A 72,089-nucleotide genomic window follows, 5' to 3' on the forward strand; every position below is an offset into this window, starting at 1 on the left:
TCAGAGACTCAAGAAGGAATAAAAATAATCACCTGAGTAAACAAGAAGTGCAGGTTAGCAGCTTCCAATTGAAAAAAAAAATGACAAGACAGTTTGCTGCCTGAACAGTCACCCAAAGCTCTTTATAGTGTTGGAGCAACATCTTCAGCCTTCTGGCCCAATATATCTGACAGACATATTTGTGAGGCAGGAACTATTGAGGACTTGCTTATCCTGTCTTGCAAAATTTGGCCATCGACTCTGCCTGCATCCAAGCTTGCCCATGTTTAGACAGAATTCTGTCTGTGGCCGAAATGAGAACATTTTGCCCAGTGGCTAGTTTGCCACATTTGAAGCCATCTCCATAAGGAGATTCTTTTATGCTCATCATCTTCTTTGAGGTAGGCCGGCCGTTACCAGGAGTTAACCTGTCTTATTTTCAATGATTCTTTAAAAGAGTAAAAATCTCTTTAAATGCCATATTCTGTAGGTTTCTGAGGTTTTTGAAAACCTTTTCTATTTTACCATATCTATCCATAGAATCATATTTATCTGTTAAATCTAGGATGTACACACACACACACACACACACACACACACACACACACACACACATATACATACACACACATATATATTTAGCAATCTGGTGCTTATTTATTTATACAGGTTTCACAGTACAGAGAAGACTAATGATTATCATATATTCTTATAATATAAATAGAGTAGTAATGATATGACCATGATTTGATCAACTAACAATTAACTTGTATGTTACTTATCTTCAAGAGACTGCAATAACACTTTCAAAGTATTGGAGGTAAACGTTGTATCCTACTTCAGTTCTATGGGTATAGTACCTCATATTACAGTAGAAATATACATATATAATGTATGTGAAGAATAATCTTAAATTTGAATTCTATACCAATGTATAAAAATTAAAATTATTTTGCATCAATGTACAAAATCTATACTAATGAATTTAAAATAACCTTAAGTTGAGGAGGAGATTCAATATCCAGGATTGTGATGTCTTCTTGGTGGATTTTTCCTTTGATGAGAATGAAGTATTCTTCCCCATCTTTCTTATTAATTCGATTTGAAAGTCAATTTTATTAGATATTAGAATGGCTACTCCAGTTTGCTTATTGGGTCTGTTTGCTTGGTAAATATTTTTCCAGTCCTTTACTCTCAAATAATGTCTATCTTTGTTGCTGAAGTGTGTTCTTGAATACAGCGGAATGTTGGAGCTTGTTTCCATAGCCAGTCCATTAGTCTATGTCTTTTTATTGGGGAGTGGAGGCCATTGACATTGAGAGATCTTAGTGACCAATAATTGTTGGATCTTTTTAGAGTGGAATTGGTGGTGATCATTTGTGGCTGTGCCTGTTTTGGTTTTGGTTTTGTGAGATTACACACACACACACACACACACACACACACACACACACACACACACACACACTGTGTTTTCTTAGATGAAGTTGACCTCTTTGTCTTGGGATTTTCCTTCTAATGTCTTCTTAATGTTTTCTATAGTGCTGGGTTGGTGCATAGATATTGTTTAAATTTGGTTTTGCCATGGAATATCTTGTTTTCTCCATCTATGGTGATTGGAAGTTTTGCTGGATATAGTTGTCTGGGTTAATGTCTATAGTCTCTTAGTTCTGTATGACATCAGCCCAGGTCCTTCTGGCTTTCACGGTCTCTGTTGCGAAGTCAGGTGTAATTCTGATGGGTCTGCTTTTATATGTTACTTGGCCTTTTTCTGATCCTCCCCAATAATTCAGTCTGAGAAGTCCCCAAGACTGTGTGTTGGATCAGTAGCCCATTCACCTGTTTTGCTATGCTTCAGTTTCTCTGTTCCTCAGGGGGCCTGCATCTGCTCCAGTATTCAGAGGAGTACAGGGCGCTCAAATTTTTTGTTTTCTGAACTGAGGACTGTCTGGCTGTGAAATGGCGTGGGGGTGGCACTCCCCAATTGTTCCCTTCAGTCAGTTTCCTAGCCTCTGCTCCTCTGCTCTCTAGACACAGAGCATACTGGGTACGACAATCTTGTCCATATCATATATCATATTTTCTTTCCTTGTCATAAGGTGTTGCATTTGTGGTTTTTCTGTAGAGAGTATTGCATTTTAAAGATGTGTTCAAAGTCCACAAGGAGACTATGAAGGCTGGTGGATCTGGACTCACAGAGGGCCTGCACAAACTGATACACCAACCAGGGACATTGCAAGGAGAAGACCTAGACCCCCGGTTTAGATGTAGACAATGGCCAGCTCATTCTCCGCAGGGGGAGGGGGCGAGTGGGGGCTGCCTCTAACAAGAGCTCTGGTGCCCTTGATTAGCTCACTGCCCCTTAGGAAAGAGGCCCTGTGGGAGCACAGAGGAAGGGGATGCACGTTATCCATATGAGGCCTGATAGACTGTGGTCAGACAGTGGAAGAGGAGGACCCCACTGGTCAGAGGTCTAAGGGAGGAGAATAAAATGGAAAAGGGAGGGAGGGTGGGAACAGGAGGACAAAAACAAGGGGATTACAATCGAGATGTTATGTGAATAAATTAATAATAATAATAATAATAATAATAATAATAATAATAATAATAATAATAATTTTTAAAAAAAATATAAAAATATGTAAAATAAAAAAGAAGTGCTTGCAGAGTTTCCACATGAATACAAATCTCCTAGATATGTTATTAGGATACAGAGTCTGTTTCCTAGGAATAGCCTTGAGATTATAAATTTATAAGGTCAAATGGTGCTGCTGTTGCTGCTGCTGCTGCTGCTGCTACTGATGTTGCTGCTACTGCTGATATGATGATGCTTGCAGAGCATTTTATAATGATCAAGGCCAACAGTAGAGGATATTACAGATGTGAGGCTATTCAAAGCAACATCATTCTGATTAGCTAGAAAGAAGTAATTTTATAGCATATTAGACAAACAATACTTGCAAAAGATACTTTGATAGGCATATTCCTGATGATCATCACTAAGAGGTTAATTTATATTAGTTATGAATACTAACTAGACTTCACATTGAAAATGAGGAACATGATCTATCTTGTTGCCTTGAAATCTTTAGGTGTGGATATACCCATATAGCTTGGAACGAAGAAGTCAGAGGGTCCTAGACAGAAATGGATTGGACTTTTGATAGTGGTTAGGCAAAAACATGTATGGTTATAAAATTTTTATTTTACATTTGAATGGATTTAGAAACTATGAGAAAGAATATATTTATTGAAAAGACCCTTTTTAGAGTTTATTCTCCCCAGCTTTGAGGATAGAATTAAATCCATACCAAGAAGGAAAGGATATTTTGGCTTCAGATCCAGAGTCAGAGATGTCCAGTTTTGTAGTTTTCAAGGATTTTTCAAAGAGGAATTGCCTAATGCACTCATAAATTTATATCAGTAAGAAGAACGCTTTCATGTAATGCCATTCTTAACATGGGAACACCTGAGGGACATAAATCAGAGCAAATAGAAACTTGCTTCAGCTGCTGCAGATCAGTTGAGTCCAAGAAATACTCTGTGATTGCTTTAAAAAATATTTATTTTTGTTGATTAAAATTGATTTTGACAACTCCATGTGTGTGTGTGTAGAGCATTATGTTTACTCTCCTGCTAGCCTCCCTCTTCTCTCTCCCACCCTGGTCACCTCCCTCTACTCTGTCTTACTGTTCCCTCTCCTCTTTCTTCATCTACATTCTTTTCTTTTGTTTTGTTTTATGACCCATTGATTTTAATTATTACTGTATGTGTGGCAACAGGCTTAGAGAGATCATTTGAAGCCTCATGGCCTCATTATGGGATACACGACTGAAGATAATAATTGTCCTTTTCTTATAATCTTTTACTATCCAGTATATCCATATGGGAGTCTAGGGCCTCAGGAGTCCATTTCTGATCCATAATTGGGTATTGACAGCCCCAAAATTGTGCAGGTTCTATGCAGAGAGCCTCATCTGTTGTGAGAGTATATTGGCAATGAGTGTGCCGTGTTCCGGAGATAGCAATTTATAGTCCTTCTCGGTCTTCTGGCTCTCACATTTTTCTCATTCCCTCTTCTACAGTGTTCTTTGAACCATAGAGGGGGTAGTATAAATGTCCTGTTTAGAGCTCAGCATTCAAACTTCACTTGTCCTAAGCACCTTGAACAGTCAATTAGTCTCTGTATTCGCTCTTGTTTACTGCAAAGATAAACATCTCTGATTAAAAATCAAAATTGCACTTGTCTATAGGTAAAACATAATTATTGAAAATGAAGTTTAATGCTACATCTATTAAGTAAGTAATACTTCTGCCTGAGTTCTCCCTTAGAGTCCATGATCTTTCCACTGGTTGTTGTTTCATTTTGTTTTTTGTTTTTACTGGAATTATAGTGCAAAGCATGCATTCCCTCACTTAGCATATGCCACAATCTCAGCCTGAGAGCAATTGGCTACCCCATTCCATCACGCCGCCATTGCACCAGTTGGCACACCTTGCCTGGTTGACATTACAGTTCATAGAGCTCATAGGTAGATTATTGATGTCTTATTTCCTCTCAGCCTGAATAGCACCTCTCTGCGCTGTGAAAACTAGCCAGCAGGGAGGAAGATTCCAGATCAGTCCTGGCTTGATTTCCTCAGGTATTACACCTCAAGTGTGTGACATCTTCAGCCTCAGGTTTTTATCATCTAGTTTTGGTAAACAACCAAATAAAATGGCTATAGCTTCCATTGTTTCGGTAAAATGGCATGGTACAAAATAACATGCACAATTCTATAGCTTGCCTATATACCAATGGCAAGCTTACTAAGAGATAAGGGAAACATTCCCATTCACAATAGCCTAAAACATACTAAAATAAACCCAAAGAAAGAAGTGAAAAACCTAAAATTTAAAACACAGAACAAAGGAATAGAGGAAGATCTCTAAAAGATAGAAAGATCCTCCCCCTGTGTTCATGGATAAACAAGAATGGTAGTGTGAAAATGGCTGTTCCACCAAAATGAATGTATAGATTCAATACAATCCCAACCAATATTACAACTCCATTTTTCACAGAAATAGAAAAAAAGCCAAAATTTTAACAGAAACGCATAAGACCCCACATAGGCAAGACAATCTTAAATAATAAGAATACTAGAGAGAAGCAGACACGTATATTAATAGAATAGAATGGAAACCCAGATACCAACCCATACAATTAAAGCTACTTGATTTTTTGACAAAGAAATAAAAAAATACACATTGAATAAAAGAAAGTCTCCCCAACGAATGGGGGACTATAAAAACTGAACATCCTTGAGTAGACGAATGAATGTAGATCCCCTCCTCTCTCACCATTTACCGAATCCACTCCAAATGGACAATGGACCTCTACATGAAGCCTGGAGCCTGAAAGTGCTAGAGAAAAAAAGTAGGAAAACACACTGAGAGATAGAGGAATAGGTAAGACTGTTCTAAATAGGCTTCTAGCTGCTCAGGAAATAATATCGTTAAGATACAAGCCTATAGGGAGCAGGTCCGTAGCTGAAAGCAGGAGGCATGGTCACTTGTGAAAACATGCCATCCATAATCCATCAATGCGAGTTCAAAATATGGGCCATGCAGCCTGTTTACCTTCCAGACCCTACAGCTGGATATTTCCCAGACATCCTAGAGAAGGTTATTCTGGGCTATGTCTGTGTGCTAGAGAACTTAACTGGTCTGAGATCATAACATGGGCCTTAATTTTGGCTTTGTCAAGTCAGCAATTCACCTTCCATGAATTTTATCAAAATATCTGTTCACAGGCCACCATATCTCCTACAATAATTCAATAAAAGTCCAGATCCACTGCTGAAAACTATGGTGTTGAATCAGGTCACATTACACAAAACCTTCCTGTTATTGCAAGGAGGCAGTCCCTTGGGAGCTTATTGCTGGGGAGTTTGTATCTGACGCCACCTTATCAGAACAGTGTTATTGCTACAATTTTCAAAACATTTGCTAACATATTTTTGAGTCTTGCTGTGTTCATGCAAGCTTCATAATCCTACCACTTAGAAACAGCTACTCAATTAGAAAAAAAAAAAAACCTAAGCCAAGACGTAATGAGCTGTATGTGTTATAAGACAGGAGTGTGTTCCTAGGACCAAGTCTCCCTGAGATGTCTGCTCACTCCTGGTCAAGCTGAGGTGTGGGGAGTGCCAGCAATGACAGCAGTTCAGATTAACTCAATTCTCTTTTGTTTTGTTTCGTTTAGTCACGGGGAAGGTATTAACTAAAACGTAGAGATTACAAGTGTATGCAAGTACCCTAAAGGACCATCATCCAGGGCTTCTTGTCATTTCAGGAAGGCTGATAGACTCAAGAAAATAGGATTTGACTGAAAGCAGAGCAAATGACTACACTTAGAAATGATCTTATTGGCTTTACCAGCACACCATTATTTTTGGGATTGTACAATGATACATGGGGAACAAAGTTCACGGCTGTACGGGTGAAGCTTGCCGTCTCACTCATTCATTTACCCCTTCAGAGTATGAGTTAAGACGGGAAGAATGCCTCTTGAAGTAAGGGGAAGGGTGAAATCCTTTACTGAGGTCTATTGAGATGGCTCAGGGGTTAAGAACACAACATCCTGCTCTTGCAGAGGTCAGAAGTTCGGTTCCCAGCCCCCATGTTGGGCAACTCACAGCTGTCTGTAATACCAGGTCCAGGGAACTCCTATACTTTTGGTCTCTGTGGGCATCTGTACTCATGTGTATGCACCTATATACAGAGATACACACACACACACACACACACACACACACACACACACACACACACGTACGCATGCACACATGCACACATGCACACACACAACTATCAAGATAGTAAAAAATAATTTTTAAAATACACTTTTTAGATTTTTTTAAATCTAGTGTCAGCTTAACCCATGGTATTTAAACCCAGGAGAAATGGAAAAACTAATAAACTGCAGTATATACATATATAAATATAAAGTGACAAAAAAGAAAAGAAAAGACATTGAAACTCAAGGCATGGGAAAGCAGCTCCTTTGAGCTCTCTGATCTAATCCCAATGTGGTTTTAGGGGTTCCCAGGTACCTGGGCAATTAGATTTCTGTCATTTGCTAACAGAAGGTCTGGAGCTAATGCACACCTTTCCTCCCCTGCCAAGTGCACAGCTGATATTCAAAACTTAAATGAGGCTTTGCAAAAGGTTCAGGAGTAACAGTAGGAGAATTTAAAGGATAATATCTAATAAGGCAGCCTAGCTTACATGTCACAGACCCATTCCATTTAACCTACAATCAATTTCATCTCTTTGGCTAAGACTTGGTCATTGCTCCTCTGGACAATTCCTTCTAGAAATCTAGCTTTCTTCATTCTTGTCTCAGCTGCTGCCCTAGCCTTCCTCTCCTGCTGCACCCACGATCTAACTAGCCTAGGGTCATTCTCCACATTTGCTGTATCCCTCTGCTCATACCATTCCTCATGCCAGGTAGCATTTACTTTATGCCTACTGTGAAGTGCTTTCACCCTAGAAACCTATTGTAAGTGCCCATGGCACTCCCTGATAACATTCGGTACCATAACCATAAAGAAAACAGCGTGCAGACACGCCAGAGTCACATTCCTGACTCTGTGCTTGGGATTTACCCACCCAGGGAAAAGAAAGCAGTAGGTCATGATCCTTTGGTAAGTAGAAAAGGAGGTCCTATAGGTTCGTCTAGTGACTCAGTCTGCTCAAAATGAATGAGTTACTTCATAGAAGTCTCAGAAAGCCTACTCATGGCTAATACCTGGAACTCTGTCTGTTTAACTTTGGTAAATAATGCTTTCTTTTCCAAGACTATGAGTCACCACAAATAATAATGTCCTTTATACCCAAAAAGATGCAAACCTATGACTATCTATTGAGGTGAATGCCAGAAACTATTTATTGTACACTTGCTTCTTTTTATTATGAATTTTCTTACTTACTTAGTTTTCATTTTGTGTATGGGCTGCATACTCGTTTTATATTGTCAACTATTTAACTTTATAAAAACAATTAAATCATTTTGATGTGTATAAATATGTCCCTATGTGTGCAAGTTCCTATGTGTATTCATGTGTGTATGGAGGCCAGAGGAAACCTGAGCTGTCATTCTTCAGTCATTGCCCATCTTGTGGTCTCATCAGCCTTTGGGGATGGTGTAGGCTGTCAGGTCAGTAAAGGCTAAGCATCCACCTGCATCCGCAGTCGCAGTGCTTGGAATGCACATTCTGATGCCAGAACAGCCTTCCCCTGTGGCCTCTGTTGTGGCACCAAGGTCTTCGTGACTAGTAGGCAAGCTCTTTCTTAACTGAGCCATTTCAAGCACCCTCAAAGAACAATGCTAATTGCACTGGCTTTCTGTAGCTTTCCCGTTTTCTATTTTATTTATGTTCATTCTTTTCTATTTCCTTTGGTTTGTGGCTTTTGGATATAGTTTGTTCTTTTCCTTGTTCCCTAAAGAATAAAGATAGATCGTGGATTGAGATCTTTTTCTGATTCAATGTAAACCTTTCCTTTCAAGGTCTGATGATTTATTTGTTACTTGTAAATACTCTAATTTTTTTTTTAAAACACCAAGCGTAGATGAAAAAGTGCTCTCTCTCTCTCTCTCTCTCTCTCTCTCTCTCTCTCTCTCTCTCTCTCTCTCTGTCACTAGGGACAGCCTTCATCTCTTGGTAGTTTGTTCCTGATGTTTTCCTTTAGATTTCTTCATGCTCTTGGCTGAAATTTTACCATATTCTGCATCCTTCTCTTGTTTTCCTTGGTTCATAATTTCTTCTGAGCAATACATTAGCATGTGTGTTGTAGGAAATGTGGGGTAGTAGGGTAACAAGGTGCTAAATCTGGAGTTCTTTTTACCTTCCTTATTTAAAGGCTTTCTAAAAAACAATTGGTGGATATCACCTTCCTTAGACAGATTTAAAATTCTGTAGAGTTACCTAGCTCTTTGGAGTCTCAACTGGGGAAGAACAATAATATTCATCAGTCCAGGAAGACACCCCCTCGATACCCAAATTGATAACTCTCAGATTGGTATCAACAACACACCCAGAACAGACCTGCACATCTTTTTTTCCCAGTTCTTCTTGGTCTGTAAGAGATCTATAAGAGGAATGCCACATACTCAACAGCAGGCCCACTATGCCCATGGGTTAAGACACCTTCCTTCATGGGACAACCTTGTTTGTCTTTTCTACCACTGACTCAGACCACCTAACCCTTCTTGTCTTCACCTGGAACATCAGCACCTACTTCAGTAGCTATGCTGTGAGTTTCTGGCAGTCAGTATGCAGGAAGAAGATACTCAGCTTCATTTAATACAGCCCACCACCTAGGAGGCAGCATGGGTAAGAGCTTAATTTCAATCTTTACAACTATAAATTTGTTCTCAGTACTGCTTTGCATTTTCTCTACATGGATAAGTAATTGCCCCAATATAACTCATTAAAGTGTCTGCCATTTTCTTTCTATTCAGTCATATTAGTTACAAATTAACTTATGACTATGTCTAAGACCATTTCTGCCTTCTCCATGTAAGTCCACTAATTAGCTTGTCTATCTTCACATTGGTAATGTACTCTTTTTTAGCTCCTATGCTTTCAGACTTCTTGCTGTTAGGGTCAAGAGATACCTCTGTGGTGGAGGATATGTGGAGCATGTGCAAAGAGGGCTGGTTCAATCTCTGGTACCACAGATTAATGCAAATAATATGAGCTGACAATATGTGCAAGCTTTCCCCACACTTTCAGTTTGTTCTGGTCACCTGTACTATTCTCCTTCCTGCAGCTAAATGCAGAGTAGTGAAGAATGGACAGACCTCTCGGTTAAGATTCAAATTTATCTTTATGCTTCACCAAAGGATCGGTGACTAGGGCAGTGCTTGTCTCACTCTGTCACTGTCCCTTGCCTCCCAAGTTAGAAGACGCTTGGGGGTGGTCTTGGGTTTCCTTCTGTGGCTTCTGGAAAGCAGGCTTGAAAAGGATGTTTTCTTCTTTGAGACTTTCTGAAAGATAATAGGGTATGCAGATGGCATCTTCCATTGTTACATAAGGCAGAATGTGCATTGTCTAGGATGACTCCTTTACTTCCTTTTGTTTTAGTCTGCATGTCTGTCCAAAAGTGCTTTCCCTTCTCAAGGACTGTGTACTTCAATTGCTTTTAATTGTTTTGCTATATTGGTTTTATTTGGGCATAGGTCTCTATGAAGAGAATCTGAATATTTACTGAAAGTGTGCATTTCCTCATCTCTCAGGCTTCATCTCCTGGTGTCACCCAATCATTGCCACAATGATGCAATCTTTCTGACCTCTGTGGAGTATTGCCCTCTCCCCAGTATGCTGGACTAAGTATTGAAACAACAAAACACATTTTGTAACAAACATCTCTTACTTATAAAGACTCAGAGTTTGTTCTCCTTTTGTCTGGAAAATCCCTGTTGTTGTTTTTTTTTCACGTGGGAAACTACTCCTGGCCCATTGTGTGGTCTGATGTGGCATTCCTTCTGCTCTACCGTACTCTTCCATGTGCCTGTGAGGTGGCCAGAGAATATACCCCTTTGGCAATGGCAGCTGGCTCAAGAATAAACACATCACTCCAAGGAATAACTTGGGTTTGGCCATGCTAGTTGATTTTAATCTGTCTGGAATAGAAATTTACTCTTAATCAGAAGTCATACACAAAAAATTATGCAAGCATGGAGTTTGTAGTAGCCTCATCCTTGGCAATATGAAGGAAACACATTGCTAGACAAAATAAATTAAATAAGAAAACATATAAATATAAAGTGACAAAAATAAAGTAAAAGACATTGAAACCCAAGGCTTGAGAAGAGAAACACATTTCAGCAACTCTACTGAGCTCTCTGCCAAATCAGATCTTTCAGCCCATTCTCTGGGGTTCCCAGTTACCTGGCAATTAGATTTCTGTCAGAGCTAACACACACCTCTTTTTCCCCAAATGCCCTGATAACGCAAAACTTAAATGAGGCTTTGCAAAAGGTTCAGGAGTAACAGTAGATGATTGAAAGGACAACATCTAATAAGACTGCCTAGCTGACATGCCATAATCCCATTCCATTTAGCCTACAGTTACATACATTTCTTCATCCAAGACCCTGAAGCCAAGCTTCCACTTTCATTCTTGTCTCAGCTGCTGGCCTATGCTTTCTACACTGCTGTACCATGGACATAAATACCCTAGGTCACCTGTGATTCTCCACATTCATATTTAACATCAGCATCTCTCTGCTCATATTATTTCTCATATTAGGTATCTTTTACTTTATGTCCACTCCAGCCACAGTTGCAAATATGACCTCCCTGCCCCTAAGTCTTCAGGCAGAATCTTTGTGTGTATTTCTATCAGATTTAGCTTATGTCTACTTGCTGGTTCTCTCTTTTCTTCTGAATATCACTACTAGAGCTTCAATGTAGGCTCAACTCATCAGCAAATTCTCTGGGAGCTGGGACCATGTAGACTACTGTTGTGTCCAAAAGCACAGCTTAAATCTGTCATTTCATTGTCAGTGCCTGAATTGCTCGTTTCAGTGAGATTGGCCGCAGCTTTCAAAGAAAGTAACTGCGCCAAATCTCTTGGCTCCTTCCACTGAACATTCAACAGAAATACAGAATCACACATGCTAAGGTTAAGGTAGCAAAAAGATATTGCAGTATATCATTCTAAAGCTGATCGCTTCCCAAGAGGTCTTTTCATAAATGAATGATGTGTTTTCATAAAGCATTTGTTGAGGTTGGGGCCCTTCTTCCACATTTAATGCTGTCCTATAAAACATAGTATGTAAGTGTGGGAGACTTCGCTCTTTTTGCGCAAGTTAGTTGAAGCCTTCTGATATATTTTCTGTATCTCCATACAATGTATATGGTGCCACATGCTGTGGGTACAAACCCAGGGTCTCCTCATATGTACAGCACACACTGACTACCAGCCATTTGTACATGAAGGCTCACATATGATATTCAAAAATTGACATCAAGACTAGAAGGAAGGGTGGTGTTTTTGAAACTCTGTCTCAATAACTACTGGTAAAGACATAGGCTGCTTTAGCCAATGAGTCATTTAAGTAAAACTACCAAGTAGAATACAGTGTGCACACTTTCCCTTTGAGTCTTATTTCCTTCAGGTTTATTCCAAAATCCTTACCCTGTAATTCATCTTTGCCTCTTTTTGTTTTAAAAGATATATAATTTGACCTCTGCCACTTTTTGCTCGTTTATTCATATTTGTTAGTTCAATGCCTTCCTCAAATGTAAAATCTTAATATACAATTTTAATATACAGGCTCTACCCAAAATAATCACCTGTGGTAACCTTTCTGAGGATTCCATTCAAATGACTTATCATGTTTTTTAAAATTATATCCATTCATATTACATTTCAATAGTTATCCCATCCCTTGTATCTTCCCACTCCTCCCTCCCTTCCAATTTCCCCATACTCCCCTCTCCTATGACTGTGACTGAGGAGGACCTCCTCCCTCTGTATATGCTCATAGGGTATCAAGTCTCTTCTTGGTAGCCTGCTATTCTTCCTCTGAGTGCCACCAGGCCTCCCCATCAAGGGGACATGGTCAAATATGGGGCACCAGAGGTCGTGTGAAAGTCAGTCCCCACTCTCCACTCAACTGTGGAGAATGTTCTGTCCATTGGCTAGATCTGGGTCGGGTTTCGATGTTTACTGCACATACAGTCCTTCGCTGGTGCCATACTTTGAGCAGGACCCCCGGTCCCATATCCACCCATCATAATGTTCTTCTTGTATGTTTCTAGGACCCTCTGGATCCTTCTATTTCCCCATTGATAATGATTTGGTTAGAAGGCTTTGTGAGTAAGAATTGTGAGTGTATGTGTACTTGATACTAATGCATTGGTACACTATAGTTGGTCAGAACTTCTGCCAGCACAAGCTGTCCATGAGAGAAACAAGCAGCCTCCCCTTTATCTCGCCTAGCTGTGTGATTGGCTAGCGTTTCTCCAGAGGCTCCACTTTCCTTCTCTAGACACCCTCTAGGAGAGTAGGTTATTAAATCCCTCAATTCCAGGCCATAAATAACTTTTCAGAGTCACAATAAATCTGTATTTCATGTGAAGCTTGTTATTTTGGGGGCCCAATTCTTGTAGAAATCATATAGCAAGAAATAAGGGAAGTGTCTTCCATAGAGTCACAAAATAGTTTCACATCAGGCTCTTGTCAGTCCTCACTCAAAAGATAATATGCCAGCCAATCAAATACAACAGTCTTGGTGGCTTCGACCGTCAGCAAAGAAAACTCATTTTCCTTTTGCCTCTTGGGGCCTGGATTTCCACAGCCCAGAAGTCATTTTTCTTGAAGATTTCATTTTCCACTCAGAGAAGGAATAATAATACCAGTGCCTGAATGAAATTGAGATGAATGGGCTTTCTTTCTCTCTCTTTTTTCTTTTAAAAATTGCTTGTTTTTAGTTTCCTTGGACTATTTTCTGGTGACCCAATATGGAAAGGCAGGTACCTAGCAAAGGGGTTGAAGAGATTGTTCAGTGGTTAAGAACACTTGCTGTTCTTGCTCGAAGACCTGGGAACCAAACCCAGCACACACAGTAGATTAAAACTGTCTGTAACTATGGTTATAAGAGGTCTAATGGTGACCTCCACAGGCACCAAGATACACAGACTATACATACATACATATAGGTATAAAAGCATACATATAAAATAATAATAAAATTATTTAAAAATGGTTGTTAGACGAACTTTGATTTAGATTGCGTTGTGGGAAGGGGATAGATATGATCAATGCATTGTATAAAATTCTCAATGAATTAATAAAAACATTGAAAAAACCAGCATTTAGCAACTGAGGATCCTAGATGAATTGCTCTTTTCTAGGATGTAAGAAAATTGATATCCAAAGTCAAAGGCATTCTGTTCTGTAGGAGTGTGAGACTTTCTGAATGAAGCAATTGATATTACTTAGTCAGTGTCAGAAGCTGTACCTAGAAACTCTAAGTCTACATAGTGGAGTGACTTTTATACAGTTTGCCTATGGAAAATTGCATTAAATGATATTAACTCCATGGGAGAATGATTAAAATGCTCCATTTTTTTCTGTATTGAAATATTTAGTTGATAAATACTCAGTGAATACTTGCTCTGCATCTGGGAATGGTGACATACTGGTCAAGGATGCTTCTGATATCCCAAATTCTTGGCAATAATTTTATCCATCCTAGTACACTGTTTGAGCCACCAATAACCTTTCTGTCTATAGCATCTGAGAACCTACATTAACCCACTAAATGAAGACAATACTATACTGGACACTAGAATTCCTCTCATTATCTCTGAACCATGACTGGCCACACAGCCTCTGATCATCTTTATCTACACAGGAAAATCTGATCACTCTACATGAGTTTTAATCTATGAGGTGACCTTAGAAAATGCCTAGGACTTTCTCTATGTTCAGGGCGTGTAGGGGTGTAGGGTGCCCTTACCTGGGCTAAGGGTAGTGTTGACTAAATCATAACCTGTACTTTCAAAGTGGTCTCCTACTGCATGGAATGCCCTTTTAATTCTGCCTGTCATGTAATATAATGTATGTGAATGCTCAAGTGTTACAGATACTACAGTGAAAACACCTGCATGCTATAGTAGAAATGTAAAGCTAAGAGTAGTACTGGGGTCTGGGGAGATTGTTTTCTAGGCAAGCATGTGGACCTGGGTTTCCTCCATAGCACCCATGTGAAAAGCTTAACCATGTGGCATACAATTACAATATCTAAGCTGGGGAGATGGAGAAAGGCGTGGCTCCAGGGAGTGGCACACATCTATGTATGTTCACAGCACTTAAGGTGGAGGTGGAGATAGAAGGATCCAGAACACAAGGCAAAATTTGAGGGCAGCATAGGGCACATGAGATTATTTCTCAAAAATTAAAAAAGTAGATAAATAAAAAGAAAATAAAGACAAATGTGCATTTATATTCCAACTAAGGCTAGCATCTTCTAGGGGGGATATGATGGATAAATGAATCCTCTAGGCCACGGCTTCCTTATCTGTGAAGGGAAGGCCATGATATTCATTTCAGTAAATAGTTTCAAGTTTTGAATGATAGGTTTAAAAGGCAGTATTATGGCTTTTCAGTTTCATTGTTCTTGGAGAAAAACCAACTGTAGAACATGTGAAAATGATTGCTGTTTACAGGAGTGGAGAGAAAAAAAAAAAGACAGCATCCTGGGTCTTTTTTCAGAACGGTGTGCTTCCAAGTAGCCACTGAGCAATTTGAAAAGAACAATATAATGGCCGTCAGTTTTCCTTGGAGTAATAATTCATCCGTTTGGTCTGATGCTATAAAATGCCACAGACTTATGAGGTCATAAATTATTTCTTAGAGTTCTAGAGTCTTGGAAGTTCAAGAGTGTGGGCCTGATGAGTCAGTGTTTGGGTAGGACACCTTTCTCAGACAGCTGCCTTCTCGTTGTATCCTCCTGTGGTGAACAGAGCTATGACCTCTTCTTAGATGAATACTAATCTAATCAAACCATCAGTATAGTGTATACTCATGACGATGTCTTTATTAATCTCATCCCAGAGCCCCAGCCCAATGCCATTGCATGGAGTATACCACACAAATATTATTGTATGGAGTCTGCCCTCCCAGTATTATTACATGGAGTCTGTCACCCCAGCTCTAAAGCCATTGAATGGAGCCTACACCCCCAATGCCATTGAATGGAATCTATTCCCCAGTGCCATTGCATGGAGCCTACCATCCAAACTCCAATGCCATTGCATGGAAACTACTGCCCCAATATTATTGCATGGAGTCTGCCACCCCAACTACAATGTCCATTGCACTGAGTCTACCTCCCAACACCATTGCATAGTCTACCTTCTCAATGCCATTGCATGGAGTTTTAAAGGTTTCAACTACTGGCTTTTGGGAGGACATGTTGTTGTCAATAGCATTCACTTTCTGAGTTGAGTTTTTAAAGCAATGAAGGGTGTTAAGAAGCAGTTAATCAGGGAAAGGCAGATTTCTGCTATCAGTTGCTATCAAGCCCGCCTTGGCTCCTGCCCGTGCATGTAGAAAAATGTGAAGTTCCTATGGTACAGTGCTCAATCTCTAGTCCCTTCAGATAGTCCCTGGACCTGACCACATACCACCATGCAGCCCAGAAGCACAGCACACATTAAATGAAGGACAGAGATGGTAGGAAGTAAGTCTTTTGGTGGCAGATGAATTCAGGACCCCTGTCACATGGAAGGCTGTCATTTTCCATGGGGGTGTCAGTTCATTTGCTGAAAAAAGTTCAGCAGAAATTTTATTTACAAACTTCTGATGTAATAGAGCAATGGCTTTAAGTCTTCTGATGCTGTGATCCTTTAATACAGTTCCTTATGTTGTGCTGACCCCAACCATAAAATTATTTTTGTTGCTACTTTGTAACTCTAATTTTGCTACTGTTATGAAACATAATGATCTGTGTCTTCTGATAGTCTTAGGCAACTCCCATGATAGGGTCATTTGACACCCAAATGGGTCATGACCCACAGGTTGAAAATCATTGTTTTAGAGACTCTCAAAAGAACTAATACAACTTCCTTAATAAAGGAACAAATAGAGGAATGATAACATACATGAGCCTAGACCCATACTCCTATTTAAACTCCTCTCTGTGCCCTTTTTTGAATAAGAGACATCTGGAATATCAGATATGATTACTGAGGTCAATAATGTCATGGAGCACATGGCCTTTGCCTTTTTGAGATCTATCAAAGACAGGTATGTGAGAACTTCAAAGGGAAAGAGGTCATAAGAGTAACTCTCGATAAAGCATTTGAAGAAACTTCTGAGTTCCATGCTTCAGTACAGAGTGATGGGGGATGTGAGCATTTGAACTTGGTACCAGGCTTCAGTACAGAGCTATGGGGAAGGTGGGAATTTAACTAGGTACCAGGCTTAAAGTCCAGGCCTGGAGAGGATTGTGTTTGGCACTAACATAGCACTTAAGCTTTCTGCTGAACTGCTCATGTAGATGCAGAGGAGACACAGGACCTTGGGCACAAAGAAGGTCTCTGCAGATCACTTTTCTGCCTCTAGAGCTTGTGTCAGCCCTGCTCTGCTTCACAAATGCTACCTAGTAGAGATGTCAGAAAGAAGCCATCTTCTTAGCACATCTTGATGCTCCACCCGGACCCTGAGCACAGTGTGCTAGGGACCATGGAAAAACCTTTCACACACATGTGTGGAAGAGCCACTGTTTTGAAAAACACACAGAAATTGTAAGGCCATGCAGAGACACAGATTGAAGGATGTAAGCGTCAGGCTCTAGCTTCCTACTCTGTCAGTCAAAGGAAAAAAGCATTTAAGCTGTTAGTTATGGGAGTTTCCTCAAGTGCAGGCTCACACTGAGTTCCCATGGATGAGTTACTTCCCTCATTTTTTATTGTCTTAAAAAAAAGAGTTCTATTTCCTAGAATTGCAAATATTTTGGAAGAGAGAACCTCTTTAAAAGAAAAGAAACTAATTTTTTATGGAATGGCTTTGCCAGACTTGTTTGAATTTAATGTTCATAAAATCCCTGATGCAGGTATCACTACCAGCCCTGTTTTTATAAGACCCAGGTCAGATGCTGAAGTGGCTTATCTCACGTCACACAGCTTCACAAGGCCCTGCCTGGCTCTCAGTCCTCTGGCTGCTTAAATCCACACCCAGCACTTTTTGAATGGCACCTTGCAAGCTATAGTTTACTCTTTCCAGGTGGAAAGACTAGAGGCAAGTAAAGAAGACTGTGAATCCAGAAATAGATCCTTGCACTGTACCAGCCTGGCCTCTGCATTCATCTTCACATCATAAAAGCTACCTCTATGTATGATAGGGGTATGGCTAAGTCAACTCATGTATCTCTCTGTGTGGTCATGTGGATGTGCTCGTGTGTGGATAGGGGAAAGTCAGTAGGTCTGCAGCTGGTTATCTCTTGTACAATAAAATACTCCACATTCAAAGTAAGACACTGAAGGAACACTGAATATGGTAGGAAAATCATAAACACAAGAAGGAAAAGAGATAAATTTGAGCTAATGGAGTGGCTTAGGAAGTAATAGCGCTTGTAAGCTTAGTGACCTGAATTCAATCCCCAGATACCATAGTGGAAGGAGAAACCTCCACATATGCTCTGGTATTTACACACACATGCACAGACACACACAGACACACAGGCACACCACACACACACACAGTTACCACACACACACAGACACATACAGACACACACTTAGACACACACACACACACACCACACCACACTACACACACAATAATAACACATTGAAAACTTAAGTTCAAATAAGAACAAATATACTTAGTTTCTCAAGCTGAAGTTCATCAAACTAAGGCACTAGCCAAGGACAATACAGGTGATAAATTTTAAACCCCTACCCAGATCTAGCCAATGGACAGAACATTCTCCACAGTTGAGTGGAAAGTGGGATATGACTTTCACATGAACTCTGGTTCCTCATATTTGACCATGTCCCCTGGAGGGGGAGACCTGGTGGCACTCAGAGGAAGGATAGCAGGTTACCAAGAAGAGACTTGATACCCTATGAGCATATACAGGGGGAGGAAATCCCCCTCAGGAACAGTCATAGGGGAGGGGAATAAGGGGAAAATGGAAGGGAGGGAAGAATGGGAGGATACAAGGGATGGGATAACCATTGAGATGTAACAAGAATAAATTAATAAAAACTTTAAAAAAAAAAAGAAAAAAATTTGCTTAAGTCATGATGTCCAGGGGTTATGACTGGGACAGCATTAACCATCCTGAGCTAAGAAGACGAAGACTGCTCATTGAGTGCTAGGAGTGATTTAGGAGATGGAATCTTATCCCGACTGGATTATGGCATCATGAGGCAATTCCCGGATTGCTCAAATCTGTCTCCCACCTACCACCCACCTTCCATCTTGCTTCAATACAGCTTTACCTAGTGTCGACCAAAATCCTATCATAACAACCATCACGATGCTAAATTGAAACCACCTGCTGGCTTACGTATCTGCCCCACCAGTCTATGATCTAGAGGGCTCAGACATTCAAAGCTGGGCCTATCCATTGCAAGACTGTGTGCTGGAGGGTATTAAATACATCAAGTAATGTGAGTGACTTGTTTGCTGAATGTGTTGTTATATGAAGGGTGCCATAGAACACCTAGGATTGTCACATGTAGATCTCTGTAGGTACAGGCAGCTGCAAAAAGCAAAGTCCTTAGGGAGCTCTCTAGGCCCAGTTAACCCCTGGCTGAGGGCTTTCATCCAAGCCATCTTCTCTAGGTATAGTAGATACACAGCAAGAAGCAGTAGAGCCAATGACTCACTCAGCGGTGTGAAGCTCAAGCGGCCTGATCAGGGCCATCAGGACTGACTGGTGAAGAGAGGGCATCAGCATTGCTGCTCCTTCCATCTTCCTACCACTTCTGCCCAGAAGTTGGTGCCTCTCTCCTGAATTCTCCCCTCTGATCCCGACTGATGTCTCCATCAACATCCTGCTCCATTCCTCCCTCTGGATGGGCTGGGTGAGAATCAGACTGTGGTTCCCCTCCCCAAGACTGAGGTCCAGGAGCCCTTAGTCAGCCTCTGTGGGAGTTGTTTATCTTCCCATCCATCCCAGTCCAGGACGCCGTCTAAGTGAAACAGGATGGTGTGGTGGCTGCGCCCGGGCGCGGATGGATGTTTTTTCTCTTTCACACCTCCTCACCCTTCACTGCCTGTCTCTTTGGCATTTCCCTCCAACTTGCTTGCCACAGAACTGTAGCTTGTGTTTCTTTCCTCAGCTGCTCCCGGAGAATCTGAGCTGTGGAGCCTTCTTCAGTGGAATTCCGGGTGAGCCACAGTCTTGTTCTTTCCTATTGCAATGGAACAGGGGGAGCAATGGACTCCTGGATTATTATCAGTGTGGCTCTGAATCACAGTAGTCTGCTAATTGTGGGGAACATGACGTAAACGTTGATTTAAAGGTCTGAAAATCTACGGAGGAGGCAGCATTTCCTAGGTACTGATGAGAAGCGAGAGCAATGCAAGGTATAGATGTGTCTGTTCTTTTCCACGCCCACTGAGGACAGTCCTCCATCCCTCTGATTTCCTTCAGAGTCACCCACTCTCATATATTTGGTTGCAAGCCTAGCCTTGAACAGCTGAGCCAGCCAGCCAGCCCTACTCACCCATTTTTTACATGCTTCACCTTCATGTGGGTGGTCTTCGGTGGTCAATCTGTGAGTCCTGCGCTAGGTAAACTGCCGTTGGCTCTTCTTGTCTGTGAGCCATATCATCCTGCATAGCTTACAGGATACAGGTAGCTGGTAAAGCCACATAGCTGTCCCCCTGAAGTGATCCTGCAGTTAAAGTCACTCCAAGTACGAAGGCTAAAGCAACAATCAAGTGAATTATGTCTCACAATTCTCTAGCAACAGGAATTGGACATTTCCACGTTTTGTCCTACAACATTTACTCATTTATTTTCTTCCATTTGGCACACAGTTGTCTGAATTTTATTCAGCCAGAGGAGTCTCTGGGTCTCTGCATCATGTCTCCAAGGACAAAACAGATTTTGAAACTCTGTCGTGCCAGATGCAATAACCCATGTGCCATCGTGGATCCTGTTCTCATCAGATGATGGGGAGCAAGATGAGGAAGAATCTGCGTCATGCTAAATGTACCCTCAGTCAAGCTCTGTCGATTTCCTAGTTTGGATGTGGATCTTGAGATTATCCAAGAACTCTGTCAATAAACATGTTTCCCAGTCATTCAAAGGCAGACACATGCTTGACCTGTGTCAATACCACCCCCACCTCATCCAGGATTGTTTTGAGCATCTTTCAAGTAAAAAGAAAAGATTTACATACAACTTTCTTGCGGTCACTTTTCCATAAAGAGGAAGGAGCAAACCTACCAGGAAAATGTATTCAAGATACTCTAAAACCAGGCCCTCGGGGCATCTTTTTTTCTGTAAACCCAGAGCCAAATAATTGCCACCTAAGAGCAGAAAGACCAGATGAAGTCAGGGAAAGATCCTGGCCGATAGTCCCTCAAATTCCAGCAGTGTGTCTTTATGCTGAATTTCATTTTTTTTTCTTGTTTTCTTTTTCTTTTTCTGGCATATTTCCATGTCCTCAAGGCGTTTTTAAAATAATTTGTGAAAAAATTCACTGTGCAAATTTTAACAGTTAGATATCAAATCTTTACTATGTTTGAAAACAAGTGTTTTGAATCAAAGCTTTGAGAGGATAATGATGACGGCTCACCTTTTCCCTACTTGCCTTTCACAAAACCAGCTTCAATTTCCTATGAAAAGCTGGAAAATAAACATCAGCATATTCATTTAATTTCCCTTTGGCTCAGCGGGCCTTGTTTCTAGAAACGTCTCTGATTCTCTCTGACAACTGTGCTACCTCTAGGTCCCCAATCCTGACATCATCCTTGAAGATTCCTTCCTCTCCACTTAAATCCTTACATTTTTCAATTTGTCTCAGCCACTATCACAATTTTTAGTCTGTGGGAAGAGGAGGAAGAAGAGGAAGAAGAGAAGAAAGGGAAGAGCCTCATTCTTTTTTTTTTTTTTTTTTTAAAGAGCCTCATTCTTAAAACTCTTACCTAACTTTTTTTTTTCCAAACAGGTAAATCAGCTACTCAAAAACAAAACAATTATTCTCAAATATTCATCATTAGACAACTGATTTTATAGCCTACTAAAAATGGTTAGGCTCTTGAACATTCCACGTTCAGAAGTCTTTTTAGGGTGGTGGATAATGGGGAATCTTCCATGTTTATTTTTAAATAAATAAAATAAGCTCTTTAAAAAAAAACACCTCTTGGCTAAAGAGTCTATGTGGCCCTGTTTATTCGTATAGCATTCTCATTCACTATGACATACATTTGGTATATTAATTCACAGGACTCATAAGTAAATCTGTGAGCTGCTATTTTTGAGACCACCTATGCAGTTTCCAGTCTCTTCCTCCTCTTCTTCCATTTATCTTTTCAGAAAGTAGAAGTGTCTCCCAATCCTGCTGGGAGCATTCCTGTCTTCTAGAACTTCTCTTTCAGTCCCAGGAGCCAGCTCTTCTCTCAGATGGCCATCTCTTGGGGGAGGAGTTAAATATAATAGTCTCTGAGGCATTGGGTATGAACTATAAAAATATGACTAAGATAAAAGTGTCTGAACAGGCCAGTGGAAAGGTGAAGGTGAAGCCACGCTCTTGGAGATGTGCTTTAGAGGGCACATGCTATGCATAGAAGACAACTGAGATCAGAGGAAAGCATGAAACTATTTCTCAAGACGTGACTTGTCCCTCCATTTCACAATGTCCTTGAAGATGTATTTTGAAAGTGGAACAAACACAGGACAGTTTGGTCATGTTCTATCTTCTTTTCAAATTATATAACATGGGGTGGGGGACTGCACAACTCTTGGAAGTTATCACAGATTTTGATATCAGCCCTGTAATTAGCAACTGATCCACTTGAATTTCAAGTAGCATGTAGAATTAACTGGAAAACAGTAGTATGTTGGTGTTGCAGTGTGAGGTACCTCCCCTGTGCCAGAAACAGCCCGTCTCTGTTTCTGGACTCAAAGCAGGACTCTAAACAAACACTTGGGGGGGGGTCCTGTTTTGTTCAGCTTCACCTATTACCCTGGAATCCTTAATATTCACGTTGTGTATGGCTTCAGAACCCTTGAAGCCATGAGTACTTTGACCCTTTATTAATCAATGAAAAAACCTAGAGTATTATCACACTTATTGTGAGGTAATATCTGCACTGGGATTTTGGTCATTTCTGGAACATCATAGTCAGTGCAGTTCTTGATTAGAAGCAGTCATGAAAGCATGTGTCACTTTTGAGGATGAGGACATCCATTGTAACAGTCATGATGAAATTAAGTGATACTGTTGAAGTCCAGCTTCGACATCAACTGGGGAAAACTGAGGTGGGACGTGAGTCCTGTGGCTGGCTGGCTGGTGATCTTGTAGACTTTCTCTGAGGGCAACCTGCAAGGCCAGAAGTGATAGTGACTGGCAATAGCTTCCACTGATGGTGGCAAGCTGGGGCTAGCTCTGATGGCTCCTAGTGGGGGCTAAAGCTGATGGCTCCTAGTGGAGACTTCTACTGATGGTGGCAAATGGGGGCTTCCACTGATGATGTCAAGTGTCTAAAAAAGAAAGGGAAAGAAGGAGAGAAAAGAAACACACACACACACTTACACTAGATGACAAAGTAAGGCAGTAGGTAGATTTCTTTTTTATTAATATATGTATTTTATTAATTTATTCATATTACATCTCAATTGTTATCCCATCCCTTGTATCCTCCCATTCCTCCCTCCCTTCCGCTTTCCCCCTACTCCCCTCCCCTATGACTGTGACTGAGGTGGACCTCCTCCCCCTGTATATGCTCATAGGGTATAAAGTCTCTTTTTGGTAGCCTGCTATCCTTCCTCTGAGTGCTGCCAGGCCTCCCCATCCAGGGGACATGGTCAAATATGGGGCACCAGAGCTTGTGTGAAAGTCAGACCCCACTCTCCACAGTAGGTAGATTTAAACAAGCTGCTTCTTCTCTTTATTTTCTTATTTTCTTCCTTATCCTTGTCCTTATTCTTATCATTCTTCTCATAGTTTATATACCTCAACAAAAATCTTTCAAGAGGTACAGAAATCACAATGTGTTTACATTCTATTTCCCTACCAATAAATGATTACAATGGGTAGATGCAGAAAATCATGTTCCCCAATACCATCACGTGGTCAAATGCTTTACATATTATGGGTGAGAAACAAACATGAATAACAAGTTATTTCCAAGAACACACATAGATTTGTACCTAAGCAACTTGTTACATATTAACAGAGTATAAGCAAGCACGGAAATTTCTCAGCCAGCTTTTCTTTATTGGCAGACTGCAATTTGAAGTTACAAAGAAGGAATCAATTATCTTAAGAAGTAATCTTATAAAGATCTTAAAAGAATCCCAAATCTAAACTCTTTTATAAAAAATAATCAGCCATTTTTACTTTAAGTCCTATAGGTGCTCATCTACTCATTAATATGTTTTATTAAGTCATATCAGGAAGCTGAAGGCACAAAAATAGAATAAAGAAATCAATCATCATCTCAGTCATCACCCCAGTTTAAAAGAGTCACATCAGCCAGTGCTGCTATGGGCCATTGTTCTTGCTTTGCCAACCTCGGAAAGTCCCTAGCTTTACTAATAAGAGTGTACTCTCTCTTGACTTCAACTGTTCCCTAAGATTTCCTGTATCAGGGCCAATAGTGAAAATATCTTTACCTTACTTTGCAAAACAATTTATTTTTTCCTAAGACTTTCTACGTCAGAGCCACTAGCAAAAACATCTTTACCTAACCTTGTTGAACAATCAACTTTTCCAAATTCTTTCTAAGGGTAACGATTATTGTTAACAATCTACATTTGTAGACTGTTTTCAAAGGTGGTGGTTCCATCATTAATCTGCTCCAGCAGCAATGCCTGAAAGAGATCAAGCCTTGTTATTGAGTATGCCAATGATACTGCCAAGTGAAGGGCTGGAAGGCCCCTGTGCAGTACTCACACAATTCATACATTAAGGGGATTATAAGGATCACAAAGGTAACAAGCAGAGCTATGCTCTGTAACAGCATGAAGTCCTCAGGACACGTAGTTCTCTGGATTATGCCTTGCTGAGACACACTCATCATGGGTTTGCTAACCAGTGGGCAGCATTCCATGAGTTCTAGAGCTGCTTTGCTGTTCTTCTTGCACAGCCCCCAATGATACAAGATAGAAAAATTGCTCATAATTAGTTTTCCATATAGAAAAATACATGATGTTAGTAATCTTGCTGTGTTTAAATTCCATGATCATAATAAGAATTTCAGTGTCAGACTATGAGAGAGTAGAGCATATCTTTGAGTTATCTCTATTACATTGTCTGTCTGTCATAAGACCTGACTGGTGAGAGATGTTTAACTTTAAAAATGTACTTTGTAGGGGCTGGAGAGATGGCTCAGAGGTTAAGAGCACTGTCTGTTTTTCCAAAGGTCCAGAGTTCAACTCCCGGCAACCACATGGTAGCTTACAACCATCTACAGTGAGATCTGGTGCCCTTTTCTGGCCCACTGGCTTACATGCAGGCAGAATATGTATAAATAATAATTAAATAAATCTCTTTTTAAAAATGCACTTTGCACACAGAAGATCAGCACCTGTAATCCATTGAGAAGCAGAAGAGCTTCCAATGACATGGTGAGAGACAATCAGCACTGTACACTGCTGGGATACTACTGACCCTGAGTACACTGTGTGCCATGGTGTGCAAACTGGTGCCTAAACATTTTCCTGTGTCATTGAGAAGCAGCCAACAGCACAACACAAGCAGGTCCCTACTCAGGCAAAATCTATGATTTGGAGGAAAAAAACAAACAAATAATATAATAGCTCTGTCTAGATATATTTGCTTAGTTTATATAGTTAAGATCCTGGCTGGGGGCAACTTTATCTTAAATTACACAAAGCAGTTTGAATCTACTCAAACCCTGAATGTTGTGTTCAAACATTCTTTATCCCTGGGTCTTGTAGGAGAAAGTAAATATAAGAAGTACTTGTGCATCTGTAGTCATGGCAAATGCATTTTTGAAGTCATGGCTCTGCTCTCCAGACTGTGTCCTTTACATGCTTTCATGAGTTGCTGAAGATGAAACTCTTAACATTGATGCTTAACATAAAAAAATGTATTGGACAATTTAGATTTCCCATCCCTCCTAAACTCAAACTAACTGACAGTTAAAAGCATAGGCACAGATGGGTTTGATGTGTGTAAATTCTGTTTTTCTTTCCTCAGATTTAGGAATGAGATGAGAGCCATACCCAAATCTTTACAAATACATAGTTTTTGTATGTATTTCTATCTAACTATCCTTAGGCCTAGGTCTGGAAGCTTCTAGCCTCCATACAATGTAATTTTCTGCAAGCTCAGACCTTGAAGGCTTCAGCTTCCAGCTTTCATTTACTAGCTAGGCCTAGATTGTTTTCAGGCCTCAAGACTTACTGCTGTATAAGCTCACCCTTTCTGGTTCTCTCTGAGCTTTGGCTAGCAGGTTCAATTCAGCTCTTTTGGCTCAAAACTCCCCTCCAAACTGACTGATTCAAACCTGCTTAACTCCACTTCTCACTGAATTGCTTGGTTTGGAAAAACTGCCTTTGAACTGCATGAACTCAGCGGCACTCAACTGAACTTCACCAAGCTGTACTGTACTTCTGAACTCTACTGTACTGTCTTCACAAACTCCCCACTATCTCTTTGCATTGGTCTTAAGTAGCTTTTCTTCCTGTCTGCTCCTATGAGAGTTATGCATATCCTATCTCTGACTCATTCTGTCAAATCTCTCTCTGATTTGTCACTTTGTCCGCCTTTCAATTAGATGGCATTGTTTGGGATTAAAGGTGTGTACTAAATTCCAGACAGAGGGATTAATGGTGTGTACTATGGTTGTTTCTGTATCCCAGTCAGATCACATAGGCCTAGGTCTTTGTATGTGATTCCTTGTCTGTATAGAAATGTTGTTGGATTAAAATTCCTCTACAGATGTGGAGTTAGAAAAGCCAGCTCCAGTGTTGACCTGTTACCAACAAGTGTCAAGTCTACCTTGGGTAATTCATATTTCCTCAATAAACTTAGGTTGATATGTCTGAATTAGGGTATGACAATTGCCTGACACATGTCAGGAAAAGTGTAAGACTGAATTTTCAGGACAGATTTATTAGTATTTTTTAAAAATAAAAACATGTAATTTTCACTGTTAGTTATGTTGATATTTGTTAAAAGTACAAAACACCATATTCTTTTTCTTAGCAAAGAGAAGACATTTTGGGAAATAGAAGCCAAAAAAGTTAGAATGATGTTAGCATGACCAGGTTTATCTTGTACAACCATGCATAGTAAATTTGGAATTAAATTATCACTCACACCCAAGGAACAATGTTCCCTTACTTATCTAAGTAACTGACTCTAAGTTATTGGCTCTAAGTAGGTGAATTACTTCCATAATTTTTCCATAATTATGGCTCTAGTATGGGTCTGTTATGAGTCTTACTTTGGAAACAAATCTTATCTTCACCAAGATATGAATTTTAAAGGAGAGTTTTGGATGTATGTTGTTGAGACCATAGAGTTTGTTTTTCTCACTCCTAAACTCAAGATGTCTCACTCTGTGAGCTCCTCCCATTTTCTGTGTTCTTCGGTACATGCTTTATTACTGATAGAAATTATATTAATCTCTATCTTTGTGGCCATAGCATTTTTGTTGAGATTTTTAACTGATGGAGGATATTAAATATGCATATTATCTCCACTAGCAGTTTTGAATTGCTAAAAGCTCCCCAGCTAGGGACGGAACTCTATGAGCATCTTTTCTGTCTAGTATTTTGATTGAATTGATCTTGTGTACATCATTATGGCCACTAATGAATTCATATTTATAATAACCTTGTCTTGCCCATCAACTACTGTTTCACTGCAAATATCAACTATCTCTGACTCTTAATACTGTTCCATGATAATCCTTGCACCTTGTGTTGGTTCATGACACCTTTAAATCTCTATATTCTCGTATTCTTTGGATGCCAGTTAGTCATGGGTGTCTGCAATACCATGTACTTCAAGAAGAAGCTTCTTTGATGAGAAATGAAAGATTTACTAATCTATGGGTGTAAGTACAAAAACTTATAGGACTATTTATTAGTATTTACCAGAATAATAGTAGTATATTTTCCTGGGTCCTACAACTTAATTAGCCATGAGTTTTTGGCTGAGTTAATGGTGCCAGGTGTGAATTCTATCTTGTGTGGAGTGGGTCTTAAATCTACTCAGAAAGTCGTTGGTTACTGCCATAACATTTGTGCCAACTACTTCACCAATGGCCATAACTTCCCTGGCCAACTACTATTCTAGATTACAGGTTTCACATCTGGGTAAGACCATTGATAACTTTACTTCTTGGTAACAGCAACAGAATCTTTGAGCATGACAAAGGCTAGCCGGGAGGGATGAAGCTGTTAGGTTAGTATCAATTTGATTCCTCCATGTCATATGATCAAGTAAGCATATCCAAGAGTAATGTCAGCGATATTGGATGGAGGTCATCTATGGGAACCCAGGGCACAACATCTCAAAAAGAGGTAACTCATACTTGGCATTGGATTTTTATTGAGAGCTTAGTTGTCTGGGAAAGGCATTGTCTTCATCCCATTATAAGGAAAATCCACTTAAATTTCATATGTATATATGTATGTATGTATGTATGTACATATTTTTATCATACTTCTACAGTAGTAGGTTTCCACATGGCATTTTCAAAGGTCTGTAATGCTAGTTATCCACCCCAATAATTCTTCTCAACCCTGCATGGAACCCCTGACCCCATTAACCCTTCCTATTCCAATATTTCCCTTTACTCTTTCATACCAACTATGTTCTATACCCCTTCCTTCAAATAGTCCCCATGGTCCATTACTAGTGTCCTGCCTTCTATGGATACTCTAATTTAAACACACATATCTAAAAATTCAAAGTTAGCATCCACATATGAGAAAGATCATGGGTCATTTGTATTTGTGAGTCTGACTTACTTCACTAAGAGTGAGTTTTTTCCAGTTTTTTGAGACAAGGCTTCTCCGTGTAGCATTGACTGTCCTGGACTTGTTTTGTAGACGAGGCTGGCCTTGAACCCATAGAAATCTGCCTGCCTGTACCTCCCTAAGTGCTGGAATCAAAGGTGTGGACCACCATGCCTGGCTAATAATGATTGTTTCTATCTCTAGCCATTGGCTTGAGAATTTTGTAATTTAATTTTTCTTTAATAGCTGAATAATATTCCATTTTGTATATGTACCACATCTTCATTATCCATTAATCATTTTATGGGTTAGTTTTTTTTTATTATTTTGAATGAAAAAGCAGTGAACATGGATGAGCAAGTGTCTCTTTAATAAAGTAGAGAGTTCCTTAAGACTATTCCCAGGAATCCTATAGCTTAACATACTGTTATGGCAGATCTATTTCTAACTTTTTGAGGAAGCTCCAAACAGATTTCCATAGGAGTTTTTTTTTTTTTTTTATCAGTTTGCAGTCTCACCAAAACTGAATATGTGCTCCCCATGCTGCCCTCCACACCAGCACTTTTATGGTTTTTTTTTTTGTTGTTATTGTTGTTTGTTTTGTTTTTCGAGACAAGGTTTCTCTGTGTAGCCTTGGCCATCCTGGACTCACTTTGTAGACCAGGCTGGCCTCGAACTCACAGCGATCTGCCTGCCTCTGCCTCCCGAGTGCTGGGATTAAAGGCATGCGCCACCACGCCTGGCTTCAGCACTTTTGTCATTTAAAAAAAATCTTAGCTATTCTGATTGAGATTAAATAAAATTTCAATAAAGTTTTTATATGCATATCCCAGATGGCCACAGATATTGAAAAGTTTCAAAAGTATTTGACAGTCATTTGTATTCTTCAGTGAACAGTGCTGGTCAAACTGAGTAGCAATCTGTAGAAGAATCCTTACCACGCACAAAACTCAACTCCACATGGATCAAGGGCCTCAAAATAAGGCCTGGCACTCTGACTATGTCAAAGGGGAAAGACTGGACTTTGCTTAAGTTCCTAGGCACAGTAAAAGGCTTTCTGAACAGAAACCAGCAGCACAGGTGTTATGATCAACAATTGACTAACGAGAGCTCAGGAAACTAAAATGTTACTGTATAGTAAAGGACAGCCTCAATCAGAAGAGGCAGCCTACAGATTAGGAGAAAGATTCACCAGTTATACATCTGACAGTGGGTTAGTGCCTAGAACATGCAATGAACTGAATACAAATTAAACAGTAAGAAAACAAGCAACTCTATTAAACACTGGGACATGGAACAAAAGAAGTACAAACGGTCCATAGCATCCACGCAACATCACAGCTCTCTTCGTTGCAGTTTCTTCATTAATCCTCATCACAAATCACAGATACAGATATCAGCTGACCACAGAGAGTCAGACTAACGTAGTTAATCACAGAGCATGTCCCTAGGGAAGTCTAGCTACATCCCCAGCCTACCATATCCTACTCTTTGACTCTAGAATTTTTGCCTTCACACTCATCAATATTGAAAGGTGTCGGTCTCTGTTGGATTTTAAAAATACATTAATGCACCCATGTGTTTATATGTCTTAACTGGTTCTTACAGGAAAAGAAAGGAATTATTTGGTCGGCAAAACAGCCTAAAATTTCAACTCAAGTGAGTGGGTCTGTTTCTGATCATTAGGTAGAGAGGTGTCTCCTTTGGGAAGGAAACATGGATGTAAACAGTGAAGCATGTGCAGTGTGGGGTGCCTATGAGGAAATGTGACTCTATATGGTAAGTGCATCCCACACCTACAGCAAGCACTCCCATGGTCATAGTGTTGGGTTCAATTAAACCTTAAATTCATCATCTTTAGCAAGAGAAGAGAGCAGCAAACAGTTGCTCTCTCATGACTAAACACCCCTCGGATTTGCTGGCCTTTGATTTATTGGAAGAAACCTGCTGGGAAGAACATACTGTGTAGCTGATTAATGTCAGCTTCTGTCATCAGTTTCCACTTAGATTCTTGGCCAGTCCTGACATCTCCTCCCTGAAGGATCCAGAAGAATTTGAAGACTGATCCAAGAGCTTTACTGGCATGGGATTTGCAGAATGCGATGTTTGCAAAATAAGGAAGATGAATGGAAGTGGAATCCCATGTTCTCTCTCCACTGGACTTGTTTCCTTAATTCTCTTCTCCAGAGGCACAGCCCCATGCCAGGACCACACCAGCAAGGGGACTGGGGAAAGTGTGTTCCCAGGCTCTGGTACAGATGGCTTGCATTTCCTGTGCTGGTTATACGCTGCCTCCTTGGGGCTTGTCAAGCTGGGAAGGGGTCTGAAGAAGAATGCAGGGCACAATTATCATCAGAATCTTCTCTGTGATACTTGGAAAAAGTCTGTGGGAGAGGGGGTACTACGAACACCAAGCCCCCATCCTTTTCTGGCTAATAAGAAGCCTCACTGCTCCTCCATTTGGGCACATGAGCTATACAGTTCACTGGGTCCTATAGCCTATGCTTCCTGTGCTAAATCACAACTCAATTTCATTATGTTGAAAGCAAGAAGAATGTTGTATGTTTTCCGGTTGAGGAACAGATTACCATTCAATACAAGATAAGAGTTTATTTTCCCCTGCTCTTAAGGGAAAAGTATTTAAAGGGAGGTAATAATTTTACTTACACCCTGAGTTTCTCTTTCTCAGTTAATTTGTAGGTGTAGACAAAGGGCGAAGTTTTCTAGTGAGACATAAAAGTCTGTTTTGGTCCTCTACGAATGTTCAATCAGTATCACAAAACCTAGTGGCATGAAGTAGCACTGCTCATGTGGTTATAACTCAGTAAGTCTGCATGTCCAGAATTGGGGAAGATGAGGGCTGGATGGTTCTGGAATGGTGTCTGCGAACACATAGAGGAGGCCAGCAGTTAGAAAAAGAGTGGCCAGAGGAGAGCAAGTTGGGGCTTCCTATGAATCTCCCTCTTCTCAGTCTTTGTATTACTCCAGGCCTGTCAGCAAGGTTCTCCCCATCTGGGCTAATGTTGGCTCCCTTCGATCACAGTGGCCTCTAAAGAATCGAACTGATTTAATTGCGACCAAAAAAAAAAAAATGTCAAAAGTGACTATTACAATCAGTCCAATCCATGTGCTGAATATACTGGTTATCTAGAGACTCACAAAGAGCTTCAAGATCATATTGAGCCTTGAAGTTATTTTTATTTGTCTTAAAGCCAAATATAAGTTAATATTCAGTGTCAATTGAATTTGTAATCACCTGTGTGATCAATGAATGGGCCCTCCAGTGTCTATGAAGGCTACTTTTAGAGAGATGAAAGAGACAAGGAGTAGACTGACTCCAAATACTGTCAACACCATCATGGCTACAGGGTGCAGAATGAAGAAAGACGAAGGGGGGAAGAAGCCAGCTGAGCACCAGCACTCCTGTTTTCTTTGCTTCCCTTCCCCCCCCCCCCCCCCGACCTTGGCTCTGAACAGCAGCTCCCTCTGTATGCTCTTCTGATTCACCGGTGATACAGAGACACAGAATCAAGTGGCTGCAGACTTACCCTTCTAAGACCTGACAAGTTGTCAAGTTGTTTCTGGGAGGTATTTGGTCATAGTGACTAGAGAGAGAGAGAGAGAGAGAGAGAAGAGAGAGAGAGAGAGAGAGAGAGAGAGAGAGAGAGAGAGAGAGAGAGAGAGAGAGAGAGAGAGACTGATCAATCCTAAAGGTGGTGGGAAAGGTGGGTTGGAGATTAGACCTCTGTAATTTCTACATTGCATTTCATAAGTCTCTGTTGAGAATTCTTCAGAGCATTGCTGCTTAAATTAAACACTAGGCAATAATAACCAGTACACACAGATCTAGAATCTGAATGTAGGCCATCTGATTCAGAGGCAACCTTTTTAAAGTATTAGGCTAACTTGCTTTGTCCAAAAAAAGCACAGTCCAGTGGTTTTACACTCAGAGAACTTTCTGCCTGTTTTAATGATGATTCAAGATGCTGTGAGATCTTGCATAAGAAAAGGGTTTGCCGTATACATGTATGTGGCGGAGTATCAACTACAGTGGTGATGGCAGTGTTACCCATGGTAACAAAAGTGCACCAGTTATCTACCCTCATATTTGTATGCCAATCGTTGAAGCCCCTTTATGTTTAAACTGTGTCAACAGTCATAGTGCAATGCTCTTCTCACACAGAAACATCCTTCTTTGCCCTGTCCACGATGGCACTCAAGACCACCAAGCTATTCTAGAGCCTCTGGTGTAGAAGTAATTTGCATTGCTCCTGCATTTCTTTGCCCAGCTGCTCTCTGCACCTATTTCATTGTGCCTGATGTGTAATAGGGGCAAGAGGAAACCAGGATTTCCATATTTAAGTAGAATGGCTCCTTCGCTACTGAATTGTAAGGGAGTTGAATAGTGTAAACTCTATATACTTCAGGCAGCTATAACAATACCAACTGGAAATAACTTATGATGTTATTATAAGGAAATGGCTAAGAAAGTCTTTGACTCATATGTGGCAGAATTGTCTAAGAGGATGAAGGTTTATTCACAGACTCACAGTGGCATCTTTAAAATATTTCCCCACTGCTTTAGTTCTTAACCTGCATAAAGAAAGGTCTTCTTCTGGGGGCTTCCATGAGCTTTCGGAGTCCATAGATTAACCCCTAAGATCTTGTGCAGACCCTGTGCACAGGGCTGATACAGCTTCCCAGGTGGAACCCTAAAAGTTTGCATGACATTCTTAAAGTTATCTGTGACCCGCAAAAATTAAACAGCCAAAGCTAAGTGCTTTGTGGTTTGTTTTGTACCCTTAGTTCTGAGAGCTGATATCTCCAGGAATGTTGGTCCGCAGTGTTCTTGTAAAAGGGACAGAAGCGCATTTTGCAAGACCAGACAGGAATCATCAGAATGGGGAAACTGCCTTCTGGAAGGGTGTATGCCGGGGGTGGGGTAGGGGGTGTCAGGTGCCAGATGTTAGGCACTGGCTGGGTTACTGGAAACTATTAGAGACGCATTGAGAAGTATAATCATGGAATTGCAGGTCATTTCCTCTTTAAATTTTAGAACTAGGGTGGTTAGCCATGAGAAAAGTCTTGCCTTATAGATGGGAGTTGTTTAGGAAGAAAAGCAAACAAATCATGAATTATCATTCTGTAATTTGCCTGATATAAACACTATATTAGAGCTAAAGATTCTGGGATACACAAGAATATGAGGGGGGTTTCTATGCTAACGTGGGACACAGGCGGTCAACTTGACTTAACAAAGGTCGGGGTGGAGATGTAAGAAGACCTGCCTGAGTATTCTATTTGGTTATCAAGGATTCAAATGGATTGGATAACGGAAGGCCCTCACGTGCCTTTGCTCATTCTCAGGGCATCCACCTATAGTCCCTGCTGTGAGACCCTAGGGTGTTTTGTTTGCATATGTGATCTTATCCAACTCTTATAGTTTCCTTGTGCCTTAAGTTTATGGTCTCTATTTAAAGTTGGGGGACCTGTGGCTCTGAGTTAAGTAACCTGCTTTTGCACTAGAAGAGTAAATTAGGTGCTTTTGTTTCTCTGTATATACGCATGGTATCTCAGACTGGCTTCCCATGCCCACTCTGGTCTGCCCAGATTTCCTAACAAAAGAAAAGCGTCAGAACCCCATGTGGGTCCAGATGTGATGACAATGGGCACCGATATTGCTTTTGAAATGGACCCCAGATGGCAGCAGCCACCTCACCCGGGTGTGGACTTGCCTGGAAGTGTTAGTAATTGCTCCTTGGTCCACCCTGGCAGCTGTATTTTAGAGAGAGTGATGAAAACTCAGAACCACAACAGTGGAGCAGAAGCATGGTGATCGGTTCCTCTCACCGGCCTTTTGGCTCCCGTAGCTAGCCTGAGGTATGCTCCTGTGCCCCTCCGCATGGAACCCAGTTGATAAAGAGCTCCGGGGCAGGCTGAGACCTTCTCCTCCAGAGTACCACTGTCTAAAGGTCACAGAGTATGTTGTGTGCTCGTGTCCACTTTCGCCGTGATGGAAACCTGCGGGAAGGTAAGAGTATAGATGCTCTGTGAAGGATCGCAGGATTAAATGGAAAGCGTGAGTAAGAGCAAAGTGATGCCAAGCCCACTGTTTGATTGTCAGGACATCACCATTTTGTACCATCTTACCTCATCTGACTCTCTAATCTGACTTCCAGTCTCATCCTGTACATAGAGGATGCCTCACCTCTCTGACCTGCCTGCCATTCTCTAAACAAACTCTACCTCTGCTCACCACCCTACCTCCACCCTGCTTTATAGTTCTGCTCTATTCCCCACTTCCTGACATCTTTGAAACATTTCTCAGAACCACGTTAACCTTAGAACCCACCAGGAGAGCCTCAGAGATAGGCAGGGAGAGCTAGTCCAAGGTGGTAAAGCCATGCAGTGTCCCTTTGCCGTCTCTCAACTGGGACTGACTGACTATGACACCTGGCCCAGTTCAGCCACACTCACAAAAGTCTTCTCAGTAATCTGTGAGGAATCAAGCTTCTAGCTGGCACTAGACAAGTCCAAGTCAGGGGCAGAACTGGGAAGAGGTGCTGACATCCACCCTGGGGCTCCTTCCTGTGCCTTTGAAGCCTCTGGCTATCCAAATGTGCCTCAACCATGGTGTTAATTGTACAGATGCATTCAGTCGCTGGGCCTAACCCAAGCTCTTGCTCATTGGCATGGCAGAACATTTGTTCCAAATTAATTAAACTTGTTAAAATGTGTATGGCCACTGAAAATGTTTTCAACATCCTTAGCCATTGGGGAAATAAAAACTAAAACTGTCTTTGGATTTCATCTCACCCCAGTCAGAATGGGTATTGTCAAGAAAACATTTGACAATAATGCTGGTAGGGATGGAGGGGAAAAGAGACCATGATTCAATGCTGGTAGGAATATGAACTGGTGCAGCTGCTATAGCAGTCAGTTTGGAGGTACCTCAAAAATTAAGAATAGAACTACCATATGACCTACCACACCGTTTCTGTATATATACTTGAAAGACACGGAGCCAACACACTGCAGAGATGCTCGAATATTTGTATTTACTGCAGCATCATCCACAACTGCAAAGAATGAAACCAGCTTCAATGTCTAGCACTAAAGGAGTAGATAAAGAAATCCAGCATATATACACAGTAGGATTTTACTACACTATAAAAGAAATCATGACATCTGCAGAAACACTGGCAGAAGTAGAGATTGTTATATAAACAAAGTGAGCTAGGCTCTGTAAGACAAATATGATGTTTTGTTTTGTCCCATATGTAGAGTGTATAGCTAAATCTCTCTCTTTTTGACTCCTGTCTCTTTATATCTCTCTCTCTTGGTGCATGTATGCGTGTGAGTATGTGTCTGTGTGTGCATGTGTGTATGCATGTGTGTGTGTGTATGTGTGTGTTTGTGTGTGTGTGTGTGTGTGTGTGTGTATGTGTGTGTGTACATGTGTGCATGTTACAGGAAGGTAGAAAGGGAAGTATGAGAAGAGATGTTTAGAGAGAATGCATCCAAAGTACTTCAAGTGATGCTTGGGCCGAGTGTTCGAGCTCCTGATCCACCACTCAAGCAGGTTCTTAATGGGTATAGTTGAAAGGGTTCAACAAGCCAATCTCATACAATAAGCCTCAGGTTTGTGGCTCCTGAGAAGTTAGAATTGTCCCCACACCCTACACCTCTCCATCACACACAGACATGCTGTAAATCCTGAGACGTCTTTCTAACCTGAAGGAGACCATGAGAAGTAATTAGCTCCTTTGCCTTTGCCTTTCAAATAGCCATTTTTCTCATTAAAACCAGGGAGTAGACAGTTTTAAAGAGAATTTTCCCCTCAAAGAGAATGATCTTCAGTTTAATATTAAAATATTATTTCTTAGAGTTGGTAGTTAGACCATCTGCTCAGAGAAGTTGTTAATTTCCTGCAATAAGCTATGACTGAGAGCTCACTGCTCAGAATGCCATTATCTTTTAAGACTTTCACTGTATTGAGACTTATTGGCCAGGATCTCAAATGCATCATAAATGGTCATGCAGGGTTAACTATGGTTTGCACTGAAATAAAGTGATTTTTGTCCACTTAGATTTTATTGTAGAAACACACGAAGCTTGATCAGGGGTCAAGCTGAGGTGCACATGGTGAAATTCATATTGCCTCTTTGGGTCTAGTATTATCCTGGACACCTAGAATGCTAACTATGCTTCAGGATACCGAGAAGGTAATAGAGATGAAAATGTTGCCCACTTGGAACATCTGTGTCCTATCAGGGTACTCCGAGATCTAACCCCCCCTGTTGTTGTTGGTTTTTTCTCGGTGAGGGAGGGAGGCAGATTACTTTAAATGTCGATATGTCAGAATAGGTCATTGTTTGTTGCAGAGGTTTACCCAGCTCTGGTGGCTGCTCTTCAGTGTCCCGAGTCTCTCTAGGTAACACTAGCATACTTCTGTTGAGACAATTGGAACCTCTGAAGGCCTTGCCACAGAACCCCTGTGGGTGGGGGCGGGGCTGAGAGATGAGTAAGATCACTTTTGGCTGAGAACAGTACAATAAAGGAAGCCTCAACTCATTGAATCCAGTCATTCTAGGGTGAGACATGGGTTCAATGAGCTCATCCGGGTTCTAGCTCCCATATCCAGAGTTAATCTGAAGTAAGTGCATTTCAGTGTTCATTCACGTTAATCCCAAGATAATTCGCAAATAAAAAGTGAGAAAGTGCTCTGTGCCTTTCCCTTTGGCGGTTTTTGAAGTCGATGAGAATGTACAGAAACAAGAAAATAAGTGAATGTTCATCCCTACAGAGCAACCTCTTGGCTCTAACAGGATAGTGTTAAACAACCTGCCTAGAGTATGCTCAAGCAGAGAAATAGGCACAAGTACACATTTTCATCTGACATAGCTACACAAACTATTTTTAAACCGTTTTCCCTGCATACTCTTTGCCGATAATTATTTGTGCACCCCTTCGGATCCATTCATGTCCTACTCAACCTGGGGAACAAAGTTAAGTCCAAGGCATTGTCTTAGCCCGGGAGAATCTAGGGCCTCTGCCCTTACTGTAGCCCTGACCTTGAGTCTCTCTCAGCTCCAAATGAGGAGGATGACTCCAAGCTTCAGATGAAGACAGAACAGAACTCTCAGGCCAGCTCTGCCATTCTCAAGTGCGTACTTTCCAAGAGGTGTGGCTTTCCACTCTAGGCTCTCACTTTCCTTCTCTTTAAAGTCTACTGCCAATGCTTATTTCCCAGACAGATCAGAAGGATGAATGATTGAGCTCCATGACGGTACCCGGCACACAAGCAAACATACATTCTTGCACATGCACATACTCAAATTTCCTTTACTTACACGGTAGTCAAATGTAAGAGGTAGCTAAGGCCTAAAGACCATGTCTGTGGGCCCACTCCTCTTAGTGTATCCAGTCAGCCTGGAGATGCTACTATCTGTTAAAATCTACATTTTAGGAAGTTCTTTGTCTAGACTTTTACTCCAAAGCGCTATCTTTAATATAAGAATATGACTCTTTGTAATGACCCCAAGAGGCTACAGAGAGAGGACTTGGTCGGTCACACCTTGTTTGCTGTGTGGTCACTCTGAATTGATGTTTAGAGTCTGGAATCGACTTTTGTGCAAATGGTAATAACCAGAGGTGACCTCCTGAGTTCTCTGCTGTGTGAAAATGACCCATCATTTTTAGACTCATTGCCATGTCATGACCTCTAGAAGTTCTTTTCCAAGGAACTTTATTCCAGTAGAATAAATTCTGTCTGAGGGTCATACAGAGCTGATCCAGTTTACCACCAGCTGTTTACTTCTGAGCAGACTTTATGATCCTCAGTTTCCCCACTTATTAAATTGTCTTTCTTGCTTACCCTATAGCTGTCCTGGACCTGGCAGAGCTATTAAACTGAGAAAGTGCTTTGAAAATTACATATTTGCAGACATAATAAAGACATTTTTCTGATCATAGCATATAGAAGGTGAGTAAATTAAGTAGTTAGATGTGTCTTGAGTGAGGTATATCAAATTTGAATTTTAAAAATAATTTCCCTGAATAAGCATCTCCCAAGACTATATGAAACCAATCTACGTTTTACTTCTAAAAAATGGGCAATAAAAACTCAAGTATAAAATGTTACAGGTTAAATATAATTTAAGGGGAAAAGGTTTCATATTTATGTTGCCACTGAGGTAGAATTGCTACAAAATCAAGAACAAAGTGGTGAAGCAGCAAGATTGCCCAGCAGTGGGAGAAGGCTGTGCAGAGGCTTCATGACCCATGTTCCATGCCAGATCCTACATTGTAACAGGTGTTCTCTTTCTGTGTGTGTGAAGTGCCCCGCCCCAGTTATACAGACACTTGGAAAACAAATCAATACAATTTAAAGAAAGACTTCCCTCCAGAGTTTTGCCTCTTCTTGTTTGAATTCCTCAGCAGCCAGGGGAAGTCTGGAAGCTGTGCGTTCTCCACTGTGTCCATTCCTGCTGAGGTTCTCCTCCAAGCTACACTCTATAGAGACCCTCTGGAGAGCCCAGTAACAGTAATTCCCTAATAATAGTTATCTTCCTAATGAATCCTAGCCACCCGAAGAAGAAAATCTCAAGGGGAAGATGTAAACCAGTTGTGAATGGCCAGCAGATGACTGGGGTGTTCTGATTCGGGGTGGATGTACTCTTGTCAAATACCCTGTGTCCTGGTAATGCTCAAGAGAGATCACACTTACAACTGCACTTCATGAAAATGCCAATCTCTTAAAATGTTACTGCTTAGCACATCTCATATCACTAATTGTTAAAAATGTACTGTTGTCCTGTAGGTCTTTCTGCACCCCATAAGTGTGTTTCAAAGATCAAGAGTTTTCCATGCATCTTTCTCCAAGGAAAGCAGGTTGTATCCTTTAATGTATATACCACCTGCCTTAGCTGAGGACTCATAGGCTATGTCAGAATGGTTAGGATGATTCCCTTGTGGGCTGCCTAGCGTGGGTACGGGAATTCTAAGAAAATAGTTAGCACTACTTGGGAGGCTGTAGATGTTAGGGAACACCAGAGAAACATTCCAGCTTGAGACACTGTAGAGAAAATGAAGATATTAAAAATACTTAAGTCTGCATACTAAGTGAGACTAAATATGCCTGGGAAGGTTGAGTTTACAAAATTATACATGTATCATATTTCACTGACAAACATTAGGAATTCTAAAGAGCCATGAGATGCTGAATGCTAAAATCCCTCCCTTCCTTCCCCCTTTCATTAACCGTTCCTCCTTTCCTCAACTCTTCCTCTATCCCTTTTTTCTTTTAAATTAACACATAAAAAGTATATACCTTAAAAACAATAGGGTATTTAAAATGTGTATATGTTGTAGATTTTGGGAGAGTTAAGCAAATGAGTAGCATTTATCTCACATAATTCACCACTTAGCCCATTTTGTGTTCCTATAACAAAATATTTGAACCTCAGTATTTTATAGGGTGGAAAGTTAATTTATCTCACAGTTCTTGAGGTGTATGGCAAAGGTATCTAGTAGACTTTGCCCTCCTGCCTTATGGCTACACAATGGTAGGTGCCTGTGCAGATGAGGTCAGAAGGTGAGACAGGAAGGAAAAGGCTGGAGAGGGGCCCGGGCTCTCCTTTTATTATAATGGGCTGGTTCAATAAAATCAGCTGTCTCCTACCAAGACAATGTGAATCCGTCTATAAGGATGGAGCCTCCGTGACCTCCTTCCCTTAGCTCTGACCTTTTAAACTTCCAGCCACTTCAATACTACCACATTGGGAGAGATCCCAGCAAAACAGCCCAGAGCAAAACCCCCACCCAAACCATGACACTTCCTTTGTTGATGTTGAAAACTTGTAAAATCTTTGCTTTTCTAATTCTCAAGAACCCAATATATCATTAGCTACAGTCGTGTTGTACAGTAGTGTATCTCTTAAGGATTCCTGTGGGAGTCAGCCAGAGACTTGAAGGAACCACAAAGTTCCAGATTCCTCATAGCTTCAGCTCTTTGTCTTTTATATTGCTTTAAACACTTTCCTTGTTAGTATTTGCAGAAAATTAAGCATTTTTTTTGACTCATAAAAGATTTGCCTGAAGAACTCTCCTTATTGACTTCAATAAACTCCAAAGAAGGCCGTTGCTCCCCTTTTGGATTTGGTCTCAAAATTTTGAACTTTTCTTTTATATCTGAGTAACTTGTCTTATTCTTGACGTTTTTGTCTTATTTTTCTACCCATTCTTTTTCTTCTTCCTTTCATTCCTTCTTCACCATTCTGAACTTTTGTACTTAAGTTTGGCAAGCATATTTTTCTTTACAAAGAAGTATATATTTAATAAAAGTCATCAGATAGCTCCATATATTGGTAAGGATTGCGTGTGTGTGTGTGTGTGTGTGTGTGTGTGTGTGTGTGTGCGCGCGTGCGTGCGTGTGTGTGTAAATGAGTTTATTGATGAATACACAAAGTCAAGCCTCCCCAACCTCCCCATGCCCAACAAGATCCAACAAGAACAGGCGACTAAGCATTCTTAGGAGGATCTTGACCCCTCCCACACCTGGCTTCAGTGGTCCAAGCTTCACAATACAGACACACGGACCAGGCTTGGTTGGGGACAGACACCTGGGGAACCTGACCAGAAAGAGCTCTGGTGTGTTTGCTCTCTGTCTTCTGTACTCCAGCTCTCATAAGAGACACGTTTAGGCCAAGGAGAGCAGATACAGGGTAACCTGAGCCCAGTTCTCCCATCTGGCCAAGCTTAAAAAGGGGCTGAAGGGAAGCTGTGGCAGAGGCAACAGGCTGTCTCTTTAGGAGAGGTTCTTGTTTGTGAAGCAGCATCCAATCTCCCTGGGGTGAAATAAGAGGTGGCCTCCCCAAGGGGTCAGACATAACAGATTGGGCAGGGCATCAGAGAACCACCGCTGTTATCTGTCAGTGGCGGAGAGGCTGAGAGAGGCCTCACTTTCAGGGGTGGCTACATCCTGGTATAAAACTTCTCTCTGCTTGCCCTGACACATATTCTTTTTGCAGGAAGCACAGGTCACTTTGAGACGAGAACAGTGCTTGTAGTGTGATCCCCCTACACTACTTATATCTAACCAACTCCATGAATGGGTCTCAACAAGGGTGCCTTGTCAACGTGCTTTTCCACCCAACCTCTCACCGACCTACCTGCCTCCCACCTAACCCTGCAGTATGTCCTACTCCCCACATGGGAAGGTAGGGGTGCTTTTCCTTTTCACCAGACAACAATCAGGCAAGGATTTTTTTTTTTAGTTGTAGAAAATATCAAAGTTACTCATGTACTTAAGACTCAAAAACCTATGTTAATTTTATATTATACTCGCTTGGGGGTCTTGTTTTTAATATTTTTAAAAGAATTCCTGCATGTCCTGAACGTATGAAAACTTAAAGTTTATAACTTTGTAACAAGTTACAATTGGGATGTCATCTCTTCTGAATATGAGAAAGGTCTTAGGAAGCCTTTGTCTGCTTCTTCATTTCCTTCCCTCGTTCCCTGTTTTCATTGTGCTGTAAATAAACCATGTTCCAATGTTAGAGGTTCCCAATAGTGTTGGTGAGTTCTAGTTTATTGGATTTTGACATGCTGCCAGATTTTGCCATCATCTTCCTCACATTGCTTCTTGTTAGGTCCTTCTTTTTGTTTTAAGTGCATGGTTTAGTATCTTTTAAAAACGAATCGTTTGCTAGTAAATTTGGTCAGTAGCTCATGGGTTTTTGTTTGACTATTGAATGGCATTGTTTTTTTTTTGTTGTTTTGTTTTGTTTTTTTCTTATATGTATAAGGGCAGTTTGTTATGAAGTCTGGGTGCTTTTCCTGCAAAGTCCTGCCATGAACTCCCAAGTTCAAATACTGTCCTTGGAAGACCAGTGCCCATCTCCATGATTGCTTATTTGAGTATTGCTGTCTTACGGAAGAACGGCATTGTCAGAATAGATTTCTGTCTGGCTTTGTTAGCGCTTAGGCAACATGTTTAGAAGGAGGCCTACTAAGTGTGGAGGCATCTGATCTGCTGGGGATTCCCAAACCTGCCCTCTATCCCTTGTGGCTAGCCCAGAACATTCTGCTCTTCTCCAGGCCTGCTGTGCTTGCAGCCTTGCTCCTGTTACTGTTTGCTGCTGCTAGACAACTCCCTGTCCCCAGGGAAGCGGATCATTCTGGTTAGTCTACTTCCTCTGCCGTCCTTGGAAAGCCAACTCCCTCTGCTGCTAGCAGCTTCAGGGATCAATTGTTCTTTGGCAGTGACTGAGACCTGATGACAAAGAGGAGGGTTTTCATTTATTCTTCCTGCAGCTGCTGACCCCAGAGAGCAAGACGGACTGCTCACCTCCTCTCAGGATAGGAAGCAGCCTGGGAACTCTGGAAGTTAATGGAATCCCTCCCCCAGTCACCTGAGCCAAAGAAGACAGAGGCCAGCAATGCAATGGGCCCGTTGGCAGAAAAACAGGAGCCGGCTGCTCACTTGTGTGGGAACTGAGCTGCACAATTCCTTTTGAATATGAGTATAGAGGAGTCAGCCATTTACCAATAAATCCACCAGCCACTACATTTCCGGGGAAGAGTTGATGGCATTCAGAGGAAAGCATGATTCCTCCTCAAAGAGACAACAAAGCTTCAAAAGAAGAACATGAGCCCTTAGCTGATTTTATTGCCAACAATTTTGTTTTCCCATTTCCACAGTTTTTTAAGACAAAACTTAAGAATTTTGCAAAATAAAAAAAGAAATCTCTTCTTTCCTAGGTATTTTTGGTAACTAATTTTTTTTTCTTTTAAAGAGTAAGCTTCATTTCAGTACCAGCTGACATGAATTAAAGTCAAATTTAGTTGACATGTGCTGTGACAGACAAAGAATTAAGTTGGAATGTTCCTTCTGAGGAAGGGAAGATAGTTAAGCCATCTCCCTGTTTGGTCCCCAAGTACTTCTTCCTCGTCTTCTCTTACTGCCCCCACCCCACTGAGAAGATTCTGGATAATGAGAATAGGAGGGTATGTGACCTATTGTGCTTACAAGTGCACAGTAAAGTATAAGTGACGGGAAGGGGCCCCAGCAGTGCTCTGGAGTCCTCCTTCCCCTTGGGCAAAATATGCTTAAAAACTAAACCCCACACGGCAAAGGACAGGAAATCCTAAACATAAATATCACTTCTCAGTTACAGCACATTTTGCTTGCCCCACTTCTCTTTCATAAACACATGCATATTCACTTAAAGCCGTCTTACGTTCCAGAAGTAAAGAATTTGTGAAGCAAGGAAAGCCTGAGAATTCGGAACCCAGCTACCTCTCTGATGGCTTTGTGTTGATGAGTCACTCTTCGTCAAAACCTGGGGGTGAGAAACTCAGTGATTGATGATGGTTTTCAAGACTGCCAAGGGGCCTTACCCAGATGCTAATAACATTTTCCACTTACATCTTGGTTTTAGAATGAAAAGAGGAGCGAAAGCCGAAAAATATGCAAGTGCATGCAGATTTTTTTTTTGAAGTGCACTCCTGTTATACAGATTTTTTTTTGTGCAATCGTTAGCTGATTGCAGTTATTCACTTGACTGTTTTCCAATTGCCAGATTAAAATGTTCCTTTTGAACTTGGACTTGACCTCTTTGATATTCACAGATGGGTTGCAAAGTAGCACTAGTAACTTGGGAGTGCCATAACTTCCATTTTAAGACAGGTATCTGCAAAGGCCTGTCTCCTTCTGTGAAATTGCCACCCACCAGCACCCTTAGAAATAGCCTGGATCTGCTAACTGCTGCCCTCTCTCATGCAGTCTAGGCATGGCTAAGATTGCCTCGATGGAAGATGCAACTGTGGTTCCTCGCCTTTTTGCAAGGGTGGGACCCAAGTTCACTGAATTGCCCTTACATGAGAAGTTGGGGAGCTGGACTTACTCCCCATGTGATGATTAGTTTGAGGAAGGGGCAGAGCTGGAAGTCTGCTTCATGTCACTCACCCTTTAGTTCTTGTAACCATCACTAGCACACCCACCTTAGCCCTCATCCATATGATCCCTAGAAAACCATTGATTACCTACAAATCACTCCACTGTGATTTGCCTTTGGCAGAAATTTGATCATTGTGGTAAAGACCACTGGCCATACAGCCAAGCCCACTCTCCCGTTCTCTCTGAGCATAGAACTACACGGTATAACCAACACCCCATGCACTAGGTGTGGCCATGGGACTGAACACCCAGGTAATTGTGAGTACCATTTCCAACTGTGCTCCATTTGAATCTGCCGTTTTTCCATTTTTTTTTAAACCTTTAATAGTGGCTAGATTTAAGTGTCCCTCCCTGCCAAGGTCAATTTTGTGAGCATCATGTTAACAAATTCTCAACTGCTGTCACCCTGGAGTCTGTGAAAGGCTCTGTGGAGCAGGGTTCCCTCCTGTAAGGCCCCATCCTGCAGCCATACTGGATTAGTTACTGCATTAGACATAGACTTCTGGGGCTGAGAATGGAGCTCAGTGGGAAAGTACTTCCCTTATATGCCCTAAGAACAGCATTGAAGCAAATAGTAACAAAGAAACAAACTTATGTTATATTGAATAATGTGCTAATTATACAATGAAATAATCTGACCAAAGAAACTTTGGCTAATGCTTCATGGCATGTCAGTTGATTATGACATGGAAAGCATGGTGGCTGCACAGGCTGCACAGTGTGTAGTGACATGTCTTAAATGACAATTGGTTCACAAAACAGAGAGCTACATCGGAAATGCAGGTGACCTATGACCCCAAAGACCTACGGCTATCATGCCATGACAACCAGCTAGGTCCTGTGTCTAAAAGGCTCCACAGCATACCAAAACAGTGCCACTTTCTGGGGACCAACTGTTCAAATATATGAAATTCTGGGCATATTTCACACCCAAACCATAACAAATGATATGCAGATCTTTGGATTGTTGTTTCTTAAGCCTAGTCTAAGTTTTTAAAGTTATGTAGGCCTCAGTGCTTCCTTAAAATGAATATATAACTTACTACTGTGTCATCTGAGAACTTGTAATATAATACTCTAGCTGTCCAGTGATGGAACTCTGACATTTGGTAGAAGGGGAAACCTGTGGGTTGCAAGTTTATACTCATCAAAAACAACTGCAATTAAAATCCATCCACCCTGAGATAGCACATCTTGTATTCAATCCTTGACAACCCTTCATGCCTATTCATCACCAAATCTTCAGACCTTAGGGAGTTTGGATAACTTACTTCAGTTAAGGAGTGGTGGGCTGCAGTGGCTGGTCAGCACCACAGAGTATTGCGGGGAGTGTCTAGATTAGCCTTTTGGAGGCCCATAGAGAATGGCAAGAGAGACGTCAGTTGCACCTCCAGCTCCTTGAAAGATCCCAATCCATTGCACAGAGTGTTGATCTACTGGGACTCCTAGCACACTAGTAAAGTCTCAAAATGGTTCCGAGGCTAGGGCGGTGACTGCTTCCCCTTTCTTTACATAAGTATCCTGAATTGACTTGCCCCGCCCCCCACATTTTCTTACAGTTACACCAACATGATAGATTGCTATTGGTGCTTGAGGTTAGCATGGGATGATCTGATTGGCCCTTCAATTGTATAAAGGGTGCTCACTAGAGTTAGATCTGCACCTGGAGTCTGGTCTCTGGAGTCTGAGTCCTCTGATTTCCGTGATTCTCTGTGGGCTCTGTCACCTCTTATCCCCTTTCCTCCAGTTCCTGATCCCCACATAGTACGCTAAGGAAATAGCCAGAGAGATTGGCAAGTTAGAAGCCACACATACAACTTAGTTTTAAAGAAAAAAATTTTTTTTCCTAAAGCAGCGATAGGACTGCCATGGTGGACCAGACAGATCCAGTAAGAGACCTGGGGCTACCAGGTCACTTGATGAAAAGCCTCCAAACTTACATTAAATGAGCAAAGGAACGCATATTCTAAACATGAAATTTTCTTCCAAGGTTTGTGTTTTTCTCAGCATCCAGAAGCGATGTAGTCCTGACATTTTGTAAGTCTTGCCCAGTGAGCACCCTTGCTTGGAAATACCTTCAGGTTTCCTCTCCAAGAAGATGCAGGGATCACAGGTCTGGCTTGCAACCCTACTTGGATTGAGCACTTATGTACTCCTCACACCCAGAGAGATGAGTGAGTCTGTCCTCAAGAGCACTACTCCTCAGTGTTTCCCACCAGATGACAGAAACAGCATCCAGAGAAGAAGAGAACATTCAAGAAGGGATGGTTGAAACAAGTGTTGATGAATGAGAGATGGGGGGACTCCGGCCCTCAAAGAGACTGGAGGGGCGGTGGGAAGATGAAGCCTTCCTCAAGGGTTGACCTGCAGGTGACGCATCCTCAGGTTCTGGTGAGCACTCTGAAACTAGCGCCTGTTTCCTGATTCCTTACAAAGAGCAACTAATTCCAGTAGATCATCATGTGTCAGAGGGACCTTGTTGAATAATCTTATTTGTTGCTGTCAGTCCAAGATCAGACATAGTCAAGTGGCCATTTCTTCTCTCTTCCCTTCCCTGCCTCTGGATCTGTCTCTCCTCCACCTTCCATCTTACTTACTGAGCACATAGCACGTAATAGCCATAGCCTGCAAAACACTGAGATTCAGAGAACATGTTGTGACCCACAGGCCTACGGTCTCACACCAAAAGCAGGTTTGAAAACAAAGGGTAAGACAGTATGGCAAGGGGAAAGAGACAGGGGTATGAGAAGGCAAAGGCAAAAGAAGGTTAAATATAGTGATTCTTTCTCTATTCTGCTCTGCCCCTGTCTCTGTGTGTTCTGTGATTGCAACAAAGTGGAAAAAAACCTAACAACTCAAGAAGGGAATCAGACTTGTCTTGTGACTTTAAAGACCACAAAGGACTTCGCCCTGAACTCAGGTTCAGCCTCCTGGAAGCAGAGGGCTCTAATGCTTGGTGTCTTCTCCGAGTTTGCAACACAGTACAGAGGTCAGTCTGGTGTTTTTCACTTTACAAATTCTCATCTGTCAAGAGAGGTTGAAGGCAGCACTCACACTGCATTGGATGCCGTCAGCAGCTAGAACTGGCCATTGTTTAACAAGTCCTGTCAAGCAACATCAAGTATTTCTTACGTTTGTTTGTTTGAAGAACAAGTTACTTTGCTCTCTTTAACCACCCACCAGGCAAAAAAAGAAAAAGGAAAAAAGAGAGAGAGAAAGAGAGAAACTGTTTAAACAAACAAATTTCACAACGCAGTCCTGTTCTTTAATTGAAAAAGGACAGGCTCTCTGCTCCATGGCACCTAAAATGGATTTTGTCAATAGCATGAATAAACACAAATATAGATAGCTGCTTTAACCTACACACACACACACACACACACTCACACACCACACAACACACCCCTTTGCCAACAGTCTGCTGAGAACTTTAATCTATTTGGACAATGCTTTATAAGTCATGAAGGGATTTTAAAAGATATTATCTTAATTAAACTTTGTCATGGGTTAGGGAGATAGCTCATTAATAGTACTTACTATACAAGCATGAGAACATAAATGGGGTCCCCCCAACTTATTTAAAATTGTCAGTTGTGACACACACTTGTAATTCCAGCACCAAGGGATTATAGACAAGCCATCCAGCCACCCTAGTCTACATGAAAAGCTCCATCAAGAGACACTGTCTCAAAATAAATAAATAAATAAATAAAATAAGGTGGATGTCTCCTGAGGAGCGGCACCTGAGGGTAACATCTAGCTTCTAAGATTTTGTGTATACATGTTGCCAATAGCAACACACATGTATACCTCCAACCCCAACACATGCAGCTAGCTTGCCACATACTTGTTTGTTTGTTTATTTATGTATTTGCTTTTCATCTAATTGGTGTTGACTATGGTATTCATCAGAGTTTCCAAACAACCTGGCAAGTAGTAGACAAGACACATGGGATGAGACTGACTCTAGCTTTGTCTGATTCCTGCTGTATGGTTTTTGCAGTCATCTGGTATCCTTGAGCTGCAGACAAACACCATCTAGAAAGACAATGACAACTAAAGCTAGGAAGCTTGAATGCAAATATTCAAGATTCGGAATCCTAGACTTGCTCTATGCTCATCACGTGGGGCCAAGGTGACTGAGAGGTACAAGAATAAGACGTACTTATATTAGAATCTCAATTGCAAGGAAAGCCTGGACAGAAATGCAGTGGGAGTGTCACTTCCCAGAAACCCTGACCATGGGGAACACACAGAAGAGATCTGTGGGTAGCAGCCCTGTGGCCTGCGGCAGCTGGAGGTGCTAGGGTCCAAAGGGCCCTGTCTATTCCTTCCTGTGTGCTTACTTGAACTCTGTGAGGGGACATTGGTTTTGTAACTATTTGGAACCCAGAACTGGTCCTGCATGGCACACTCCCCCCCCCCCACCATCACCATCTTTCCACCCTGTTCTCGTCCTCTGCACGAAGTTCCATGACTTAAAACGAAAAGGAAAACATTAAAACTCAAACAGATTATTTTAATTTGGGGTTTCTCAACCCCAAATTAAAGTCAGCACTACTGACATTTGGGGACTGCAGGATGCTTTGTTGTGGGGGCTGTCCCTGTCCATTGTAGTGTATTTAGCTTCCTGGCTTCTCTCCCATTAGATTTCAGTAGTGGTCCTTCTTGTGACAAACAAAAATGTCTCCAGACATTACCTAATGTCCCCTGGGCATGAAAATCACCCCCTGTTGAAAACTGCTGCACTAATGATTTTTTTTTAAAAGAGAGGATGCATCTTTGCTTTTTTGCTTAATGATCTGGAAGACATTAAAAACATCACATGCTTGAACCATTGTTTGGGAGACAGACTTGGGCTTCTTTAAAGCTTTCATGAGCTCCCTCCCCTTTTAAGGAGTTATCAATCAATGGTTAAATTCTTTAAATTTTAGAATATGTCAGGATTGTTGTCACTTGTTGTCCTTGAGAAAATGTGTTGGAACCACAGAGTATGGGTGTGAAGCTCACCACATGACTGTGTGACCAGCAAGCTGGTCTCTCTGGATGCTGTTCACCTTAACTGTTTGAAGAGTTGCTGCAAGAATTAAATTTTATATATGTATATACACACATAAGAACACACACAGATACACCGATATTACATGTATGTTTTATAAAATGTGTCACTGTGTCCCATGCAGTATTTAATGAGCCTGTTCAAGGAGTATAAGTGGTTTATTTGGGTGGGAGGTTAGTTTAAATTTTTGGATTTTCAAGACAAGTTGTTTCTGTCTAGCCTTGGCCTTTCTGGAGTGGTTTTATAGACCAGCCTGGTCTCGAACTCACAGCGATCCTCCTGCCGCTATCCCTGAGTGCTGGGATTATAGGCGTGCCTGGCTGCAGTATGACTGTATCATGGCAGCCATTACTACTTTGAAACTAAAACCAGAAAAAGTCAGTTGAGAAAGCCCTCAGCTGTGCCCATCTTCTTAATCAGCCAATCGATGCTTAGACCCCTTCCCCCGAGGATGAAGAGCCATCTGACATTTTTCTAAAAAGCTCACCAAAAAAATTTTACAGCCTCCTATTCTTTGATTTATTTTTTGATCATTATTCAGCAATTCTGATACTCTGGGGGACATAGTCTACTTTATTGTCTACTGTTACTGAAGCACACCACCAAGAAGACACAAATCATCTCACACTCTGAGTGTGAGTCTGCATGTCTGTATCTATGGTCTAAGTGTTAGAGCTCTTGGATGCAAGTCTAGGGCCCCATAGGCTCTTGGATGCAAGTCTAGGGCCCCGGGTGACAGCAAGGTCTTGGGAGGTTCTGGAAAGTGAATTCCTGGGAGGATTCTCCATGAATTGTAAATCAATAAACATATGTGCTTCAAAACGAAAGTTAAACTTCTAGCATTGCATTGTCCTGTTGGCAGGTAAACAATCTTAATTAATCTGCTGAGAAAAGGAAATTATCTTGTTTTTAAATTATGTGTATGTGTGTGATTATGTATATGTGAGTGCAGGTGCCTGTGGAGGACAGAGGCCTCAGGTCTAAGCCAATCTCCATGGGTACTTAGAACTGAACATTGTTCATCTACAAGAGCAACAGGTACTCTGAACCTCTGAGCCATCTGCCCATCCCAGAAGATATTATTGTATGTACATTTCCACCAGGATCTTCTACTTCTTCAAAGCAGAGGATACAAACCAGAACTTCCACTGTGGAGGCTCTATGTTCTGCATGTTCCTTCCTTTTACTGTTCTTTTAAGAACAACTGTTCAAAGTGGCAGTGCCAAGCCCTCTCTTACTAAAAAGTCTCCCCTCCGTGCTATGAGCTGCCCTGACATGTGCCTTGGAATACCAAATGTTCACTGTGCTGTGTTTGCATCCCAACATTGTGGCCTGTCTGAGAGATTTGGGTTCCATGTGTTTTCTGTGAAGAGATGTGCAGATGCTTAAAGGCCCCTTCCAGTGCACTCCGTCAATCATTGCGCGTGTATACTGACCAAATTCTTTATATGGGGCACAGGTAGAATATTACTTCATATACTCAAAATCTGATTTTCTCTCAGTCTGTAGAAATAATTACTACAGCAATATTTATTGTTTATATTTATTTGTATTTTCTGTCCTGTTTACAGACACGTGTTCTTCTTTGTACTGAGAGGTACCACCAATTGCTATGATTCATTTAAAAAACAACAACAACAACAACAAAACCCCAAAAACCCACAAGCAATTGTATCTCTTATTTCTGGAAATTATATTAACCTGAAGTTCTCCTCCCTCTCCCCTCCTGTCCCCGCCCCCTTCCTCCCCCTCCCTTCCTGTCCCCATCCCTTCCTTCCTCTTTCCTCCTTTTACTTCATCTCCTCCTCTTTTCATTTTGCCCTCTTCTTCATCCCCTCCCAGTCCTTCTCCACACACCCATTCTTTCTGCTCCTCTCTTTGCTTCCCCTCCCCTTATCTTCCTGCTCACACTGGACCAGGTACAGGGGATGCTAAAATACATGCAAGAAGCATCTCCATGACCAGTCAGATCTCACCAGGCGCAGGGGCTGCAAATGTGTGCTGACATCACTCCAACTCAAGGAAGGCAATATTAATAGGGTAATGATATAAACACAATGTTTTAGGAGAATAATTCCTTACTTAAGAGAATAATTACTATCTTTAAGCTTCTGTGTGGAGATAAAAGATCCACTGACAGGAAGGGAAGTCTTACCAATAAAGGTCCCTGAGAAGTGCTTCCTACAGTAATGCTCTTTATTAGAAGCCATTTAAGAATTTCTGAAGACTTCCCAGAATAGAAGTCAAAAATAGCATGGAGAATGAATATCTTGTCATCATGTCTTTGAGGTAAATCAAGTCCCATATGTTAGTCAGCTCTTTGATAGCTGCCCAATACTGGTTGCTTTTTCTGAAACCTTCGGTTCTCTTGATCCAGCAGGTGGGTAAGGGAAACATCAGTCATCAGTGAGCAAATGTAAACCAGCTAACATCTACAGCAAGCACCTTTCTCTTAAATATATATTCAATTTATTCATATTTCACCTCAATGGTTATCCCATCCCTTGTATCCTCCCATTCCTCCCTCCTTCCCATTTTCCCCCTACTCCTTTCTCCTATGACTGTGACTAAGGGGGACCTCCTCCCCCTGTATATGCTCATAGGGTATCAAGTACCTTCTTGGTAGCCTGCTATCCTTCCTGTGAGTGCCACCAGGCCTCCCCATCCAGGGGACGTGGTCAAATATGGGGCACCAGAGTTCGTGTGAAAGTCAGACCCCACTCTCCACTCAGCTGTCACCTTTCTAACAGCACCCTGTGAGTGGCTATGAGGGGGGCTGTGGCAGTGCTCTCAAGATGCCATCACTGGCTGCCACTTCCTTCTCTGACTCTTTTATACACATTCTCAGCTTCACCCCAAGACGTAACCCACGTTCCAGGGTCTCGGATTTTACCAGGACCGCTCTCTGAAACCCTCTTCTTTTTGTGTCACTCATTTGCCAGTTATCTATGTAAAATATCACAACCTTCTTCTAAAGTGTCTATTTCCATTGTATTTTTGTCTTTTTTGATGAAAAGGATGTTTTGTTTGTCTGTTTGTTTGCTTCTTTTCTTGAATTGGCACATTTGCCTGTTTGCAAGAATGATTGAATGAGAACAAGAAATAAAAAGGAAAGGAAAGATCATGACTGCTTCTAGGTATGGTGGGGGAGAAAACCGATTGTAGATAAGAGAGTGTGGGTAGGAGCATGGCCAGGGACACTGGGAGAGTTCAGAGTGGACATGAGCAGACTGAGATGGGCCATGTCAGGAGAAGGAGAGGGAAAGAGACAGGGGAGAGAGGTAACCAAGTATAGCATCCAGGAGGCCAGAGGTAGAAAAGGATCCTGCAGCCAGAATGTCTGGATTATATAGGGAAGAGCCTGGGGGGTAGGGGGTAAGGTAGCCCAAAAGGCTGGAAAGTTCAGAGTAGAGGGTGGGGTATGCCAACCATACCCTGCAGCATGAGGGATGCTGGGAGGGCCAGGAGGCCAGGTTTGATATACTAAACAATAAGCTCAACCATTTGTCCAAGTCCCTGGGGGAATGGAATTTTTTGTCTGAGTGCCTGGCCTTAGGGAAAGGACTTTCTTGTGAGAACTGGACAATGATGAAGTGCAACATTCAGCTGTGAGCAGAGCTGTACTAAGTGTTATGAAATATAATGTGACAAGGGGTCATCCTTGGCAGGCTGAGCCAAGGTGCACCCCTAAGAAATCATGCCAGGCAACAGATCTGGTGTAAAAAGGGTTTATTGGGTGAGGGGAGAGGAGTGAGGACCTGAGGAAGGGGTAGAGGCAGTGAGAGAGCCATGAGGGCAGAGAGCAGGCACACCTGGGGAGGGTCCTTCTATATGCAGCACACAGCTGGCACAGCTGGCACACCTGGCACACCTGGCACACCTGGCCGCCCCAGCAGCTAATGTCAGCAGGTAATCACATAAACAGCTGTTAGGTTCCCCAAAAACAGGATAGTGGAATTGCCTGTTCCAGGATTCTTTGAGAGTGGTCCGACCTATTTCTTTGCTCAGCAAGGCTTATACTCGAAAACCAGGGTCAGCAAACTCAGGGTCCATGAAAGTCACTCTGAGCCAGTGGCTCCCAGGCTCCTGACTGAGAAGAATGACACACCGTTGGGGGTGGGGCAGGGCAAAGCTTTATTGAGTTAGAGAAGCAGCAAGAGAAGAGACTTGAAAGTGAGGTGCCAGCCTGGTTCCTTGACTGACTGAGTCCTTTACTAGGACAAAGTACCTGGGCCTGATTGGCAGGGGCTTAGATGCAGACTGTAGATCGTTTGGCTCAGTTGAAAGGGCATGGAGAAATTTGGTTGGGGAGAGATAAGATAGAGGAGGGCAGGCTGAGAAGAACCCCACCCAAGGAATTTCAAGTGGGGGTTAGGGAGGGGAGGTTGTGGAAAGAGGGGTGGGACAAAAGCCAGCAAGTAAGGAGAGCAAGGGGTGGTGGCCTGCCACTATCAGAGCAAAAGTGGGGGTCACCTTTTATCATGGTGAGCCCAGGCCTTATAAAATACACAGCTTGGCTTCTAAGATGAACTTACAGAAATCGGGCTAAATTTGGGTAAGTCATAGCTTTTGGGTCTCTGGCATCTGTATTCACTGCCTGCAAGGAGATGGCCAGGACTCTGTTCTGCCAATTTGCAGATGTCTCCCGCTAAGATAACCTCACAGAGAAACTGGCAGAGCCAGTTTGAAAGCATTTTCTTTCCTTGCTGCTATCTGTATCAATACTTTAAAAGACTCAAGCCTTACTCTACCAAACCTATTAAACACATCCACAGCCTAGGTAAATGCCATGCACATAGAGATTTGCTGGTGAACATCTCTATTTTGCATATTGGTAATTGCATATATTTGCGTATTGGTAATATACATGTTTCTGTGCACATATATGAATGCATGTGAAGTGAATTCTAATGCACCGGTTAACATGCTGCTCTGTTTTGTGCATATTAAATTGACCATATTAATTTCAATTTTCCAGTTTTCTTCCTGACTTTACAGCCAATACTTCTTTGGGGGTATTATTTTTGTAAGGTCTTTATACTGCTGTAGGCAAAGGTGTGGCAGTGGCAGGGACAGTGAATGCCAGGGGCTTCCTGGCCATGACTGAGCTGCAGAGGTGTGTTCCTTGCTTTGCATCTTCAAGGAGGCTTGCCTGTGTTGACATGGACTCTGGGGTGCATTCTTCACTGCTGTTTCCACTTCTGCTGATTTTTCCTAGCTTCGTCTTCGGCTCTGAGATTTTCCAGGATTTTTCACACCACTTAGGGGATTCAGAGATGGAAATTTTGAGTAAAATGTGTTCACTTGTTTTCATGTTATGCAAGAGTGAAAACAAAAAAGAAAAAAAAAAGGCCTCAAACTCAATTTAGGGTAGAGTGGGATGGGACGGAGCAGCGCCCATGCACGAAAAACTCCGAACTGCTCCATTGCAATAAAAGCGAAGCGTTCCCTGTGCTTTGGGGTTTGGTGTGGGAGATTCTCTGGAGAGACTTTGGAAAAACTGATGGAATTTTAAAGTAAATGAGAAACACCTTTGATAGGAGTCCTTACTAGTATTAACTGCACAAAACATCTACTTTCATGATTCAAGCTGATCAACGCAAAAGGAGATACTAAGGCTGGAAGGTGTAACTAACTGGTTATTTTCTTGGATCACCATAGGGACTTAAGGAATTTTATTCACACACACTGTGTATGTGTACGTTTGTGTGTGTGTGTGTGTGTGTGTGTGTATGTGTGACTGTATGTGTGTGTGTATATGTGGGTATTTGTGCATGTATGTATGTGTATGTATATGTGTGTGTGCGTATGTGTGCGTGTATGTGTATGTATGTTCATATGTGCGCATGTGTGTGTTTGTTTGTGTGTATGTATGTATGTGTGTGTGTATGTGTGCCTGTGTGTGTGTATATGTGGGTATGTGTGTGTATGTATGTATGTGTGTGTGCATATGTGTGCGTGTATGTGTATGTATGTACATGTGCGCGCCTGTGTGTGTTTGTGTGTGTGTGTGTGTGTGTGTGTGTGTGTGTGTGTGAGGGAGGGTGCTGGAGGACAACCTTGTGTCTTGGTCCTCACCATCATTTTGGCTCTTTTTCTGCTATGCACACCAGGCTGGCTGGAGCCTGAGCTTCTGGGGATTCTCTTCCTCCCATCTCCCTATAACTCCACCATGATTACAGACACTTGTGCTCCACATCTGGCTTTTGTGTAGGATTCTGGAGATTTGATCTCACATTCTCATACTAGCGCCAGGGCTTTTTCCCACTTAATCCTCTCCCATAGCTCATCAATATACTTTCTCCTCCCACCACACTATGCTCTTCCCTAATCCTGGGACTTGGATAGTCCATTTCATTTATTTTTATATTTGGATTTTTGGTCAAGCTAATAGTCCAGATTTGGTTAAGCATCCAAGACATAATTATAAAATTTCCTATTTGAGACAAAAGGTCCTTTCCATGTTCATCTCTTGGAGGACAGTTTACAATAGCCTTAAGCCGTTGCTAAGCATCTGCACATAAATTCGTTGCAGATTGGACTGTTTAGAAATTGTCCCCACGCCACCCATTTCTTTTACATCTGCTTGTGGATGCGGAGGAAATGATTTTGGACTTTTAGTCATTATCCTTTCACACTTTCTTCGGTTTACGCATACATTCCTCTTTTCATCAAAGTTCTCCTGTTTCTCTGTTCTCTGCCCATCCTCGAGTTCAAAGATGGGAGGAAAAGGCTGGGGATGTGCCTGACTGGTGTCTTGTTCAATGGAGTTATGTATGAGGGTGTGGTCCAACAGGTAAATAACAACAACAAAAACAACAAAAAAGAATGTGAATGTGGAAAAAGCAATTTTACAGGCTTTGTAAAAACAGATTCCCGAAAAGTCTAGAAGATGCTGGTATGTGCAATGAGTTTCCTTTGTAGAAAAAACAATAGTCTATGTAATGTGAGAAGGTCCTGAAATTGGTGGATGGGCCACAGGGAAAGGAGGGAGCCTAGCTTTCTCTTGACAGAGCCACTCTGTTTTATAAGTTCAGCTTGGTTCAATTCTTTGTTCAATTTTTTTGAGTCTGTTTTCTCATCTGCAAAGAAACAGACTATATACATAGACCTACTGAAGACTGAGTTGAGTAATACATAAAACACGGAGGCCACAGGGCCTGGTACACGGTGGCTGTTATTTCTAGAGATGCAAGGGAAAAAAACTCCAACCCAAGTCATGGTTAAATTAATTAAAGCAAGCATTTAAAATGTTGTTACATAGGCTGTCTCTCCCTAAAAGTAGTGTTCAAGAGATTAGCATTGGACAAAGGAAAGATAAAGTTTTTTATAGCTCAGGGATAGGAGCTTTCCAAATGGGTGGTTTGGAAGGCAAGTAGGTGGGGTTATAGAAGCAGAACATAACAAGGTGATCATAACAACCTCCTGAAACAAAGGCATGGTTGCAAAGTAGTCACAACAAGGTAGCAATAAGGTATTCATTATAAGGCGGTTATTATCTTATAGTGACAACAGATGGTCATAATAACCTTTTGAAACAAAGGCGTGGTTACTATTTCCTGGAACAGGCAGCAGTGCAGACCTATTTGTAGTTAAGGTTACAGGTAGCTCAATCCTCAAGGAAAAGATTTAATCATAACAAGGAACAAGTGTACTTTGTCTTTATGACAAGATGGCTTTTAAGCCTAAGAAAAAGGGAGGTTGGTTTATCAATGCATCATAAGCAGAGGGGTTAATTTCATTTTAATGTTATCAAGAATAAATGCAGAAGCTGAAATGTATCAATACATAAACTAGAAGGTCCTGGTGTACAGTTTATATTATCTATGTGTTAGGAACAGGGACACTCACCCACTCATTTCTTTAATGTGGTCAATCCAGAGTTGGGCATGAGCTATTGGTCCTCCTACTGTCCCTAAGGCTCCAGAAGCATGAGGAACTCTGTCACCTTTGCCATGCTCCTATGTGACTGACTGATATTAATGAAAAAGTAGCTACTCTGAGTATGATTTCAAGGGTACAAAAACATATTTTTTAGTTCTTTGGAGCCCATTAAAAATTAAATTCTTTCTTAAAATTGTAATTTTGGAAGATAGTGGTATTTTTCTCATCATGAGTGTAAAGAATTGAATCAAGAGAAAAGATATGGCAGTCTGTATCTGTGTCAAGTCATGTTTAATTACATCACAGAATTTTAGAACAATGACTCAGAGTTGAGAAGGGAAAGAAGAGTGGAAGGGAAAAAGTAAACAATGCAAGGAAGAGAGAAGGAGAGGTGAGAGGTGAAGCAGAGGGAGAGATAAGAAAGAGAAGGAAAGAGCCAGGATTGGAGTGGGATATGTTCTAAAGTAGCAGACAGCAACAGAAAGCCCAGGATGGCTGCAACTGGACGCCATGAGATGTGGTTGGGAAAAGGATTCAGGTTCCTCTTTGGTAGAGGGCAAAACATGGGCAGTATCTCAAGGAGGTGAAGTGTAGTCCCAGGGTTTTGCAATCCAAGGTCTGGATTGGAGTTTATCTGGATCAGAGATGCAAGGCTGAAGTTAATGTGGAATCCAGCATTTGATATTTTTATTATACTGGCAACCGAGAATGGTCATTCTTCCAGGTGCCAGAGAAAGGTATTCAGAATAATTAGGACACACCCTATTATCTAAAAATCAACCAACTCCTCCCAACAGCTTGGAGACTGGTACTAGGGAAACATGGGTTTGGTGTGGGCATCAGTTATGTCACACTGCCTCTTTCCCCTCATTTTTCCTGTTCCAGAACATTCCAGATTGTAGTGATACATAATACCACTTATATATAAAATATAAATAAATGTTTATATGTGCACATATACAAAAATAGGTATGCAGAGCTTAATGAATGAATACCAAGGGACCATCCTAGTGAAAACAGCACCAACCTCCAAAACAGGATTTTCACATCCCAAAAGGTCTTGTGCTGACCTGTCTGCAGTTACTACTCTCTTTTAATTTTGGAGGACAATAATTCGGCTTCCCCGAGTTATGGATTTTTCTCAGGAGTTTAAATTTATACATGTTCCTTAAAAGTTATATTTAAATAGGGCTAAAGTCATAGCTTAATTGGTAAAGTGATTTATGTGTAAGCCAGGACGTGAGTTCAGATCCCAGTACCCACATTAAACTAAGGCATGTTACTATGTGATTCTACTGTAGGTCTGTGTTAGCAGTAATAGGAGGAACCTTAGAGACCTCTGGCGAGCTAGTCTAGCCGAACCAGTGGGATCTAAGTTTAGTGGGAGACCCTGTCTTAAATAATAAGATGAAAAGTCATAAAGCAAGACATCTGATACTGACCCCTGGCCTCTAGATGCGCGCGCGCGCGCACACACACACACACACACAAGAATATGTACATATAACACACAAACAGATAATTTTATTTGGGTCGTGCAAATGTTTTGTGTGTGTGTGTGTGTGTGTGTGTGTGTGTGTGCGTGTGCATGTGTGCATGTGTTTGTGTGCGTATGTGTGTGTGTGTGTTTTCCATCAATTGTTCATTGTTCAAGATAATGTTGAATATTTTTCTGTGTAATTTAATGTAGCTGTTGAAGCTGTTGACCATGTATTTATTTTCCACATAGAGCAATTCAGTGTTTATATACTAAAGCTCACCTAACCATTCTGCACAACTGGCTTATTCCCAGTTTGGGTTATTGTGGTATGCCTGTACATATCTTCTGGTATACACGTACAAGAATTTTCCCTGTAATATCCAACTAATACAGAAAGACTAGTTCATAGGCCACATAAGTTTTCAACTTCAAGAGGTAATTCCAAACTGTTTTCTCACGTTATTCTTCCAATTTACACCCCAAGTGTCAGTGAATGGAAAAGCTTACCAAGATTGGTACTGTCCAACTTTTAAGGTTTTTGCTACACAAGTTAATATTGTAAATTCTCTCTCTCTCTCTCTCTCTCTCTCTCTCTCTCTCTCTCTCTCTCTCTCTGTCTATGTGTCTTTCTGCACATGGGCATGTACATGCACATATGACACACACATGCAGAGGTCAGTGGAGGTCATCAGGTGTCCTCCTCTAACTTTCTCCACTTTGTTTTTTGAAGAAGAGGTCTCTCACTGAATCAGAAGCTCAATGTTGTGGTTAGGTGGGCTGGCCAGCGAGCTCCCAGAATCCTCTTTTCTCTGTCTCAGAATGATGGGGTTACAAGCGTGCAACATCATACCTGGCTTTTCATACTAGGGCCTGGGATTTGAACTCAGGTCTTCATGATTGCACAGTCACCTCAGCCCTTGCTATTTTCATTTGTTTTAGAACACATACAGTGTCTTTCATATCTTGGGTAGTGGATTTGTGTCAACTGAATAATTGCATATACTATTCTGTTCTGTGGCTTGAACTTTTACTCCTTTTTATGTTGTTTTTTAGATATTATATCTGTGATAGAAATTCTTATTTTAATACAGCTTAGTTACATTTTCTTCTTTCATGTTTATTATACTTTTTGCCTTCATTTGAAGATCAGGGCTTTATATTTTATTATTTATTATCTAAAATATATAGTTTTCTATTTAAATCTTTAGACAATGTGCAATAATATTTATGTATACAGTGAAAAGAGTGTTGGTTTTATTTTTCCATATAGTGAGTTAATTATTTACACATTGCTTATTATAAGGCTGCATTTCTTATAATGAATCCATGAGCTACCACAGACATCCATCATTCAGGATTTTGATTGACATTGCATTGAGTCTAGAAACCAACTTGGAAAGAGTCAACATCTTTAAAATATTAAATATTCCAAGAATCATAAACACTCCTTTTTTTCCAATTACATGTCTTCTGCAATAACTCATACCTAAGCCTAATATTTTCCATAAAATTTTATATAGCTTTTGAAGTATTTTTTCAGATACTTCCTATTTTTGATGTTATTATAAATTATATAATTTAATTTTCATCTCCTAATGTTTTGCTGCAAGTAACGCACTTACATATTTAATGAAACTTTCTGGACTTACAGTGGAGGGATAAGGACAGCAACTCACCCACAAAATCTTTGAGCCAAAATTTGTCAGCCTACAAGATATGCAGGGACAAAGATGGAGCAAAGATTGAGGGAATGGCCAAGCAAAGATGTGCCCTACCTGAGACAGATCTGACAGGAGAGAACCAATCCCTGACACTATTAATTAGACAGGAGCTTAGTACAACTCCTCTGAAAGGTTTCACTCAGCAGCTGATGGAAATAGACACAGTGATCCACAAGCAAACATTAGACAAAGCTCAGGGAGTTCTGTGGAAGAGTTGGGGAAAAACAGAGGGAGCCTGACGGGGTCAAGGACTCCATAAGAAGACCTACAAAGCCAACTAACTTGAGCTCATGGGGGCTTACAAAGACTGAGCCACCAACCACTAGTCCTAGGCCCCCTGCACATATGTAGCAGAAGCACAGCTTGGTCTTCATGTATATCCCCCAAAAACTACAGTGGGAGCCCTCTGACTCTGAGGCCTGCCTTTGGATCCCATTCCCCTAACTGGGCTGCCATGTCTAGTCTCAGTAAGAGAGGATGCACCTAGTCCTGTATCAACTTAATGTGCCAAGGTGGGTTGCTACCTGTGCGGGACCTCCTCCTTCTCTGAAGAGAAGGACAGGGGAGAGAGGTCAGGTGCAGGAGGCAGGGTGCCGGCCTGGGAGGAGAGGAGGGGGTACAACCAGGATGTAAAATGACTAAATAATTTAGTGGAGGAAAAAAATTTTCATTTATTTATTTGTTTGTTTATTATTCTACTGTATCCCTCCTTCTACCACCTGTCCATAACCTTCTCCCTCTCCCGCTCCCGCTCCCCCTCCCCCTCCCTCTACTGCCCCCCCCCTTCTCTTTTTCTCTAAGAGGTTCCAGGGATGGAACTAAGGTGTCTGGTTTGCACGGCAAGTACTTTTACCCTACTGCACCATCCCCAGTCCTTTTGTTTTGTGAACATGCGTACATTATTATGTTTAAACAGGCAGCATTTGTCCTGTTCTAATGTCTCTGTCGCCTAAGCCTTGTGTGGAAATTTAACCTTCATATACTAGAGAGATGCAGCTGGCCAGGGGGCTTTAGGGTGGGGCTCTCTATCACACAGTAACATAGTGTCCTTATACAGCAGGGTGCAGAGCAAACACTTCTCTTCCGGAGTGTAGGGTCAGGATGAGTGGGCATTGCCTGACCTTGAGGATCATGCTACAGCCTTTCCATGTACTAGTTCTTGCTCACATGTGATTAGCTCCTTGTAAGTTTTGACTGTGAGTGGCTCTGTTTTCTTGGAATACTATGGGTGGCCCTCTTTAGGGGTAAAAAGAGGTAATGCCATTTTCTTGAGGGTGTAACCCCATGATGTTCATGGTTTCAAGACTTGTTTTAAATAGCTGCTGCGGATTTGGATGGCCAATGTGTGTGGGATGGATCCTCTTTAATTATAACTTAGATATCTAATGTTTTTAACAGTATCCCTACACATTTCTATAAAGCCCTTCTGTAAAGGAAGATCACACGCTGACGCTGGGAGGTCAGGCCAAGCAGGCTACTTGTAGCTAGAACCCAGCGCTGTAGGAAGGTGTTGCTTGTGCCTCTCTTCATGAGACAATTAGACTTGGTGTGTAACCTGCAGACCTTGACTCTCATCTGTCTTGCAAATGAGGGAAGAAGCTGCTTTGGACCATCTGTACCTTTCCCCATCCCTGATGCCTTCTCATAGAATAGTCAAAGCTCTTGTGTTTAAAAATACATAAAAAATTACAGGAAGTGTTTAAAATATTTTCAGAACAATTTATTCATATACCTTGCTTCAAGAGAACATGAAATGTGTTGTTTTCTGAGACCCCGTGTGTGCTAGGGGAAGCCCTCACTCTTGTGCCTCAAGCAAAGGACAAGGCCTCCGAGGAAGGAGCAACATGTTGTATGATGTCAGAGTTAGTGCTAATTAAATCAGGAAGGAGCTATGACCCCCATTTGCAAGATTCATTTTAAAACCCATAAAGTTCTTTTCAGATAATAAAATCAATCTATATGCTAGTAAATCTGTTTAAAAAATAGGTGGGACGAGTCACTAAAACCTGAGGGTAATTACTATTTCATTATTGATATTTTCAAATCTTGTACCTATCCATGCTAGTAGGAGGTTACATGCACTTATGCTTACACTATTAGACATGAAGAGCCATGCACCTCACTCCTTCTGACTTGGATAAACATATAGGCCATAATTCTACCAGAACTTTTTAACCCTTCCTCTATTTTTGCTCTTCTTTTAAGTTTTAGTATAATAAGAAACAAAGTGAATATTTTTGTACATAAACATTTTACCTGTTTATTATTATTTTCCAGAGCAAAATTTCAGAAGGATTTTATTTTGATTGACAAGAAATATTGTACACACAGACACACACACACACACACACACACACACACACACACACACACACATGAATATCATTATCTCATCACCATCATGTTTATTACTTCATCATAATGAGAACATTTAAAAAATCTTTGCAATTTATAAATATAAAATATTTCCAAATATATGATATATTTGTATTTCTAACATCAGCAACCATGATGTGCAGTTGACTTTGCAGCTTATCCCTCTGGCCAACCAGATCTTGAACCCTTTGACTCCATCTTCTTGTACCCAATTTATCCTTTTCCAGCTCTCTGCTGACATGCCTACTTTCTGTTTCCAAGAATTTGATTTGACAATTTCGATTGCAAATTCGGGTGAGATTATCCAGCGATTCACTTGTGTTTAATTCTAATAATTCTTTTTTTTTTTGGTACTTAGAACATTTTTGATACCTTCTGGTAGAGTAAAATATATTCCCCAAATAAATGAAAGTCATTTGTAAAACAGGAATTCTAATATCTCACCACACATATGTGAGACTGAAGGAACTGTAACAGCCTAGACAGAATTGTTGGACTGGGATTTTGCTAGGTGTCAACTTTGTATCCTCACAACAGTGCACTTATTTCCACTCCTGTCCTATGACGAACATCGAATTGTAATCAGTTAAAGAGGCCAAAGTGACTAGATTCCAGTGTCTGAATCACCCCGTTATCCTGCCCCACCCCAGTCAGGACTCCCACCATGCTAGTCATCTCTCTTCAATTATTTATAAATTAGTGCATTTTTTGACATCATAATTTTGCAAGTTATTCTTCCTTTATGGATCTCAGAACCCAAAGTTTGGCTGGAAATTAGATGGTATTCTTTGTTTGGGATTCAGAATGTGATACACTTCATTGCAGATTGCAGAGATGATAGAAACCAGACAGCCTGAGTTCTTTGTCCCAGTCCTACTGCTACCCTTCTGAACTGGGCTAGACAACTCCTCCCACCTTGTCACCCTACTGTGGGAAAATAATAACGCCAGGCTTGTGGCTACTTGGGCTTGTGAGGATCGGATCTGTTTTGCTGGAGAACGTGCTCATAGTGTATACAGACAGGGCACGCATGTGTGAGGTGCAGTCCATGGGAGCCAGAGTCTAAACCTCTGGGAACGTGTTGCTGGATTGTGTTCCCAGCTGCTTTCCCTTGGGTGGGTGGTTGTGAGGAGAGCCCTCGAGGTCAGAGAAACTGTCAGCCCATGAGGGCAAAAGGATGAGAGAGAAATGATAATATTTCTTTCTCCATAGGGAACTTCCAGCATTTTTGAGGAGACTGAATTTCTTTTGATCATAGAAGAACAGAAAGAGATATTAACTATGAAGTGTCCACGCTTGGCAGGGTGTCTATGCCTCATGCCCTGCAGAGGCAAAGGAGACTTGGTTAGAGACAATACACTGGAGCTAACTGGGTGGCTCTCCTGTTGTACCAGCTGTGAGCTCACACCAAGTTTGCTGCTTGATGCCTCCTGTTGTCTTCCTAGAAAGAAAGAGAGAACAGATACATCTGAAGGCTAATAGCTAAAGCAGATACCTGTGATGCTTGTAAATACCAGGGCAGACAGAGCCCAGCAGGTCAATGAACTAAAAGCACGGCCAACAGGAGATCATATTTCACTGAAGACTGGACACACTCACTGCAACTCATTGTTGTCATATGTCACACTGAGGTCCTGAGGTGGATGAGCACAGAGACCGAGACAACCAGGGTACAGACAGATACAAAAACAGAGGCAACACTAATGATGGCTGGATTCGTAGTGGCTGTCTTGTGTCCCTCAAAGAGTTGCCTTTATCTAAACAATGCCACCACACTGCCACCAAGAGTTAACATCATCCTCCAAGCTTCGGTAAGTTCCCCTCTGGGTGTTAAAGGACAAATGTGTAGAACTAATAGGTTTCTCAGAGCGCTTGCCTGTGCTTCAAAAACACTCCCCGGGTCAACTTTGATGGGGCCAAGCAAAATACATCTTAGAGCTGGGATGCAGGCTGTGATGGTTAATTTGAACCATCTCCTCTTCATAAAAGGAAATCTGTTCAGTTTCAGCTTCTAAGGCAAGGTAGCACTCTAGCTCCAAACACTGTTCCTTGACTCATCGTCTTTTTTCTTCTTTCCATCCTTTTGAGGTAGTCAATTTCCTTGTTTTTTTTCGTGTCTTAAATAGCCTGCATGGAGCTGGGTAGGAGGGGAAAAGGAGACCAGCAGTTTTCCTCACAGCCAGTAGGGAGAGCATCTATTTTTTGGTCTTGGAAAAACAAACAAACAAACAAACAAAAAACAAAGCTGGAAATGATTTGATCTGTACAGCTCTCTGTCAGAGTCTCTCCCAAATGTTGATCGTTCAGAAATATCAGGAGCCCTCTTCAAATTTGCTTTTAGACATGATGCTTTGATGTCACCGCTGCTGACAGCAGAGCTGGAAATGTCCAGATAGCAAGAGGCTGGGCCATTGCACCTAGTACTTCCATGAAGAAGGGAAGCTGAACCCCACACATCCCCAAGTATCCCCTGAGAAGGTAGTCAAAGGATGCAAGCTACCATGACTACACCATTGCTGGCCTGAAGGACCACTCAGAGGGAGGCTTGTTGGCCACTTGTAAGAGTTCAATGGAACTCAATTCCTAAGATCAGACACAGGGCACCTGTCATCTCATATTTTACCCTCCTGCTGCTGAGAGAGTGTCGCCAGTCAGTGATAGAGATAGGTCCATGGAGCCTTGTGAAAGCAGCACCATGGAAACATAAACACATCTCCTGCTCCCAGATGCTCGGAGCTCTGTTTACAGATTAAATCTCAGGATGTGTATATTTGACGTTCTTGTTCCAGGATATTAATGGCCCTGTGAACTTGTGTGGTGACGGTTCCGTCATATTAATGTCTGATGGACGGTTCAGATGTGAAAGGTGCCTTGAGATGTACAGAGGACCTTGCTTGTGCAAGTTGTAGGCTGCAAAGCTGGAATTTGAGCTTGTTTAGTGTGAACCCAAGTAGGGCCTATTGAGCCCTGCAGGAGTGGAGGCCTCTTACGAAGCACAGCCTTAAGAGGCAAAGTCTAGAAAAATGAAAAGGAATACACAAATTACTTACCTTCCCATTGCTAATCTACTCAATACATCCTAAAAAATATCTCTTAGAAAGTTTTGTGGATTTTGACAATGATCTCAAAATGTATAGGCAGTTCAGACGTCAGTTAGCAACCTGGTCACACAGGTCCTGAAACATGTCTAAGTTAGTATATCTGAACCATCTCCTTTCTAGAGAAATCTATAGAAAATTCTCAAAGAAGGCAGTGGTCATGATGGGGAAGGCAGGGACCTCTTGATTGGTTGAGGGTGTAGGAAACACCCACGTTCTACTCTGCTAGATTGCACATGGGGAGAAAATACATGTTGGCTCTGGAGGTTGTGGTCATCAATCTGACTGGAATTGAGGAGAATGCCCAGGAAGCAGAGCAATTCATGTAATGTCCACAGGAATACAACACAGCCAAATGTTCAGCCATAAATGGAGGCACCAAAATTAAGACTTTTGTATTATGCTTTACTCCTCCTCCTCCTCCTCCTCCTCCTTCTCCTCCCAGTCCTCTTCTTCCTTCTCTTCCTCCTCCTCCTTCTAACAAATACATTATGTAGCTTCAAAATAATCCTGCAATGACTCAAGTTAAGGCAAAAGGTCTCCTTATGCCAACGGAAAGCATTTGGTGTGCCCTTATGTTTCATATTGAGCTACTCTGTGCAGTGCTGGGGGGAACTGGTATCTGGGTATGAGGGTACCTGGAGTGCCACCACAGCCTCTCTCCATTTGCTCTTCATCCTTGGCACAAGGCTTCCCCACAGCATGTTAAAGATGACAAAAGCAGAACATTAAGGGTAGAAGGTCAGCTTTGGGGTGCCTCTGTGACTTCTGCTGTCTGTGCCGTCCCTGGGCATCTAGACATGTCCTAGTGGCAAATCTTCCCTCTTACTGAAAACTTCCCAGAGCTGAAATGTCAACCAACCTAAGTCTCTAAAACAGTTAAGAAAAAGACTGTTTCTAATATAAAGTTTATCTCTGTTTAAAACTCTACTGGAAAATGTAACCTTCACTTTTCCTTCACATGCTTTGTAAGTGGCAGCAAGAAAACATCAGGGTACTATGTGTATTTATCTAATTTGAGTCAACTCTAAAATATTTAATTTAATATTCAATTGCTTCAAAAATTATATTCTTCAGCTGTGCGCAGTGGCACACACCTGTAATCCCAGCACGCTGGGAGGCAAAGGCAAGCAGATCCTGTGAATTTGAGGCCAGCTTGGTCTACAAAGCAAGTCCAGAACAGCTGAGGCTACACGGAAAAACAACAACAACAAAATTATATTCCCCTTTCCGCCCTGAAACTAAGTTGTTTTGGCTCATGAACATCTAAGACAATAAGGAAAATATTTAAAAACCACTTTGTAGTAGCAATGACAAATTGCATGGAGCATTTTCCGTAGGCTCATATTGGTGACGATAGTCCTGCAGACACTGACTGAATAGCCCTGCATGCCAAACACATTGTCATGAATAAGACAGAAGGGTGAAGCTGACATGGTCTCTGCCCTTTGAAAGTAGTTTGCAGAGGCTGCAGCTGAGGGGGCCACTGTCTCTGTATCCACATCCTTTTTATAGAACAAGAAGTTCTCCAGGAAACACTATACAGCGTCTTCCATCTTTGCATCTTTGTGACTCACTCCAAAACCTTCTCAGCTGACTTAAACCTGAAGTCGGGTGGGAGGGTGAAAAGAGGAAGAGGAGAAAAGAAAAAGAAAACCAGGAACTAAATACATCTGACAATAAATTTGAGATCATAAACCGAGGGATTCCTTCGTAATACCACACACTTCAAAATCAGGCAGTATTTTTCATTTGACATGGATTTAAAGGTAGCTCAAAGAAAACATGGGATTAACTGTAAGTAGTAGGGTAGTGACCATGAGCCAAGCTTGCAAATAAACACATCCGAGGCTCGGTCTAAAAAAAGACAGAACACAAATGACGCCCTCTTGAAGTGCCTAGAGTTTCGTTCAACTGTTCCCAGGTCATGAACTAATTTGCCAAAAAAGAGGTTAACTCCAGTGCAGCAGGCAGCATTTGAGGAAACAGGTTTTGTGCATACTGCCTGTGGAGTCTGGGCCAATGGAAGGCCTGGCTGCATAATGACTCTCAGATGAGCACTTAAAAAAAAAACAAAAAAACTCTTTTGTGTGTGTAAGTGGATGCACACGGCTTTAGGACACTGTAGGAGAAGGTCTTTAACGAACATGGGGCTTGGCTTATGCCCAAATGCCGATGTCTCCTGTGTTAGCTTGAATAAATTGGTTTGAGGGTTTGGGTGACCTTGGGCAATCCTGCTCCCCCTTCCAAGTGAGGCATCCTCCATATAAGACAAGGGATGAAGATGAGTTGCTCTTTCAACTCTCTCCCAGGATCCAGAGGCCCATCCCTGAAGATTCAGCACAGGAACTCTGACCTTTGCTCCTCAGAATCTTCCAGCTGAAGAAGAACAGAAAAGTAGCCAAAGTCCAGGGAGCTCAGCAGGAGGGTGATTTCCAGCCACACTAATCTTCCAGAACTCCAAGACTCAGATTCATTGGAGGGTGAACAGCAGCATTATGTCATCTCCAGGCAAGGCCCTGAGTTCTCTGAGCAGTTCCCATGGTTCTCCCTTGCTTTGTGTCTTTCATCCTTTACTGCCACTCAGTTAGGTCTTCCAGCCTCTCGACTTTAACACGGGGTAGTAAGATGGCTCTTTCTTGGGGACTCAATTAATGATGCACATATCCAGGCTTTGCTTCGCTGTTCTCAATGAATAGCTTTAGAATGACTTGTATCTAGCTGTGCTTAATGAGGACCCGAAGAGTCACATATTGTGGTAGCCTACGGGAATCACCCTTCTAACTGTCCGAGAGTTGAGACTGTGCTTTCATACAATACAGGGACTGGGAACCAGAGACCCTTGCGATTGCCGTGTAACAGAGGGCAAAAGAACCTGCTAGGTATTCAGCCAAACACTGGCATACAAATAGGTGAAAGAATACATGCATCAAACATAAAACAGTGGAGGTCATTATCACTGTGAACTACCAAACCCTGAACTTGCTGCTGGAGTGGGGTTGGGGTTGGGGGTGGGGTGGGGGTGCGGGGGGTAGTTGCAGAGGTGGAGGGGAGCTGTTTCAACACAGAAGGAAAAGCTCAAGTCAGTGGGAGATGCGGTATAAAACAGGCTCCAAATCTGGGCTTCCAGTGGGACACCAGAAGCTGTAGGATCCACGAGAAAGGATGTGTCTTCTCTAGTGAACACAGCTGGACAGAAGGAGTCCCTAAGCCTCAAGTATATTTTAAGCTGCATCTCTCAAAATGTCAAAAGTAGGATTAAAGTGTAAATGATTGTCAATTCGTTCCTGTCCTCCTGGTACTCTGCTGTTACCGGCAGGTTCTGGGAGGGGAGAGGTGGGACCGGCTTTTGGTGTAACTGAGTAGAGCGTACAGGGAATGGGGAGTCCCGGTGTGTCCTGGGGGAGGGGGCCGGCTCACAGACTGCTACTTTTTTGTGACATAGCTTTTATGGGGAGAGAGCCAGAATATTAAGCTCATTGCTTCCAGATGGAAAGGTTGGACAAGACAGAGAGGTCTTGGCTCTGAAAGCCTGGACGCAGTGGTGCGATATGGACCTGACATATTGAAGTAATCGAGATAGAAGATCTGGCTTTAGCCAAGGCTGTCAGATAGATACTTTTTAAAACATTACATGGTTTGTAACAAGGTATTGTGTATCCTCCCAGCAACCCTGCCGCCTCATTCTCTGGGAAGGCAGTGGGGGGAAAAGTGTGCTTATTTTGCTTGAGTTACTAAAGCTCCTTTTATATAGGAGGAATTTGGCATCTCCTGGCTGGGAGCAACGGAGCCAACAGTGTCCAATGCACTTGCAATGTAGATCACGCTAAGTAAGTCCAGGTGCCTGCGGAAGAAGAGAGGTCCTAAGCACTCCCTTATTTGAGCCCTGAAGCAATCATGGCCCAGTGCCTCAAATGAGCCTCAAATCTGTTTAATAAATCATCTGTCTATTTATAGAGTTAATCCAGGGAGAAATACCGGTTTGTGCCGGCTAACGGCGCTTCTTCCACCAGAGGGCGCCCATGTCCGCCTCTTTGAACCAGGGTTGGCTGTTCCACTGAGCTCCTTTGTTGGTCCTTTCCAAAGCACTTTAAGCCTTTGTGGATAGGGAGGGGAGACCCATTTTCCTGGGGAATTGATTTCTCCAATAATTTCCACTGTGGAAATGGAAAGACAAACCCACTGGTTTTGGAAATCCGTATTTTTTCAATACATTCTGCTTTACACCTTCCATTGGCTAACTTCCACCTGAGACATGTTGGGGCATCCCCATGGACCCATGTCTGCATCACATTTCAAAGACTGGTAACTGTTAAGCTTGTATTTTGATTAAAATTTTGTATTAGCTTCCCCCCACCCCTACCCCCCCCCCACACACACACACCTTAAGTGTAATTTCAGGATATTTAATTTCAACCAATCATCTGAGGGGAAGGGGGGAGGTGTTTGATGTGAAACAGCACATAGGAAAGGCAGCCAAGTTAGGAAACAGAGCAGCTCAGGGCTGCAGAGATGTGACAACTGAAATCTCCTTTGTTCTTGCAGGCAGAGTCTGAAACCAAAGACCTCAAGGACAGGGGATGCAGCTCTGGGCCTTGAGTCAAGTGGGCCAGTCCTCCCCAGAAGTCTCCCCACCAGCTTCCCGGCTTTGCACATGTTTCTGGGCTTCATCTGCCCGGTGGAACTTGGGGCTGCCGGACATTTGCCGCTGACTGTGGATGTGTCTTAAGAAATGCAACAGTCCTCACAAAGCCAATTGCTGAAGACTGGGCCAGACACTAACGACAACTTCTCAACTTCGAAGCGATTCGAGTCAAGATATGGGGGGGCTATATTAAAGTGGATAAAGGAACTTCCATCAGGTGTTAGCTGCCATCCCATCTGCACTTGTTGTAGGATGGAGATCATGCATTCAAATGCTCATAGGTTAGGCAGGAATGAAAATGGAATTCATGGAGTATGCTTGGTCTACAGAAAATATCTGTTCTTCGTTGATTAGCAGGGTGGGATTGCTCAGAGGCTGCAGGAATAGTAGGAACTGTACCAAGCCGGAGGACAGATACTCCAATTTGTTCAAAGCCTTGCCTTTGAAACATATTTTGAGGGTTAAGGAAAGAACTCAGTCAGGAAAGGGATTGTCTCACTAGCATGAGGAGCTGAGTTTGATCCTCCAAACCCACCAAGTAGACATGGTGGCATAACTTGTAATCCCAGTGCTTAAGAGAGGGAAGGAAAGAGACAGATGAATTCTTGTGGCTCTTTGGCCAGCCTAGACTGCCTGATAAGTTGCAGACCAATGAGAGATATTCTCTTAAAAAAAGCAAAGTGGGTATTCCCTGAAGGATGACACCTAAGGTTGACTTCTGGCCTACACACACATGCATATTTAACCCAATTACATGAAGATATTCTGGCTTTTGAGCTTCAAATTTATATCTTTCTATCTGCTTTTTATGTTTTATAAATGCTTAAAAGACAAGGGAAATAGAAATAAGTATTTGCTAGTATAATAAATCTCAAATTTGCCCAAATAATCCTGATTTCTCAATCTGTGGGTTTGGGAGTCAAATGACCCTTTCACAGAGGTCACCTAAGAAAACACAGATATTTACATTACGACTCATAACAGTAGCATATTTAAATTATGAAGTATCAACAAGAATAGTCTTATGACTGGAGGTCACCACAATATGAGGAGCTGTATTAAAGCATCAGAGCATTAGGAAAGTTGAGAACCACCGCTCTAGTTGACTTCCACTCAAGGAATGATCATGACTGGCTTCCCATCGCTGCTCTCCATCAAAAGGGATGCCTGATGAACTAGTAATCAGTTTCCTATAACTT

At 41.7% G+C, this 72,089-nt stretch overlaps 1 long non-coding RNA gene across 4 annotated transcripts; it reads right to left on the reverse strand.

Annotated features, from left to right (window-relative positions):
* Positions 1 to 29,302: 29,302 nt before the first annotated feature.
* LOC311603078 lies at positions 29,303 to 46,129 on the reverse strand. 4 transcript variants are annotated; one of them, XR_014780942.1, is made up of 4 exons: positions 35,654 to 35,765; positions 34,402 to 34,687; positions 31,334 to 31,548; positions 29,303 to 30,989 (listed from the first exon to the last, which is right to left on the reverse strand). It is a non-coding gene; the product is annotated as an uncharacterized lncRNA (long non-coding RNA). The 4 variants fall into 4 exon arrangements; XR_014780940.1 differs by lacking the exons at positions 31,334 to 31,548; positions 35,654 to 35,765 and adding an exon at positions 45,895 to 46,129; XR_014780941.1 differs by lacking the exon at positions 31,334 to 31,548.
* Positions 46,130 to 72,089: the final 25,960 nt, after the last annotated feature.

This window comes from Acomys minous (assembly GCF_964271855.1).
Source record: "Acomys minous genome assembly, chromosome: 8".
Taxonomy (NCBI): Eukaryota; Metazoa; Chordata; class Mammalia; order Rodentia; family Muridae; genus Acomys; species Acomys minous.